The following is a 72,089-nucleotide window of genomic DNA, read 5'->3' as shown; positions in this document are numbered from 1 at the left end:
AAGAAAAGAAAATATAAAAAGGAAAATCCCTGGAAAATCAGGGATTTAACTTTAGCCATCACTTAATTATAGTGTTGAACTAAACCATCAGCTTTCCAACTCAGGCTTGTTCAACAGTGAAGTTGTAGAACAGTGGGAGGAAGAAGGTATAGTGAAAATTTGGATCTATATTGCAGATACTGTCTTGTAAAGATGTTCAAAACCAGTTAAGACATGCTTTTGTGTATACACTATTAAAAACTGTATAAGGGTATCTCAGGATTAAGTAAATGACAGTGTTCTGGGTTTCAAATTCTCTGAGAAGTATTTCTAGGCTTACATGAAAGTAAACTTCATTATCATTAATTTTCAAATGTGAGACACAGAGGTTAATCAAATGATACAGCTTTTAATTTTCCTCTTAAATCTCTGTACAGTGCTTGTGATTTGATATTTCATCTCTAACAGTCTGCCCACTGGGAATCCTTTTGTGTAATGGGAGGTTGTGTTCTCATTTTCAAACTTCAGAGGCACCAAACATATACACAGAAAAAAAGCTGTAAAAGGAGAAATAGATCCATTTGGTGATGATGCAGGTTTCCCACTGAAACTCTATAGATGTGGAGCAAGAATAAAAAAACATTTAATAACTAGTCTGGATTTTTAATGTAAGAAAGGGGAAAAGATCATATGAGTATTTGCACTTCTAAAACCTTAGGCTAAATTGTGATAAAAACTAGTAATAATTTAACCAACTTAAGTTGCAGTGTGATGGAGAAAGAGGATGTTCCCTCTCCTCCTATCAAGCTCTACTTGCTTTTGTCCATTTTGGTTTTGTTTATAGAGATGCATCTTAGTCAAAAATCTGATTTGGAGCAATCCCCATCTATGACTGCCACAAAGGGTAGCATTTTCCTTAAGCAGATTCATGCATTTCTGTTAAGAAAACTAATATGGCAAAACCATGGAGTCAGGTTGTTCCTAATTACTAGATCATCCTTAACTCTTTCATTTACTGCATGTTGTTCAGTGATGGCAGAGGAATTGCTCCTATAGCTGAAGTCTGCCATCCCCTTAAACAAGCCAAGGAGTCCTGGAGTGGGCATGTGCTGGATGCTCTTCCAGGAAAACATAAGGTAACTCTGCAAAGTTACAGATGGTTTTAAGATTGAAAACCCATGAAGTGGGTCAGTCCCACTTCCAAAGTGAATGCCAGTTAGCTCCTATAACTGCTGATATTCTGAAATGCCACTCCAACATCCCACCCACCCAGACCATCTTGCCTGTTCTTGCTGGAGCCTCAGTGAGTGCTGGGCCACCACCAGTGACAGGGTACAATCTCACAGCTGGACAGTACCAGCTCCAGGCAATCAAGTGTTAGAGGGAGAAAGGACTTTTATTTACAGCAAATAATACACATAGGGAAGAAATCCTAAGTAAACAGGATTCTGGATGCAGCTCTGTGAATGAGCAGAACAGAAGAGCAAACAACCCTTGACACTGCTAATGAGTCACTCACACTGTGTAAAGGACAGTGATTTTGTGGAGCTGCCATTTCACAGCTACTCTACAGAAGATAAAATCTGCATTAAGCGGTATTTTTTTTTGTTCCATGATTCAGGGAAAGGAAAAAGTGCTATAATAAAAGGAAGGGCTGGAAAGGAGATAAGGATTCCACTCTGAATTCTGTTAAAATCTTTCTTTTGTGAGCCAGCTATCTTCTCTTTCCATAGCTCAGTGCCTGAGGTACATCCTTCTGAGACAGATGTACCCATGATGTAGCTGAAGTTTGATGCGTTAACATTTGAAGAAATATTTAAATAAATGTGGAAGACACTTCTGCATTTAAACTAAGGTATATACACACCATTACTGCACTGATTACTATTCTTTGTATACAAACAAAGAATTGTATTTGGACTATTTTGTAGAGCGGATTCTCTCTGTCATAAAGAAGATAGAGATTCCATCTTGATTAAGAAATGACTGTAAGAATGAAAGGGTTGGGCATCTAATTCTTGTTTACTTAGTGCAGAGATGTAAGGTATGCCTGTGGAATAATATCACTTGCAGGAAACCTTTCAAATGCATGTTTCTGGCAGATTCAAACTTCCCTTCATAGTCATATGAAAGTGTATGATGTCATTTTTTTGGGGGTCTATTAGGAACCAAATGTCTATAGAAATGTTGTTGGTGTTCATGTGACCTGTAGAACAGAAGGTCAAGCCTTAAATCTGACTTTCAGAAAGTCCATTTCGCCTTGGTTTCTACTTCCTTAGAAAGTTACCTTAGCTTATTTTTCCTCCCAAGAGAAGTTTTAAAGTTTGGATTTTTTGTTTGTTTGTTTCTGCTTCCCTTACTGATACCGAAGGAAATTAGAGAAGAAAGACAAGTTCAAGAAAAGAGGTCAATATTGCTGTCTGGGCTGGAGAACCATGGCTTCTTTGGAATTGATAGCAACAAGCCAGAGAGGACAGAAGTTTTACAATTTCTAGGCATCTCTGACTATCCTTGGTAATCAGAATTGCTCTCAATCAGCTGAGAAATGAGAATAGAGTGACAATTCAAACTACCTTTTGCCATGCCATTGCCAGGATGGTAATGACCTACAAGTAAAGTGAGGATGTAATGATGTTATGAGCAATGATGTTAGGGCTTTTTTAAGTGCTGGTATCATCACTATGAGGTCCAAGCAAAAAAGGGAACAAACTGCCTGTATAAAAATTTCCTTGTAATTCTAAACAATGCATTATTAACTTTGATGTGAAGTGACTCCTAAAATGTGCACTGATAAAACTTAAATCTTCAAAATATACTGCATTATTTAGTGTTTGAACTAGGATCTACATGGAGAAAAACTAATTTCACTGGTGCTAGAATTACAGAACTCTGCAATGGAAATTAAGTAGATGTCCCTGCATTGATCCAGGTCATAAGCTTTTGTTGCTTTTTTAATGCTTTGTTTAGCTTCATTTGACCAAAGTGAATTTCCACCATACATTCATTTCTATGCACTTCAGAAACAAAATAATTTACATTTAAAACCATGTTCCAATGACGGAAGGACAGAAACCTGTAAGTTTAATAGAAAATGTTTCCAGTGTCGAGAATATTTAAGTAAAATGGTTACATTAAAGAAGTTATTAAGGTGCTGCTTTCCTGTGCTCAAATACTGTAACGGAAAACACACTTTAAAGCAGAAAAGGAGGAGGGGAAAAAAGGCACAGAGAGAAATAAAAAGCCAAATAGTCATCAAAAAAAAAAAATCTATAACTGAGCTGGCAAAGCTACATGCCAAATTTCAGCTAAAGACATTGAATTTCAGCTGACTGGTTCATCTAATTTACTGCTTTGTTTTGGACATCAGGTTAAAATGCTTTAAAGAAAAGCTGGACCAAAACAGCTCTGTCTTGAGTTTTCCAAGCGTGATGAGCTTAGCCTGGAGAAAGAACTGAGTATCTGACCTTGCAGAACTTGAGTTCTCTATTCTTTCTTTCTTTCTTTTTCTTTCTTTCTCTCCTTCTTTCTCTTTTTCTTTCTTTCTCTTTCTTTCTTTCTCTCTTTCTCACTTTCTTCCTTTCTTCCTTTCTTCCTTCCTTCCTTTCAGAAGGTTATTAAATCATGTATCTTATCAAGAGAATATGTCTTCAGTGCAAAGATTTAAAAGCTCAAGGAGGACTTTAGAGAACAGTGAAGTGAGGACTTGTGTTTAAAGGTGAAATTCAGACTGTTATCCAGGTGGTGTGTACATTTGGTCTTGGAGAGCAATCACATTTCTTGCACTTGCCCCTTGCTCAGCTCAAGAAGAATCTAACCACCAACTAGAAATTTGACTGCAGAAATCTCTTCATTTATGTTTAGGCACCCACATGTGTTTGTGAGGTTTGTGTACTGAGGTGTCAGAACTTCCCTGCCCCTGGGACAGCAGCAGTGGCCCAACAGCCCAGCCCTGCTTGGGAAGAGGGTCCCACTTAGGTGCCATTGGCCTGTCCTACAATTGTATGGAGAAGTCCTGGCATTTTGTTTAGGCATTCTTCACTTGCAGGCGTAGATAGCAATTAGCAGTTATGAGTCATCTCTACAGTGTAGGGATTATTGGTCCCTAAAATGGGGTGCATGACAGAATAACTCATGCAATTGGGTCTTCTGGGAGGGCAATTTTAAGCACATACATAGCACCTAAACTAACATCATTACATTAATTATTCCATTGTCAAATGATACTCAAATACAAGGCTTAGGCTTTCTGCAGTCATTAAAAAGTCCTAAAAACAGGAGTACTATCTCCAGATTCCAGCTAAGACATCTACTTTATTTCCATGTGATAGTATGGCAGGGAGCAACACATCCTATAGTTGTTATGTATGTCATGTTCTTGTATGATGTGCCATAGGTTTGTGTTTCCTTATGATAAGGTGGTACATTAATATGCTGATCTGCATTTGTGTAGCCCCTAAGTGACCTCTCAGATGAAGGGTGTTATGTAAACTTAAGTGCATCTTAAGAACAGCAAACTCACTTCCACAAAGCCTTGAAACTTAATCTTGAAAGTTCAGCTCCCATTTATAATTATTAATGCCATACCTCACTTTCCAGACCTCAACAGGAGGAGAGACACTTGACATATGGACATAAATTTCCTGTCCCACTTTGCAGTAGATTAGAAATGTTTCCCCCATTGTGAAGTGTGTCTCAGTGGAAAATCAGAAGCCTGGGCTGTTACCACTCTGCTGCTCATTCCCTGTCACAGTAGCCAAGGTTTTCAGCTTCCAGTGGCATTGTGAGCCATAATGAGCTACAGGACCTTGCAGCTCCCAATGACTCCTCTTTGCAGCCGATGTGAGTCTAGCACAGGTTTATCATTGTATCCTAGGGCCAACTCCAAGAGCAGAGCACAAAGGCAAAGGAAGTTGCTCATCCAATTATATTTTCTGTGGACACATGTCCTTAAGTGACAAACAGAAAAACCCAGATGAAATGTTTTGAAATTCTGCAGCATGAGTGAAGCTCTCAACCCCAAGGATTTCTAGTAACAGAAGAGCAAGTGATGCTGAAGATGATGACTTAGATGAGCTGGCAGAACAGCCTGAAGTCTGTGCACACTGCTGCCTAGCCATGTTTTTAAATCATTCCAGTTACCAAAATAGTCTAGAAAGTCTGCTCTGTCTTTCACCTTCCCAACATAAATAAAGTAATGAACATGTTGGCGAAATTTGTGTATCTTTGCTTTCTGCACATTCTTTCTAGTTTGGGATAGAGAGGTACAGTCCTCTCATCCATAGATCAGCCCCAGTTGTGGCAGCAGCTATTCAAGATTAACCATATCTAGGGATGAAATGTACTGCACAAAAATGTCTGTTACTGTCTCTTCAGCTCTATGCTTTAGCTCAGTCCTGGAAGGCCCTGCTAAAAAGCATTCTCTTCCCCAGTTTTCTCAGCATTTCACCTTTCTGCAGTCAGCCCAATGCCAGATACCTATGATGAGATACTCCTGGAACATGGCTGCATGGCCATGGAGAGCAGACTGACACTACGAATAATAGGCATTAAATAAGGTATGAAGTGGATAATACTTGCTTGCTTCCTACTTGGAAACCCTCTGGACAACAAAAGTTCTAGTTTCTGAATAAGCAGCGTTTTGGTAGATGTAACCTGATTGAAAATGATATCTACATGAATGAAACTCACAGTATGGTCCCTTCCAATTCAAAATATTCCATGATTCTAATATTCTATGAGTGCTTCTGTCCTCCCTGATGCCACACACACTCTCAGAAGTCTTGGTTTTACTGTTAATGGATATTGTTGCATATCTGTTGCTTGCTCTCTGCAAATTTTGCTTGTGGTCTTTTTCTCAGGAATTGCAAATGTGGTGATTTAATCAGCTCCTGAATGTCATGCCCAGGTATATATTTTCCTACAGTTTCAAAATAAGTCTTTCATGATTTATTTGCTTTTTTGTCTGCTACATAATTTTATCAGTGTCACTTGTTAAAGAAAAGATGCAGCAAAGGTCAAGCTGGAAAGCACTATGCAGTTTTGAGGCACTTCTCATTGTTAGGGGAAGTAATATCAAAAGAGATATGGAAGTGAAAATCATTTTTGGATTCCAAGGTTGTGGAAATGTTTGTTAAATGTCTGCATTATGCAAGGTTCTAGCACCCTTTTATTTTTTTTCCCCCTCTTGTGAAAAATAGTCAAGTTGCTTAAAGTTTCTCAATGAGTTTGTCCAGAATGTGCAGTTCCATTCAGGTGACTTTCCTTCTGTTATTGCTGCCACTTTGGAGATGTGATCTTCTAGTCCACATCAATGGCAAAGTAATCTAAGTTCACTCAAATAACCCTGCTGGTGACATAGGCCACAAATGTCCAACTGATCTTGATTTAAGGTGTAAGAATATATTTTTTTTTTTTTTCAAAATGATTCTCTCATGTGCTAAAAGTTCCAGTGAAAGCTTGGTCCCTGTGGCACTGAGTCAGAGATGTTCTCAGCACACACAAAATCTCCCGCTGTCACATTCACCTCTTGTGTGAGGTGTAGGTGTGATACCAAGACCCTCATTTGGGGTTGTGATTTCCAGCAGCCCCTGGCAGTTTGGTGCTCACTGAAAAACATTTCATTACTGCTGGTGCCCTTTAGTTCGAGTCTAAGCTCTCCCAAGATGCCCCACAAACTGCTGATCTATGGATATGAAAAACTGCAGCCATATCCATTCTGGAAGACGTCCTGACTGTCTAAGCACATTTAAGAAAATCACTGATAATAAATCTTCCAATATTTCCTTTGTATATAAAGTGGTATCTTCGTTTCCAATTTTCCCTGATACATTTTATTCTGTGATTTATATTCCATGCAGAAGCAATGCTTTTTAAAATATAGGAGAAGATCTAACAATGCCCAGCTGTAATAAATGGTTTGTAGTTCAGTTGTTGCCTCAGTTTATAGATACCAGGAGGTGAACAGCCTGCTATTCAGAAAGGATTGAGCAACCATCCTTTGTAAGCTGGATCCTTTGGGGGAACATTAAGTTGGGAATCCCAGAATTGAGTGCTTAAGTGCCTAAGCCACTTAAAAATATTTAGAACAGAGAGCTCACCTGACAATTTGGGAGCACTGGAGTGCTCACAGGATTTGCATAGATGAAAGACTTTGTGGCAGACTAGCACTCCATTGCCAGATTTCTGTTTGATATATAACTTAATTTGGAACTTAAAGCTGCTTAGGTTATTTGATTCTTTATTGTGTTTATTGAGGATGTGCTCTGTGAAAATGTTCACAGATTTTACAACCAAAGGAAAAGAAGGATTCCAGAAGTTTAAAGATGAGAGTGTGTTAACCCCTCAGATTTAGGAGAACAGAGCATTGTACAGCAGACTATATCTTGCTTACAGGATGGGGAATGTGTACTACCAAACTGGCATGCATAAAAAATTTGACAATGGACGTTAACCACCTGGCCATAACACTGAAAGAATCTGTTTTAAGAAGTTGTGTAAATAAACTTTGATAGTTTGCATAATAACATGGTCTTATCCTCTCTGAAGCTCATGAGTTCAAACAGCAGGGCAGGGGAGATTAGCAACAGGAGCCTTTCTTTGGAAATGAAATTCAAATTCGTCTGTGCTTTGAACAGACTGGTACATTTTTTGCCACCATTAGAAGCCCTAACAGACACATTATAGAATTTTTTCTTTGCGGTTTTTTACATATTTATTTTGTATGATAAATGGTACCTACGTGCTTAATTCAGGACTTTTAGTTGCTTTTTCACACTGCAGAAGGTTTTCATTAAAACCACAGAAAATGCAGTGCAACCTTTTAAATATCAGGCTAAGGAAAAAAATCAAGGAAATGCTTTTTATGACAGAGCTATTTAAATATAATCACATATCTGTCATCATACAGGCCTGCTTATAACAGGCTGTCAGTTCTCCTGAAGAGGGGGTGATCTGCAGTCAAGGGTTTTAAATAAGGAAGTGTAAGATTTTTAAAAATCTATAATGGGCATCTAAGAAAGAATCTGTAATTTTCATCATTTAAGTCTATTAAGGCAACACTCACCAGTCCCAAGTTAGGGCTAGAGCCCCAGTGTGGTAGGCACATGAATCAATAGATGTGTGCTTAAGCAGCTACATATTTATCTACGAGCAGACCTCAGCTACAGTGAATAAACTCTCTGCCACCAGCAGAAATGCATCTGGACAATGAAGCATCTACATAATTTTGAAAACCTAGGGCTCAATCGGTGCTCTGCAAAGATCAGAGTCTTCCAAAAAAGATCTTTTATAGAATTTGTCTTCTAGGGTGTTTCTTCACAGACACTTTGTCTAAATTAGCAAATTAAACCTGTGTAGGAGCTTTCCTTGGCACGGAGGGGACCTGGCATAGAAAAGCACAGATTCTACTAGACACACTGCTTGTAAGCTTCCTGGCCCTGCCACCAACTCAATCCTACCTTGGAAATTTTTAGATCTGTGGTATTTGTAGGCATCGGGCAGGCCAAGGTCTATTCTAATAACTTACCCTCACTGTACTGATCTGAAACATCTCACTTTTATTTCATTGCACTCCCTCTGCATGTTATGTCTAGCTTCTGTTTCTTAGTTTATTCTCAGACTGTTGGTTCTTCTGGACACACGATGATGGCACTTAAAAATGAAGTTTTTTTCTTGGTAGAAAAAAATAATATGAAAAAAATGTTACTCTGATTTAGAAGTGATTTAATCAGTCAAAACTGAGAATACCCTCCAAAAAACCATATTTTCAACTGAAGTTAAACAGTTAGATAATCAGGGGCAGGGGAAAGGTAAATATTCTAAAAGATTGCTCAAATACTAGTAAGCCAGTACCAACAAGAAGAGTGCTTAATTATGGTCTAGGAGATCAAGAAAGTGATACACAATCAGAGAACCGAGTACTTTCAACCTCCACTGCTGTAATGAACGAGATCTGACTTGGGCTCTGTTGTGTTTTATGACAGCTTTTGTTAAGCAGCCTTACATTCTTGATTAGAATATTAATTGCATTAGCTATAGGTTTTTTTAGTTTTGAAAGATACGTGTTACTCTCTTCACACTGTAAAATAAATAAACAAACCAAAGTTAGGGAATCTGGAAAAAAAATAAGATCATAAGATAATAGCCTAATTTTTTTTTTTTTTTTTGCTGAGATTTATGATTCTTAGATGCTTATTTCCCAAGTTGATATCATGTATTAGGGGTTTTACACTTCAAGTCCCTCCATTTTACAGAAAAGGGAAAACAGCACATTGTTCCTTCCAACATTTACCTTAGATACTGTATTACCTTAAGAGAAAAATCAACCAGGGAAGGTGTGAAAGAGTTAAAAAGGCAGTTTTAGTGAAGAGCTGAGCTCAGGATTCCACACATACTGGAAAGAGGCTTTGCAAGTTAGTTCTAATAAAACATCAGAAAACAAGGTTAGAATATCAGACAGGAATTCTTCAGGATTAAAGGTAAAAATAAACCAGGCCAGGCCAGAAGATTTATGCATGATTGCAGAACTTCTCCAAAAAGAATGGCTTCCTGACCATCCATCTGTCTGGGTGGTTACACTGCAGTCAGAGCACTCTGTAATTCCTCCCTGGCACGGAGGTCTCACACAACTCCATCTCAGGGCAAGGCTTCCACCTTCCCTTATTGACCAGGAAACATCAAACCTGGCAGATTGCTGGTCTCAGTTATAAATGCCTGTTGTTACCTCGTGTCTGGGCTGTAGCTCTGCAATACTGGAGGTGAAATCACCACTATTTCATGAACTACAGCAGAGTCAGGGCACAGCAGTATGTCCCAGCAGCAAAAAAGGGGTCATCACATCTTTCTTCTCTGCTGAGGCAGGTTTCCCATGGAACAGTCCCATCCAACTGGTACTAATAGGACTTTGATTACTGTCTTTTTTCAGAAGAAATAACATGTGGTCCAAACAACCAAAAGCTTCTCCCTGATAGAGAGAGCTGAGAGCTTCCACTCCATCCTGTACCACTTTGCAGGAGCAGTGGTAGCACATGTAGCAAAGAATATGGGAATGATGGGAAGCAGCTTCTGATGCTGAGTGTGGAGAAATATAGAAAGAACAGCTTATACAGAAGAGAAGATCTGTGGCTAAGGAGATTGAATCCTTCTGCCCTATTCCTAATCCTTCAAGTTAAATTAATGAAATTGTTCATGATCTTCCAGATGCTCAGAGCCAAAAAGTCAGTTAGGTGTTAAGAAAGATCATTGATCAGTCACTCAGACTTCCATATAAGGGTAACAACCAGCAGTTCAGGAGACAGCCTTGTGGCTTTTCCAAAGCCATGGAGTGTACTTCTATGGGAATTAAATGTAGCCACAAACCTCACCTCCTACAGGCACTGCAAACGTGCCCTTTGCAACAGCCTGCAATGGGAAGGCCCATCCCTTCCTTCACATGTGTGGGATCTGCTGTATTTTGATGGAAGTCAGAGGTCACTGTTCAGGATCAAACCCTATGTCTGATACTCTTTTACTTTTTATCTGTTTCAATCAATTGTCTCTTTACCCACTGGAACAAACTAAAAAAGCCAATAAATATCGTGAAGACAGATGCAACTCTAGCCAACTTCAACATTTTTTCAGCATGTGATCAAACATCTCTATAAAAAGCATGATAAAATCTTTGGATCCTTTAGGACTTGAACCTGAAGAGACATCCAGCTCAGCTGAACTCCATGTGCCCTTCCGGAATTCCTAGACTAAGGACATAATCCCCTCAGTTCAGGAAAGTTTTTTTTAATTTATTTGCTTATACATTGCTGAAGCTTCAGTGGAACAAGAAATGGGGGATTTGTCTACAAACAGCAGTGCAAAAGCAAGACATTGGAATGATGGAAGCAGAAATTCAAATTTTGTACAAGTCATTCACTTTATTTTTCTGGCTCCCAAATCAATTTTAAAAGCTGTTTTGCTAAGATTAAGCACTGCCAGGGAAATAAACCTGTCATACCAACTGTTATTACCATTTATATTACCACAGTTCTCAGGAAAAAAACTCCATGGCATTGGGTGTTGTGTAAACACACAGGAATAAGAAAGTCTCATGTCCACAGAGAGTTTACCTTGAGATCCTACAACTGATGGACAATACGAGGCAATAAACAGTACAGCAGAGCCAACAGTCAGAGTCTGACAGCAAACAATGAGAGATTGTTGGTTTAAGAGTGATTTAAGTCCAGGAAAGCCTAAATGTTTACACTATTTCAGTGTTGTAAGAAAGGCTTTGACAACACTGATGAGGAAATCCTTTTAAAAATTAAGGGAAGCCTCAGAGGTACTTTGTGCAATATTTGCAAGAATAATAGTGGATAACGGTGCAGACAGATAAAAAAAAGAGGCTGGAGTTGGTATCTCAAAAAAATCTTGGAAAATACCTTGCAGATAGGAAATGACTATGCTGTGAGGCACACTGAAATATGTGAAGGTGCAGCATATGCTTGATGCTAGAGAGAGCTGACAGCTGAATTCAAGAAAGCCATGTTTCAATCATCACCCTTCAGGCAATGAAACCAACACTTTACAAAGTCACATTTTGGATAGGTAAGAGCAGGACAAGATTCTGTAACTAACAGGGTGTATTGTAGAAACTGAGACATGAGGTAGAAACCTCAAACAAATGTTCATACTAGAGAGATCAGACAAATGATGGAAAAAAAATCTGCAAAAATCCAGATACTTTCCAAATAAAAGGACCCAGTGAGATGCTAAAGCTGAATGAATGCTGGAGTTCTAAGGCTTGTCTGTAATCAGCGGGATTGCTTGAAAAAGGAAAGGAGTAACATGAAGGAATAATGAACAGATGATTAGGAGTTTTCAGCTACGTTACATTTTATAAAGTTAAAGGCAGATAAAGGATGAGACTTCATTAACAGAAAGAGACCTTTCTGGAGCAGAGGGTGAGGGCTCTGACTCAGCACAGGTGATTGCAGAACTTTGTACCATTCACAGACAGAGTGTGCAAAGGGAAGAGGGAAGGAAGAGTGACAGTCCATGGGAATTCCCACCAAAAGGTAGAGATGGGGTAGATGAAGACTGTTCAGCCAAGTACATGATGAAGATGCAGTTTCCAAAGTATGCAGAGCTGGAGTAAAGAGAACTACAGAGGCAAACAAAATGAAAATTTCAAATCTAGAAGACTGGTTGTATATGTTGAAGGCAACTGGCAAACAAAGAAGACTGACAATAGTTAGCTAACAATGCATCATTAGAAACTTTGCTGAGAGCAATTTCAGTGGCCAGCATGGCCAAATTAGTGGGATATAGTACAGAAGTGAAATAGAGGAAGCCGGACCTCTCGTTAACAGCACATTTCATGAGTGTAAAAAGGGAAAGTGAGGTACTGGTTAGTAGTATTTTTTTTCCCAATACAAGAGAAATTAAATTATTTTTCTTTTGAGTTAAAGGAGCTGGATAGTCACTGGGCTGCAAGCTTTGGGAGAACTAATTAGAGAGATGAATGTAGAGTGAAAAGGATCATGTGACAGTCATTAAGAAAAAACTTAGCAGAGATTAATAAGAGAAGCACAGTAATGTAGGGATAAATGCATCTATTTGCTGCCTGAGAGAAATGTATAAACTCCACTCTCCAGTTAGAAGCAGGAAAATTTATTTATTCCACCTAAGGGTCCAGCCTTCTTGTGGTTTATATCATAGAGCCAAACTTATGACTGAATTGAGTCTCTTCCCAAACTGAGGAGAACTCAGTAAGCAGCCTTTAATGCTGAGGTTTACTATTGAAGTTCTGTGCTGGAACATTCAACATTCCTCACCAATTTCCTTACCTGACAACAGTCCTTATGCTGTTAAACTGGCAGGTCAGAATTGCTTTGGAATAACTTGATTCCTCTCTCTGAAAATTTCTGTAAACATTCCTGAGTTTAAAATAAACAATTTTCCTAGACTAACTTGTTGGGATTTTTTGCAAGTAGCAAATTAACTCTTTCCTGAGACCACTTTAATTGTAAATAAAACTTCCCTTCGAGACTGTGAGAAGCCTGAGTATGGATTAAATCCTCACCATTTTTTGCTTATTGCTGTACAAGGTACTCCATAAGCTTTCTGCATTTTAGGAGAAGGTGGAAAACAATTACTATGGCAGGTTCATCTGAGCTGGGCTGTTCTTGGAAAGCAGATGCATGCCTGCTCTCAGGTGCCTGTAGTAAGGTAGTCTCCCCTACTGTCAAGATAAAAACTGTGATATGCAGAGGGTATCATGGTGATACTCTTTCACAGTATATAAAGCAGGAAAGACCCTGTACCAAGTGTATAAAAAAATATATATAATCTTGTGATTACAGGTGATGCACTTAGACATACCAGAGGCAGGTCACAAAGTTGCTGAGACTCTCCATCCACTACTATTCTTGCAAACATGTACAAATACATATTTTTTTTTAAATCAGCAAGTTTGCTATATATTGGAAGAAAGATGCTTGTGCTTCTATATAAAATATATCATCCATCCTATTGCACTTCTCTTGGTTAAGTTCTGTACTTTTCCTGTATTTTGTGCACATCCATGTAATCTAAGCCTCCTGTAAAGAGAATCGTTCTGTTCAGCATCCTCAAGTAAATAAAAATTTTAATCCCCTGCTAGTTTAAATTCATAACTAATTCTGTTATGATTCAGTAAATGTTTCATTTTACACTTAGCAGTGAATTTGTGAGGCAAATTTTTGTCACTCTCTGCTTAAGACTCCATTACACCCTCTGCACCTTCCTCATAAGGTCTAAGAAGTTCTGCCACACACACGTCTGATTTGGATCTGGGATAACAGCAGCACTTTATAGCACTTCCACTGCTAAGAACGTGGCAAAAATGCAAATTAAATGCATCTTCTTCACTCAACTGCATAAAGGAAAGGAAAATTTAAATGATGAGTTTCTCAGCAGCCCCCAGCAAGTTTCCTTTGGATTTAACTGCCATTTAGTCATTGATGCTCCTATGTACTGCTTGCTGCATTTCAATTTTTTATTTTCTCTCGGGATTCCGTTTGCTTAATTTATTAAGATTCTGCAAAATGGTTACATCTCTCATTCTTGGTGATCTCTGTGTCTTAGTATCAACCCCAGATAACTTGGAAAACATCACAGCTTTAGTCAAGTGTGTCAGTGTACACAAGGAGGGGGGGGGGGAACATGCAGAGACCTTGATGATGCTGACACACATTAATGCTTTCATTAATGATAAATCATTATATCAATAAGAACATCATTAAACTGCTGACTCTGCTTTGCTCTGCTTACAACACGTCACACTTGCGTGCTGTTGTCTCAGATGCAGGGTTCACTTCACCAGGGAAGTGATGTGCTTTCCTAAGCCCTGACGTATGAAGTAGATACTAAACCTGATGTGCTGCCTTCTCATTAGTAAATAAGATAGTGTTAGAAAAACTTTTTAGTTCTCAAGGACAATAATTGCAATGATAGCTTCAAAAGTAACATTGCAGTTCCATGGCAGACGGAATTCATGAGTGAATATACAACATAAGGGTAAATTTAACTAAGTATTTGGTTTTACTGAAACAACCTCTTCATTAACATCTAACTACTCCATAATATTGCAGTTTAACGCTAGTTAAACACTATTTACACCCTGAGCTCTTGCTGGGAGGTGTTCACATGTACTCACACTGGTATTCACATGTACTCTGCTTAAGGAAATGCCTGAGATGGAAAAATTATGGTGAGATTTAACAAAGGGTTACAACTTGCTAATGCTTTTCCAAAAAAAAGAAACGTGCTGCTGTAGCAATGCTTTAGAAAGCTACTCTTTCACATGCAAAGGCTGAAACTCTCACCTCTGCTTTGACTTCTAAAGAAGAGGGCAATGGAGAACAAACCAGATCTATAAAGGCCAGTTACATCAAGGGTAGAACTTTGCTACACACAAACTGGCACATGAAACAGCCATCAGGTATTGTTTTCAGCTTCTGGTGGGATTGTGTGTGCAAAATACCAGGGTGACAGGCAGAAAAGATAAAATTCAGATTAGGCAGCAGGGTCATGATTTTGAACAGCCACAGGAAACTACTTCATCAGATGGGAAGGACAGGGCAGGGAGAGGAGCCTTTTAAAGCCCGATTTACCCAAGTTCCTGTTGGCAGGAGATTGCAGAATGCCTTGCAACAAGAAAATATCTTGGCCCCATTAGTGATTTTAACATGAAAGGCTCCTTTCCCTTGCCTTTAGAAACAACCTAATTAATAGTTTCCTAGAGCAACAACTTTGTGACCACAGAAATCTCTACTGGGCAGTGCCTCCCTGGGCTCTGGCAAAATGCACAAGCCCAGCTCAGTCCCACAACTGCCAGTATACACAAAGGCACCACAGATTTGTTTGCACAAGGAATGTGCCAGCCTGTGTACGCACAGGTTTATTGTTTTAAAAATACTTAGAAGTTGGGGGTGAAGGTGTCATTTCAGAGATGATGACTGAAAGCCATCAAATGTTCAGCTTTATGATCTGAGGCAAATGCTCACGAAGATGCTGAAAGATTTTGAGGCCCTGCCTAAGCTAGCTGAGTTAGGCTCAGCAGAAGCTTTGATGCACTTTGTAATAAAACAGAAATTACAAATAAATTTTGAATGTTTGTAAAACTCAGACTTACTGCATCAGGCTAAGCTGAATATATTTCATCTGGATGGAAATCAAAGAAAGTTAGCTGAGTTTTATAACTAGTGTGTAAAAATGTTTTAAATATTTGAACAGATGAACAGACACGAGGAATAATCTTTAGTGGGGTGGGAGGAATGACACAAAATCAACATAGTTACACTACTATTTCTGGGACTCACCTATAGTAGATCTTACCAATTTTTTGGCATACGATGCTTTCATTAATGAAAATCACCGTACCAATAAAAACATTATGAGCAGCACAAATAAGGGATTATCTTCACAGGCATGTCTTCAGTTGTATTGGTGCACATGAGAGCCTGGATTAGCACTCTGCAACCACATGTTCTGTGTCCAAGCTGAAAAACTGTTATCTGAGGACGATATTTTCTAGAAACTGCTGTTAAACTATAGTTCAACCATAATTATTATTAAACAGGCACCCACATACCACAAAGTGTGGTACAGTTTAGCAGTGTGATATGGCTAACAAACACTGCTGCAAGTGGAGCTCAATGCAGAGATCTATTCCAGTAGCTACATTTGCTGTGGGATCTCTGCAATAAACTGAAGGCCACGGTCAGGCAGCCCATGACTCATGCAATACACCACTTCTAATCTCTCTTATGTAGAGAAATGAAATAAAACCAGATCTCTTGTTTTCAGACCCGTGGGTAATCCTGAAGGTGGGGAGTCCTCATGACTCACACTATTTTACTGACCCTTGGGTCACCGATGGAATGTCTGACACCCACGGCTGCAGAGACAGGGGGAAAAGGAGGTGTGAAACGAAGAGTATTTTTTAATTAAAGGATTCTAATCAAGCTGTAACACCTTACAGCAGACACTTTTCATAACTTCTAGATCTATGTTCACGCAAAGATTGACAGACAAACTCAGCCTTGAAAGAAAACATAAAATTTTTTAATGTTTATTTTTCCATGAAAAAGCTTTACAGGGAGAAAGAGATTTCACAGAAGAAAAGTGTACATTCTTTAATCGCTGTTTATTTGTTGGATTGATATCCGAGGCTGACATTTCTTCTACAGTGTATTTATTTGTTCTTATAATATCACAAGACATTTACCTTTTATTTAAAAATGATCATAATCCATGAATATTGTTAAGAACGCTGTCAGGCAACACTCTCTGTGAAGCATTTACATTACCTACTGTAGATGAAGTGCTTTCGTTTTAATGCTTAGCATATTATGTAACCATAAATATAAAGCACATCTTTTAAACGTTCAGATATTTGAAAGGCTTTGCATCACATGTAATGGAAAAACAAAGGTTTAGTATCTCAAAGAGCAGACAAAAATATCCCAAGGTCCACAGAGCAACCCTGAAATTCTCAAAGAAAAAGAAAAAAATTCCTGTCTTTCCCCTTAAACCACATGGAGACATTTATTAAGGTGTTAAGTGCTCAAATGTGACTTTCTTCACTAGTATTACACTGCTGAGATTTTGATATCCCAGCATCAGAACCTAAATGAAGTTACATGGTTTCACAGTGAGAGAACCTGATCCTTCCTCACTATCTCTACGCACAACCTTCTGCCATGAAAAGAATCTCTGCTGATCTGTAGAACAGATGAGAAAGAATCCAAAACAAAGACCAACCCTCCACCCCTCAAATACCAAGAAGTATCATCACTTTTGCCCTTTTAGATCAGTGCATGTTTTGCCTTTCATCTCACTCAAACCACAATTTCAGTAAGCTGTTTGAAGTCTCCCTGCCAAGTTTATTCTGAAGTGCACAGAAGAGGTAACAATAGTTTCAGAAGTAAGTTCACAAGATTGAGAAGAAGAAACAACCACAATTTAAAGTATTTTGTAAGAAAAGTAGCTTGACAAATAAGCACCTTAATTTCAACTTAATTCAAAAACATGAAGAAGGAAAACTCTTCACAGTTTTAGAATTAGTAGAATTAAACCCCTGTGAAACTTGCGAACCATGAAATTCAAATACCTTATTTCAATCAGTACTCCAGATTTCTGTAAAGAAACACTTTCAAGTATTGTTACAAAAGGCACTGATATTTTTCCTTCAGCCATCATGATGTAATGAAAAGGCAGAATTTCTGTCACATTGGGCTGAACTCCTGGCCCTAAGGACATTTGCCGCTAATTTGGAGCACCTGGATTTCGCTCAGTCACAGTTTTACAACTACCTTATTTTTCTTTGTTTTCTTCATAAAATCACATAGATCCATCACAGGTTTTAATGATACAATGATTAATGGTACATTAATGGTAATGACTTAGAGAAGAGAATGTTTTAATTGTTCTAATTCTACTTTAAAAGTGAAATTAGAAAATTTTGAATATTCAATATATAAAACATTTAGCAATTCTGTTCCTCCACTTTACTATCAATTCAAAATTTTTAAAATCTGATATAGGCAACTCTCAGGACAGATTCCTTAAATGTACAGTTCAAAACCAAGGATTTCAGTTTAATCAAAAGCTTGGGAAATAGGCCCTTAATTTCTATAAAGACATCAATTAGGGAATTAAAAATCAAATTGGGAATTGTTGTCTTGCTTTCTATGAAGTCTGACAATGGCCAGATGGGTTGAGTTGCTCAATACTTAGTCAAAATGGGAAAGAATGCATGTGTGAATTATCACTTTTCTGAGTCATGTTGAGTACAGAGCATTAAGTTAAGGTACATGTATAAACAGATTTTTTCAAATGGGATTTCTTTAGCTCACAATGGTCAATATTTCAAAGGAACTAGGCAAGACTTGAAAAATAGTTGCAATTCTTTTGCTTAGACCTAGAGCCTGCAATTGGACAAAGAGTTCCCTGGTACACATGAAAGCAATGGACCACCAAAGAGGTAAACTAAGCAAAAAGTAATTAATTATAGCTACGCAAACATTCCTCCACTTACACCCCAGTTTTCTTGCTTCTCATCTGAGACAAAAGTGAATTACCTGATTCCAATTAAGTGCAACCTGCAACAAGACAGCAAATTACATAACAGATAAATTATTTAACCTATAGCATCAAAGTTTCCTGAAACCAAGAGCCATCAGAATCCCTGCACAGGCTACTCAAGTTTGACGGGATGTTCTGGGACATCTGGAAACAACTTCAGGACCTTGCTGGACAGGGCCAGAGGTAAAGGTAAAAATTCTGACAGTAGCTGCATCACTGTAAAGCCTGACGAATCTCACCTGAGGACATAATGTTATTCTAATGCTCCCTAAAACTTGCTGTTTACATCCCCACCCCTACAGCAGGGGAAGGGCAAGCAGCTGGTGGAGGGAATTATCTTTCCTACTCGGATCCTTCCGTGGTAACAAGATACTGGTTGCATTTCATTGTGGAAACTACAGGAAGAAAAGACAGGCTCAAAAACCCAACCAAAATCCCCATGGCAGTATGTCAAAGAAACTAAGATAAACTTGGAAACTCAGTGATAGATGCGCTGAATCCTGAACAGGAATGAATCCTAATCCTTAATGAGAGTCGTGATTTTACCTATCGTAGCACAAAAATTACAAAATGTAGATAAGCTGCTTCTGATGGAAGAGAGTAATCAAATTTGGTTATACGAACACAATGGAATGTAATATATTAGAAATATTGTTTTAAATTCATGATCTGTTGTTGAATACAAAAACAGATGTGGTGATTTAATTAAAAAATAACCACAACTCACTTAAAAAAAGAAACTATGTCAAACTACTTGTTACTATTCTTACACTTTCCTTGCTTGGGACAGAGAAGCTCCTCTAATCCCTGACAAACTGATTTCAATGAAAATTCTAATGATAAATTCCAAATACTAAATATTTGCTAACACAAACCAGTAATTTTAAATGATAACGTTAACAACTGAGCTGGCAGATTTGTGTGGAGAGTTACCAGGGGGTGGCTGATGAGCTGCTGCACATGGTAAATTTTCCTTAGGTAGAACAACCACAGCCTGGAGAACACATACACACAATGTGTCACAGCTCCTCTCCCACATTATACCAGGAAAAAAACCTTACTTTTGATTTGCAAAACAAAGTTTACGAACACACTTCAATCGGAGTGTAGGTCCAATGTGTCTTTGTGGTAAGTCTTAATGAATAACAGTGATTTTAGAAAATTACAGATCTTAAGAATGTACATAAATCTCTGCTATTGCCTGCTAAACTACAAGCCATTTAAAACTAGATGTATCACCTATAACTCTATGAAGTCAGACATTTAAAGCTTTCATGTATGTAGAAAACCTTGTTAGGAATCAAAAATTCAAGAGAATTTGTGGTCAATAATACCTCTCTCTTTGCTAAAATAAATAGTCAATAATTAAAGGAACAAAGGGACATGCCCCTAAACGAGAAGAAAAGTCTCTTCATTCTGATCATCCCCCTCCTCTGAGCAAGAGATAACGAGTATGTTTTTCTTGATGTTCTCTCAACAAAACATTTTACCTATGGTTTTAGCTACAATATTTGCCTATTAAAATAAAAAAAAGTGCATTAAGAATATATACAATATACTGGAAGCCATATGCACCTTTTCTCTAAGTGGGTAAGGCATTTACATGATGCTATAAAACTACTTTCTCATGTATTACCCATCTGGTCTGTACTTGCTTTGTACCACATTACCACAGCATTATACAAACGTAATGCTTGGCAGGTAGAAAACCTGTAGAGGTTTTCCTTGCCTGGTCTTCCAGAAGACCAGGCAAAACACAAACTTTGAAGAAAAGCCCAGAATGATGTAAGAATCTAACACAAAAAGAAATCAACTAGAAACGTACGCATCAAATATATGCCCATCAATAGGTTTACACAGTCACCATCCCTACCCTTCTTTCAACAGAAGGGAACAAACTACTAGAAGGATACTATTGCATTCAAACAATATGAACAGCTGTTAAAACTAACTATGCTCCCTCTTCGAAACCACATCATCTTTTTTCTAGTCTAATAAAAATTACTGTACTGCAATTAAATAAAATGTCTAAAACCATTTAATGGAACTACTAATATATTCGTTCAAAATCAAAAGCTGTCCCAGAAAAGCAAACACTACAACTATGAACTTAAAATGCCATTGTTTCCATTATACAGATCAACCATGACCAATACTCTTCAGAGATTTGCTAGTCATTATTACTTCATTAAGGTCTGACGCAAAAACTGTTAAAGTCAGTAGAAAGACATGTTTTGAAAAGGCCTTGAATTACATTTACTGTAAGACAGAGGTCTGGGAGTGCTGAGCCATATCAACCTGCTTAGAACTTTTATATCAGGAAACATCACAAAGCTAAGTTACCATACAAAGAGGCAGCAGTCATCAATATATCTGATTTTTCACTATTTAGACAGAGTAGTAACATCTTTTATTTTTCTGTATCATATTTTGAAGATGCTTTCTGATAGCTAAATGAAATAAATTTCTGTAGCTTTTACATGCCATACTGTTTGCCTGTCTGGTGAAATTTATGGCACTCACTGTTTTACTGTAAGAGCATCTTGTAAACCCCGGAGGAAGAAATGGAAACAGGATCCCTAAATATCACAAGCTTTTAAAAAATGTGCTTTTCTAATTACAGAACATTCAAATGTCTGCACACTACAAGTGAAACAGAAGGAGTGACTCTGGGAATGTGTATGCTGTCCCCTGGACAAACAAAACATAGTGTTAGGCTGTATGACAAAAGGCCAATCACAGTGAACACACAGACTGAGCAAGGAGCAGAACATTTAGACAGAAAATGTAACTACAATACTATAGTTAAACATTATACACTATAGCTAAATAAAGTGAGGAATACAGTCTTTCCCCTACGGCAATACATTAATTAAACAGCGTCAATAAAAAAACATTTATTTTTTTTTAATACTGGAATACAGGCAGAATTTGATCTTATCTAACTGAAATAGAAAAATACGTCATTCTAGCTCAAAATTTGAGTTGGGGTTGTTCAGCCTGAAGAAGGCTTTCGGAAGACTTCATAGCACCTTCCAGTGCCTAAAGGAGGGCTACAAGAGAGATGGAGAGGAACTTTTTACAGGGTATGTAGGGATAGGACATAGGGGAATGACTTCAAACTGACAGAAGGTATATTTAGATTAGATATTAGGAAGAAATTCTTTACTGTGAGGGTGGTGAAGCACTGGCACAGGTTGTCCAGAGAAGCTGTGGATGCCCCATTCTTGGAAGTGTTCAAGGCCAGGCTGGATGGGGCTTGGAGCAACCTGGGCTAGTGGAAGGTGTCCCCGTGGCAGGGGGGGTTGGAACTACATGATCTTTAAGGCCCCTTCCAACCCAGGCCATTCCATGATGCAATAAAATGAGAGAAAAAAATCCACCTGATGAATTACACATTCAAGATAACTAACAAATTGGTTCCTTATTCTGAACTTCTGAAACTAATGCTTGTTTTTTTCAGAGAGCAACAGAAAATGTTTTGGGTATCTAGATGCTGATCTAAGGTTTCCTGGCTTTCCAAAGGTAAACAGACAAAAAATTGTGAAAGTTGTGCTGAAGTGTAAACAATAATACATGCCCAACTCAGTTTCTTTATCTTCATCCTTCCAGTAGAATTTGCAATCTGTGAACAAAGTAGCAAAACTTTTTCATTCTTCAAAATGGCATGTGAGAATTGAGAGGCTGAAACACTGAATTAGGAAAGTTGCTTAAAAACCAAACACAAGAAAAATAATAGTTCAGCCCTTGCCTTACTGACAGGTGAGATAACAACCATTTCTGGTACCACAAAGAACTCTCAGATAGACTGGCATTTCAATGGAAGGAAAAACCACACCAGCCCATATGGTTCCCTTAAAACAATACTCCTGGGTTCATGACCAACATTTCAGTCAGTCTTTAAGTAAGAAAAAGCAACAACAACTGATACTGGGGGTTTACTGACAAGTGTCATGAATAATGGTGACTGTTTTAGAAAAGACTGTATAAAAATTCTTTCACTACTGCACTTCATTATATATGTGAAAAATACTATCTTCAAAGTTAAAACAAAATCATCTTCTCAGCACTGATCATCATGACCAGAGAGTGAAGCCTAATCCAATTACCACTGAGGCATGGTGGAAACTCTTCTAGTTAAAGTAAGAAACTTGCACACACACACCCCCCCTCCCCCGTATTCCTGCTACTTACTATGGCAAATAGAGGGAATTTTACTTGCAAAACCTTTAACCACTAAAGGCAGAGTTTCGCAACACAGCTTCAAGCACCTGACACAAACGTTAGGAGATCAGAACCTCTAAACATGAATGTAAATAATCCATTATTAAATATACAATTCTGGTTCAGTGGCCACTATTACAAAAGTGGGGACTAACAGTGACTTCAAAAGACTCTGAATCAGACTTCAAGAACAAAATATTCTTCACAATATTACATATTTTCAAGACCCAAGACTTCACACAAGTCTTTACAGAGAAATCATAAAAATAGGAAAGTGATTCACCCTGCTTGAAATGGTTGACATTTAATTTTTGCTGTTTAGATATTTAACCATTATCTACCACCTTCTATAAAATGTAAATTGGTATGCATCAGAAAAGCTCCAGCATGGTTTTGTGGTGTTTTCTCTTTATATATATATCTATACATTGCAAAGAGGCACATTCTTTGTTAGAAATCACCATTGAATTCTTCCGTAGAAACTTGAACAATTCCTTTCACAGAAAATTTTCCATGAACCTACGCTCTTCATATAAGGCGGTCACATTGAGTTAAAGCGGTTACTCAGTTTGCATAAAATTAGAGCTGCACCTATTTTAACATGTATTTTCAAAATACACGTGTCATAAATGTCATTACAGAAAAATAAGCAAGATACTTCTTTTACAGACTGGAGAAGGAGGCTATTCCTTCCAACATTCTAGTACAATTTAATAAGGGCACGAAAGGAATTTTGAACTGTTAGTCCAGAATGATCTAGCTACTCTAACAGTATGTACAGTGCAAAGAGCTTACAGTAACATCACAGAGTAACACCAGCTCTTTCAAAAGGGCTCTAAAAATTGTTGCTCATTACTCAGGTTGGCAGACATCCAATATGTCCACAACTGGCAGCAGAGTCTACAGTATTACAATGTTATTGCTGCTACTGTAATGCAAAGAAATGAGGTTGTGATGATAAATTTTCCCATTAAGCTGTAGGGAACTCTACTTTATTTGACCAGGTATATTATTTCTTAGCTCTGTCATAAATTTCAGGAAAAAACAGAGAAAAGTTATCTATTTTTACTTTATCCTGTAGAAACGGTGTATAGCAAAATGAAGTATGAAATTAGCTGGCTTTGGGTTAGTTGGTTAAAAATGTGTGTATCAGTTCAACTTGAGTTGAGCTGCCTTGGTTGGTACCAGTTATCTGTAAAGGCTGGCTGAATGAGACTCCTTTCATCATACAGGCACTGCTACCTTTGCTGCAGTAGTAGAGGCACGCTTTGACAGCCAGGACAGCTTCAGCTGACACACAGCTCCTGGGTAACTGAAAGGGAATGACAGTTTGACAGGAAACATCCTTGATTTCTCCAGTCAGACACTGTCCTTGAAGCAACCACATATTATCTGTAAGAGAACAAAAAATTTTATCATTACTGTATTTAATATCATGTCTGAAACCTACATAAAACATGACAACAAGGACTTTCTTTTCACATGAGACATTAGCAGAGATTTCCTTCATGATTTTTCCAGTTGTGAACAACAAAAAAAGCAAAAGTAATTTACAAATGTTTTTTTATCAGTCATTTAAAGATGGAGAGACCCACAGCTTTGCGTCAGCACTGCAGGTATACAGCATATCTTATTCAACTGCAATAGAACTGCAATTTCTCCTATATGCTCCTACATTTGTATCAGAGATCTAATACACCAGGTAAAGTATCTGCCATAAATGCATAAAACTGCAGGCAAATTATGACATTTCCAAACAGCAGTGTTGGTCTTACCAGTGGGTTGGTGCAATATAGCAATGCTCAGACTGACTGTGAGAACAAAACTCAAGTTTTACATTACTTAAATATTTGAGAGCACATGAACTGAAAAATGACTTGCACAATACATACACTTAACTCACTGCATTGTACTCTGTATTCTACTGTGAGATGGATGAAGTGCTCTTTTTGGCTTTTTAGAAAATACCTAAAAGATGGCTCTAGAATTTATGAGCTTGAAAAGACAAATTTCACTTGCTTACATTTCCAATTTTTACTAACCCTTGAAGCCATCACATATATCTTTACTTCAACAATATTCGGAGATTCTGTAGGCTAAAAAGTATGCCAACTCTCCTGGAAACAGCCTATTTGTACCCCAAAATCACAAACTGGGATAAGAAACTACATTAAATAATAAGGCGTATAAACACACTGCAGTGTCTGTATAGTATTTTACAAGTATAATTATGCAAATATGAATTATAAGAAAGGAGGTTCAAAGTGGTTAGGTATAAATGTATCTCAAATACCTTCTGGAAGAGACAAGAGCCAAAAAAAAGGAATTTCTTTCAGGAATATGCTTTATCTTCATGGTAAGCTTTCTCCCAGAAACAGACAGTAGGTCTGGAATGAGCTGTACATAGAGACAAAGGGCAAGCACCGAAGGGGATCAGTACCTTTTCAAGCCCTTTTTGGCAGCTCATTCCAAGGAAGTTTAAAAAACATAAAATAATGCAGCATTTAATACTTCAAGCCCAAGCAGTCTAACAGGTGTTCGCTTTTTCTAATATTTGCACTCCAGCTGTTAAATGTATCAACTCTAAATACCACGTATTGCATCACAAGGTCAAATGTGAACACGGGACTGTGAGGGACATCTTGATTCATCAGACTGAGATCCCCTGTACTGCAGGACAAGATGATATAACCCTATCTTAACTACTCCTGTTCAACTGCTAAAACATAGGCATGCTACCTTCTGCTGTGATAAACCAGGAATTGGGTGCTTCTTCATTCAGTTTTGAATCTGGAGGAAGAGTCAAGTTTAGTAAAAACTGAATTGTCTGGCCAGGAGCTACAGTTACTGCAGGAAGTTGAACATTTGGTGCGGATTTAGGCAGTTTTGGAAGGTTTGTTATTTTATCCTTTTGTACAGGCAGGTTATCTGGAACATCACATGCTTCTGGCTTCAGGATAGGTAACTATAAGAAGAAATCAAGCAAAATATTTATTTTTATTTGTACTGAAAGCAAATGGGCTTTCACAATACAATTACAGTTTCAAAGCTGACAAGGACAAGGAAAAATGACACATGATATTATGGCTTTTGGCCTAAAACTTTCTGACAGAGTGCAATAATACTACAAAAATAAAATGAAGGATGAAATGTTTTTTTTTAAAATGAAAACCCCCCTGATTTATCCAAATAAAAGCAATATTTACTATTAAAACCAAAAAATCCATAACTACTTTAGAGAATCCCTTAATTTAACATTTTAATAGTTGCATTACATTTTTACTTGAAATAAAATGTAAAGGTGTTTTCTTCTAATCTGGTGGTAAACTGCATGCTTTGGTAGTAAAATCCAAGATTTTAACTACGCAGATTGCACAGTAAAGTAGAGGGGAGTTTCCCAGAAAAGCCACCAACACGTTATATGATAGGAAAATTTAAACACACATTAAGACTATGTACTATTAAACACAAGGACCATTATATCATAGACATACATATGTATGTCTATATATTTGAAAAAATCATTATGACATAGTGCCAGTGTAAGACAGAGAGGAACACAGTTTTTTTTTTTAGAAGCAAATACAGCAGTGCTCAATTATGACAGTGGTTTTGATTTGACAATTTGGAAGCCCACTATGTATCCTGCTTCAAGCCACTGACCTCCCAAAATCATCTCTTACAGTTTAATTACAGGTCTTGGTAATTGATTTCAACTTCCAATTGTTATAAAGTGCTCATGAAATGCTTTTCATACTGAAAAACTGGGCTGTACTTTTTAATAACTCATATTTCTGTGTTACTCTTTTCTAGAGGATCGTCACTTTCTGCTTTCATTCAAAAGCTGCCTTTCCAAAGACCAAAGCTTTCAACAGCCCTGCTAATGGACAATGTTTATCTGTCTGATCATCACAGAATACTCTGTGAATATAGCTACTGTACCCAAAGTTAGCTATATCATTTTTATACCACTTGCTAAACTTATATCAAGGAACACCACTATCAGCCGGTTTAATAAATATTACTTGCCATGGAAAGAATTTTTGTTTCCAAGTCCAGCACTTTAATCTGATGATTATTTGTGTCTGCAACATACATCAAGCGGCCATTGTCTTCAACACACAAACCTCCTGGCTCATTAAAAGTTGACTGTGTAAAGGTGGAACCAACAACATTGCCTGCTTCTCCTGTGCCTGCCAGGGTAGCACAGTTCTTCATCTTGGGATCTACAACCTTAATCTAAGACAAACAAAAGACACAAAAAAACTTCACTGAAAAAAACCCAGCAGTATTTAAAAATTCTGTATTATCTTATGTCTCACATTTTCAGAAGATAGCTCTAACTTTTGATTACCTTAACTGCGCATCCTGGAGTTATCATTCTTTAACAAGTGACATGTCCCATCTTCTGCTCCCCCCATTCCCTGATGGACTTTACTTCTTCCTTTGGTCTTCATTCAGTGTTCCTTTCCCTAATTTCAAAGGTATCTACCTCTCTAATATAAAATGGCTTGTTTTTCTAATGTTTTTTGCCTTTCTGGAAACATGTGCGAAACAGTAGGAGTATAACAGAATTGGCAGGCTAACTTCTAGATTATTTTTCTTCTAAAAAGAAATGTATTTTTTTTTTCTTAAAGTAGTAACAAAAAGTTTACGTCTTATACAATATCTAAAACAAAATATCATTTGCCACATAAATTTTGATAAGCAGTTAGTGTTATATACCTTATTCCTCAAATTAAACTAATTACTTGTCTTTTAATACATATAATCAGTGTACAGTTTTAGACATGAATGCTTACAAAACATCACATAAGAACAATCATAAAAAACAATCTTGCTTATCTCAGAGTTCCATGGAGGCAACTCACAATACTTCTCAAAACTTGGGTGGCTTTTTTAAGGGAAAAGCAAGTCCTCTTGTTCTCTCAGTTTTATCAAACCTGCAGTATTCTTTACTAAGCACTCCTAGCTCTTTTATTCTACTTCAGAATCTTTGGGAAGACACAAGGAAAGAGTCTTTAGTCTGAACTGTAACTTGGCACTTTAAATTCATCTCCCCCAAGAGACCATCACATCAACACAAAAGAATGCGATAGCAAAACAATGGTAAATAAAAGGACCCATAGGGAAGGAAGGAAGGAAAGAAAAAGAACCCACAAAGAAACTCATATAATTAGTTTCCTCAGCTTAACAGAAACAAGCACAATCATTGTATGTTACTAAACAATTCTTCATAGTAATACAAATTCCAACGTCTGTATATAACAAGTTACTATATGCTTACCTTGTGATTATAGGAATCTGCCACATAGAGCAGCTTTCTTTTCTTGTCCCATGTTACTCCTAAGGGATGCTGCAGCTTTGCATTTATGCCCGCTCCATCCACATCACCAAAGGCAAACAAATTCTGAAAACGTGTTTTATTTAATTAATACACTAGATTATTCAATGTTGACATGAATGTAAATGATTGTAATTAAATGGAAATTCACTGACTTTAAAAAAAAAAATCAAGACAATTTTAAAACAAGGATATTAAAAACTGGGAAGTGTGGATGCTAACCATGGAAATGAAAACTTTCACATCTAAGTTATAAATATGAATCCAGCTGGTTTAATGACCACATGATGCTCAATTAAATTGGCTATTTTAAATATAACTACTACAACCTGAGCATCACACCTGGCACACATTTGCATTCCAAGCAGTGAAGTTAAGAAATTGATGGCCATGGAAACTGATTTACCCTCTCACCCCAAAAGTGGTTCCTCCAGGTCAGGCTTGAGGAATATTAGTAGGGCAGTGTGGGGAAGTTTGAAGTGATTACCAATGGATCTCTCTCTCCTCCTACAAGGTGCTTCACCGCTCCATCCTTCAGTGAGACGGTTCGCACGGTGCTGCTCTCGCTGTCCGCCACAAACAGGCAGTTCCAGGGATCCTCGGGAGCCAGGGACAGCCCCGAAGGCTGGGCAAAGCCTGCCTTGTGTGGGTATGCATTGTTCCTGTTCTCCTCATTTCCACTCCCAGCAAATCGAAGGCAGACTCCTTTCTTTAAATCACTAAAGGAAAATAGGGCCCAATTTCAATACTGAGTCTGAAATATCTCAGACATTATGCATAAATAGAAGCTACATTTGTGAGTTATAAAACCAACTGTACTGCAGCACAAGGAATCATTCAATGCTTTTGTGCTAACTTTTATATCACTTCAGTATATCATTCATTACTAGGTAACTTGGCAAATGCAAGGAAAAGTAACATTCAATTATATGAATGCACCTTACCAAGTCATAGCTGCATAGCAAAAGCAGCATCTTTAATTTCATCCAACAGATGTGGGAAAAAGCAGGCAGACTTTAAAGCACACACGCTTTTAAACTATTAACTATTTTTAGTTTAATTTGATTATCTCTCTCTTTGGGGTTTGAAAGCTGTTTATAACGACAAACAGCAATTTCACAAGTCTCTTAGGACGGTTGCTTACCTTCCCTTTGGTAGTTTTCCATCTTCCAACATCAGTGCCCATATCTGATGGGTGCCTGCCATTGCTATCCATAAAACATCATCTTCCTGGGTTCCTGAAGCTTTTAAAAAGGGATGTATAAAGCCAGATGAAAAAAAAACCATTTTGGAATTGTTTTATAAAACAAACAAGTCATCAAACCAACCCTGCTATCCTCCTACTCCAGCTCATCTTTTGCCATGGGGAAGAAAATAAAAACCCAACCAAAAAAACAGAGTAAGAGAAATAGAGAGAACGTCTTTCATCTACCAAAACCTGCTATTTTTCTTCTGTTTTTTTTTTCCAGGGCTATAAAGATAGTGGTTTTAATATCCCTACCTGATAAAGGCAATGTTTCAAATGGGATTTGCTCTTTGCAACATTTTGCTATTGTGTCTGTTTCACCTGTTATTTTTTGATTCATACCAGCCAACAATAAGTATATATCTTTCCTAAGCATGGTTTTGGGGAGTGTAATCTTGAGGTTTTTTACTACACTAGTGACAAAATGATATACTCCAAAAAACTACTGGCAGTTTTTTTTACAGGTTTTGAAAGAAAATCTTAATGAACAGAAAGGTGACATTCAAAAACTGCATTAAAATGGAGACACTATTATCTTTCTAACATGTCCCATCTAGTCAGAGAAGACATAAACATGTTTTTTCTAATTGAATGTATCAGGTATTGGAATAACCATTAGCCACTCAACAGAAAAATACCTTCAAGTTGCTCACAGAAACTTTTTATTCACATGAATTTACGAAGCATTAAGTATCTCACAGCTGTTCCTGAAAATAACCCCATGGATAAACTTCCCCCCACCAAATATTTCGGAGTTTCAAAATAAAAGCAATGTTATGTGAAATGCTTGCAAGCACTTTCAACCTGAGAAGTTAGTCCAAAAAAATGAAATCACCACCATTCTCCCAACTGAGATCCTGCTGTTTTTCTTCTAATCATAAATTTTTTCCTACACTACACAATGCAAGAAGGGGAAAAAAAGCATCCTTCTGTTTCCAGATCAATTTTCTTATACTGTGAGCTCTCTGCAGAATAGAAGTGGTATGATTTTAATGTAGTTTATCTTCAGCCTTTTCAGTTTCTTGGATCAAGATACAAGTTTCCAAGACTCTTATCAAGTAACTCTGGTGACTCTTTCCTGCACCTCCATGTGGCTCCCTGTTTTTACATAAACTAGAGCTCCAAAATTAAAAGTCAAATTTGCAAAGTACCTAAAAGCTTTTTTTTGAGCAAAAAAGGTTTGAAAAATGAGTTGCAAAACACAATTTATGAGTTACCAGAAATGCTACCAAGATTCCAACAGTGCCAAAAACATTCCAATAATAAAAACCCAGAACACCACCTCCCTGCCCAAAAAATCACTTTTGATTAGAGTTTGTTTCTAAGAGATTTAAATTGAGAAAACAGCCTATGAGATCATTTCACTACTTTCTATACAGTAAATGCCCAGATTTAGGATTTTACATTTCCATTATGCATATCTTGCACTTTTCAGATGTTACTATCCTAAGCACTCCAGAATGAAAAATGTTAAAATCACTGGTCTATTCACAAAGTGAGCCTTTTATCTTGCTATGCTGTGCAATTCATTCTGAGGAATCTCAAAGAGTGCTTTGTTAATTATTTAATATTCACTTTATCCACCAATTATATGAAGGAGTAAGACTTGAACTGTTCCATCCATCTATCCAATTCACTAATACCATATACTGAGAACTCCCTTGTGACAGCTACGTGTTGAAAAATTGAAAAGGTTTCTTACTCTAATTCTACACACTAAAAGATCTTCCAAATATAAGAAAAAAGTATCGATATCAAATTCAAATTTTACTGAATATGTAAGATGGATAAAGATCCTTTCTTCAACTAGAGAACAAGGCAGTAAAAATAAGTAAGAGCTCCATAACCATCATAAATTTTAACTCAACTTTCTACTGGATGGCCATTAGAACAAAGAGAATGGATACAAGCATGGAAACTGCACGAGCATACTCAACTGTGGAAAATATGTCAGAGCTTTAATAAAAAAAATTATATAAACCCATAAAAGTAAAACTAATGCTTATAGCTGCACAGCTAAGGTATTTCATCACACAGTGGTCCTCACACTACATATTTCAATGCTTTATGTTCTGAAACAAAAGAGAGAAAAACTTTTTCTTTTAGGATAGAGTAGTTTGAGGATGTCACCACTGCTTGTTATCCTTGTGCTGTTCTTGCAGGAGAAGCGGGCCAGGGAGAACCAGCATGTAAAATTATGGTAATGCCATCATTATCATAACTCCTTATCATCCCTGAATGGAAAGAATTTATTTTTAAAGAACTTATTATAAGACAACATAAAAGAACAAAGCAATTCTTTTACATTTATTCAATTAAGCACTACATTCCAACCTATCTTGAGCTGTTTTAAAAATCCAGTGTAGTTTCTCCTTATTAGGGTATGTGCTTTCTTATCTTTAGTGCTGCCTGTATCAAAGTGAGGTATGGCTTGCAAATGTGATATACTTATGTTACAAACATTCACTAATATCGAACCAGAGCTCTAAATGCACCAGTATTCCACATCATATGATACTTCAGCAATTATATGATGTTTCAGCTCCTGAATGTGCCTCTGCTATACATCTGTGTTTTAAGAATTCCCATTCCTGTCTGTACACATGCACAATTTCAAACAGTAACACTGCTGACTATTAACGGTGAGTCAATCTGAATGCACAGAAATGATTTTGTTTTGCACCAGCCAACAGCAACATCTGTTTGAAGGGATTCCATTCCCAGGACTGCCCACCCTTCCAGCTTCCCTATCTGGGGACTGCATGCTTGCTTCCAGTCTGGGAATTAAAAGCCTGGGAATCAAAGTTACATTTTGTGGCTGGCACCACTGACATTTTCTAAATAGACTGAAGTCTGAAAATATTACTCCTGTCTACTAATTTTATCTTTAAAGGAATTAAAAAAGCCAACAAGGAAGAAATTTGTTGGTATGCTCATCCCCTGCAAATTCTCAAGGAGCAAAAGGGGCTATACAACACACAGACAGGCACACTGCCTCTGTGCACAGTGAATGCACATCTCACTTTCTCTTAAGTCAAGGAAGTTTAGCAAATTAAATGCAAATCTGACTCACAGAACAACTAGAGAATCGTCATTCTTCTTCAGTGAGACAGACACCAAAGCCCTAAAGGCATGCTTTTGCACTGGAAGTCTGGACTCTTACAAGCACACATCATCCTTTTCGGACAACTAAAAATTAATTTTCTTTTTTTTCCTGTGCTACCTGGAACTCTTTCATGTTGTGTTGCATCGTGCAAACAGCATAACCCTTTATGAAATAAAATGCTTCTGGAATTTTCCTCCCTAATTAACATACCTTCTCTCTCACTAAGGGAAATTCTCGGACATAGATATCAAGGGCATGTCATAAAATGGGAGATAACAGGGAGGTAAAAATGATGACTATAATTAAATATTTTTTATTTCTTTCACAAGTTTTCTAACTCAGGCCTTCTAGCTGTAATGGCAGTAAATATTTTTAAAAAAATCCAAAGCAGAAGAGACTGCATTTGTAAACATGAAAGAACAAATTTGGATTATTTAGTGTTGGGATACATCACTATAACTACTAAAAAAAAAAGTTAAGTCTTGTTATGTGTTTTACTCATTCCTAATTGAGTACAGTAAACACATACACTTGACAGTACTTCAGCACCACAGTCTCCCTTGACTTCCAACACCCACATTCCATATTCACAAGCACTTTCAGCATCAAATGGTAACAGTTAAAAAATGTGTCTCGTTCCGACTTCAGCACGCCTGACAAAGCCTCTCCATGACTTGCTAAGGATGTTTATTTTCAACAGTTTTGCATCTGGAATTTTGCAGTAAAAACCGTATCTGATATCTCAACTAGTCTTTAGAAATCTGATTTGCAGTTTTAGCTTCTTTATCATGAGCATACATTTAATTCATAGAACAAGACTATAGACTGTGGAACAAAAAGAATGAGAACTATCACTCCAGGTACAAATATCATAATTTTTTTACAGTTTCAGGTCATAGACTTCAAAATTATTCTAAGTTTGACAACTGTTAAGATGGCAACTCTGCTAATCCAAATGCTTCTTTTTACTGCAGAAAGTAATCCTCATCATCATGCATTTTGTCAAGATGTAGATAAATCCAGCTTAGAAAAGTAGTCTGTCAAACTAAATTGTGAGATTACTGTTGAATATCGAGTCACAACTCCCATTACACCCTTTCATTATGACTTTGGTCTTTGTATATCAAAGGCATGCTTCTACTGAAATACTAACATAGGTACCTAATTTCTTGATCTGTTTCTATGGTGAACGTGTGAAATACTAACAACTTTTGTTGCTATTACTATACCACAAACTCTGTAATCTCTTAAGTTTTGGCTCAGAATACAGAGCATTCAGCCAACAGTTTAACTCGGTTCCTGTAGAGATAAATTCTTTCGGGCAGATCACACAAAAAGCTACTAGTTCCAAAAGTTTCTCTCTCCTCAGTTTTGTCCCCAATGCTTAAAGGAAAAAAAACCCCAACCCAGTACAGTACCCATTCATAAATTTGTTAGGACATGTTAAATCTATTTGTCCCTCTCTGTGATTTTGCCAACAGTATGAGTGGGTTGACCCACTCAGACAATGTGCAGAAGAAGATGCACTTCAGAAGTCCCCCCAAAACAAGACCGGGTAAGGTACTGCTTCACTGCAGTCTTGCACTGACTTCTTAATTTCATATTTCTCAGAAGACTTTTTCACCTTAAACAGTTCTTACAAAGAAATAAAACCCTACTACAAATCTTTCACTTTACTTCGGCCCTATCTTTACCGAAGTTATTTCTTCTTTGAAATTTCAAGAATTTAAAATAAAAAATAATTGTTATTTACAAGTAATTTAGGATCCCACTCAAGAAGACATGTTCAGACATAAACAGCTCATGTACAATCTGAGCTCACCCAGGAAGTGATAATTGCTTACTGCTTAAGTGATTATTGTTTTGGGGTTTTTTTTGGTAAAATTAGGGAAGAATCACCATGAGTAATTCAGAAAAAAAAAAAAAAAGTGTTTGCTCTGGAATGCAGTGGTACTGAATAATCCTCTAGCAGAAACACAGAGAGGAAAAAAAAAATCTTACATACTTTTGCCTTTTAAGGGCTATAAAAATTGTACCAGTGTGATAAGGTACTGTACTTTCATTTAAATAATATCTATGTAAAACTTAAATTGACGTAAAAATTTCCAGCTGGTTTAATGAAAACATGGTCAATACTGTACTTGGGAGTGTCTATAAATACATTACAATCATGCAATTTAAGACCAGATTTTGGAATGTGAAACACACGGTTATGTCACCCAGCACAAGTCATTGTCCTGTTCCTCCCAGCAAGAATGCAGCTATCAAGAACATTTCACGCTCAAATCAACTGTGCATTAAAGTATCACTTGCTTTCAACACCCACTAAATAAAAATAGAAGGGGACAACAGAGAAAGCTAAAAAAGCACACAGTAATTTCATAATGTATTTTTAAGCTGCTGGCCCTCCCCTTCTATTTCCCGCACAGTCTCTGTCAATGCAAATTTCAGCACCATCCTCAATAAAGCCAGAATTTAATCCATGGAGTTCATTCAAGAATTTTAATGGGAGGGCAAAACACAAGCTCACAACTAAAGAAATAAAAGAGATGACAAGGAAGAATACTGTCTGTCTGAATCCTACCATGTGTTTTTTGTCTCCATTAACTCCCCTCCCTTAAAGGGGGACATTTGTGCCAACTTTCTTTTAAATGGTGTTTCACATTCAATCTCTTTGTCTCAGACTTCAGCATTTGTAAAAAATGGGGCAACAAAACCCTACTTATGAAAATACTATGCGGATGCTTAAAAGCACGCCACTTATACAACAAATACTAATTTGTTCCAAATACTAACCTATTCACATTCTCATAAAGCTTTTCTCACAATTTTTAATTTCTCAACAAACTATATATTAAAAATTTAAACAAACAATGAAGTCTTTTAATTGATTAATATATATACTCTAAACTGTATGTAGGAGTAACCTCAAGAAACATCAGCGATACAGGAAAAAAATTTCTTTAGGAAATTAGGAGTTAACCTTTCCCCTTTGAGACTTCAAAAAAGGTCAGCAGTAGTACATAACCAGCTTAAACATTTAAACTTCCTTTTTTTTTTCCCTTTCATGTTCTTGATAACATGGCTCTGCACACTGAAAGGAAACTCAGAAACATCACTTGTTTAAAAATTATAAAATCCATATTAAAAAACTCAACTATAAATCTATCTTCTGGAAAGAAAAAAATGGCTCCTGCACACAGTTTCAGCTACACAGATCTAAGGAAAATGGGAAAGTATGCTACTATTTCCCATAGGCTAACCAGTTAACACAAAAGTCAAACTTTTAAAATTTGTCATAATGAACCTAAGTTGTTGAAGTGCACGTTACCTCCTGCAATTTGCACAGAGATAGATATAAGCATATGTAAAAAAAGGATATTGCTATGTGGATGCAAACAGAAGTAATTTTTTAAACTCTTATTAATTACTTCACCCATCCAGATGCCTAAATAGACACTGGCATAGCAGTTTTAACATTGACAACAGGGTATCTAGTTGTAGGACAGCACTCTGAGAAGCACGAATGCATCCTTTGATATACTGGATAGTAACAGAAGATCCCATTAGGCTCAAGCAATTTGCAACTTTGCAATCTGCAACTCAACAATACAGCTCTGACAAATACTGCTGCATTGTTGACAAATTATTTTGATGTCTGGCAACAAACTTAAAGAAATCACCGCTACTCATGACAGTAAAAAATGCTTGTACAAAAATGCACTGCAAACTATTAAATCAAAAAACTTCTGGTTCCTCATGCTCTGGGACAGACTTCTGTTCACATTCTACTCAATATAACTCTCCATTTTGACAACTCTCTCCGGTTATTGTTTTCTAAAGAATTTTGTATTGCCATTACAGTAATCTATATTTTTCCCTATTTTATCTATTTGGCTTATTATCGTCTCAAAAAAAAAAAAAGACTTTAAATTGATTTAATCTCTTCTTAACTGACAGTTTATATTATATTTTGCAGCAATCTAAACAGAAAACTGACTAGTAGGTTCTACCTGAAGATGAGAAAACTCTACACTGGTCTGAACAGAGTGCATTCTGAAGATGTGATTTTTATGCAAATGCTTATTAAAATTCAGCAGTGTTAAACAGTGCAGATGATTAATCTTTTACAGCTGATTAACTCAGTAAGTATAATGTTCATGTTGATAACAATTATCATATCAATTAACATTTAACAAGCAGAGCTTTCAAAAAGTATCAACATATATTCAGTTACTGGCAGAAGCAGAAGAGAGCACCACAAAAATTAAAAGTAAAATTATAGAATACTTCGAATAGTTCTGTTAACCAGCTCAAGTTTTTGAAATGCTAATCAGTTATTAGTCTCTTTGCTGATTCGCGAAACAGCTCTGCAATAACATCCCACAGGGATCAGCTTTCTGGTTCAAGATCTCCTGAAAACCATACCATCTACTCGTACAAGTCTACTGGTTCACAAAAGGAAAATCAGATTGAAGGAGATTCACCAAAATTCACGCCTGCATTAATAGCAACGTGCACCCAGTGAGATTGTCTTTCAGGTATTCCTCCTTCCTCTTGCAAGTAGGATTCCATACGCTTAATTTCCACTGGAAGGGTTGCTGACAAAACCTTTGAAAAAAGGGTTTTTTTGGGGGGTAGAAAACATGTTAATAAAAGCGTTTATTAAATTTATCCTAGTTGTTTATTTAAGTACTCAAGGTTGCTGGTGGTACTCTGTCCGTACTGACAATGTATTTGTACCAGATCTCTACACTATCAGCATTTATGAACAAGCTCCCTGGACCTGCTGGAACAAGGTCAGAGGAGGCCACAAGGATGATCAGAGGGCTGGAGCACCTCTGCTATGAAGATAGGCTGAAAGAGTTGGGGTTGTTCAGCCTGAAGAGGGGAAGACTCTGGGAGACTTTAGAGCACCTTCTAATACCTAAAGCGGGGCTTACAAGAGAGCTGGACAGGGACTTTGGACAAGGGCGTGGAGTGACAGGACAAGGGGGAATGGCTTCAAACTGAAAGAGGGCAGGTTTAGATTAGATATTAGGAAGAAATTCTTTACTGTGAGAGTGGTGAGGCCCTGGCACAAGTTGCCCAGTGTGGATGCCCCATCCCTGGAATTGTTCAAGGCCCAGCTGGACAGGGCTTTGAGCAACCTGGCCTAATGGAAGTTATCCATGCCCACAGCAGGAGGTTGGAACTAGATGGACTTTTAAGCCTATTTCAACCCAAATCACTCTAGGATTCTATGTTCCCTTAATCCTAGTATGAGCATGTCTTCCTCATAACTGACCCAAGATTTTAACAAATGCTTGCATGTCAATAAAATGTTATAATTTACTACACTTGCAAAGACCTCTGTTCAAGGTATTAGAGGTAAATCATGCTACTTCCCCACCCCATTCGAGAAATCTGAATATTGAAAGTCAACTTTTTATGCCTGAAATAACGACCCAATGGTTTTATGCCCCATTAAAGCATTGTTCTGTCATTGTTAAGAAACTGGCATCTGCAACTTTTAAATTAAATTGAAATGGAAACAGGAGAAAACTGCCTCACAGTCAATAAAACATGGCTGTTATGAGATGTCAACTTCAGGTGTATGTTAAGTGAATCAGCAAAGAAAGCTAAAGTCCCCAGAAGCTGATTCTTGCATCCTATTATGCAAAGATTTATTTTACCTCCTGATGCTTGCAAGATTTGTTCTGAGGTATTCCTCTCCTATCTGACAGACTGTGTCATGACCTTGAGCCTAATGATTTTATGTCACCTAAACAGGAATAAACAGAGGCCCCCAACTAAAACTATTTTTATTTCCTAAACCCAAATATTTACAAGTGGTCAGACATATCTGTACAGTCAAGGAAAGGAACTTCTGTACAACGCTTCCTTCTTGTAAAATGTACCTGCTGCTTAAGCGATCCTGGCATAAAGCACTGGCCTAACAAAAGCAATCACAGTTTCCTTTGTATTTGGGTCCATTAACCACATAACTTGCCTCAAAAGAATTTTTCTTTCATCAAATAATATTTCAGGATCCTAAGCAGAACTGCAGTTACCACTTGCAATTGAAACCAGTGGTTTTTACACTCAGTTGTACAGAAAACTTTAATTTTTTTATATCTCAGATTAATACCGAAACAAGGAAACATACAGCAAACAGTTATGCACATGTAAATACGAGATGTTAAAGCTCAACTGATACACTACTTGAACTTCCAAAGACCACATCCCACGGAGAGCTGATGGGCTGTTCTTCTCCTTTTGCTCCACCTTCCTTATCAACACCTTGTATCCCAATGCCTGCCACAGTGGTCACCATCTCTAATTCCAGGTCAATCTACATGAAGCAAAATGACACACATTGAATATATAAACTTAACTTGAAGCTACAGACAATTTAAGTTAGATGTCAAAACAAGAAAAATTCTAACAAATATCAGGTATTTATTTATGTAGGAAAATAATTAATTTTACCACAACACTTGCTGATGGGCAGGGGAGCGTGAGCATGGGGAAGAAGCAGGCAGCATGAAAACCATGTGCCTCGAACTCTCTTCCACAAGCAACAAAAATTAACATTGTTCTGTCAAGATTTGCTCAGCAGCTGTAGAAGAAAGCATCCCTAATTTCCAGATAAATACTTAAATAAACAATGGATGTGACTGTTTTATTTTAAAATTCTATAGGAATATGATGTAAAAACTCACATACTGTATCTCCCATCTCCATATCAAATAATCTGAGCAAAGCAAATTATTTTTTCAATTTATTTCATGCCCTAGAGCAAAAAATGATTTTATTTCATTTCTGCAGCCTAAGTCCCTTTATTTTTCCTTACCCTTTCACTTACTTTCTAAGTGACTTCCAATACCTCCCATGAATTTATCAGGATGATCATGTAAAAAGGGAGTCTTTCACATATGGAATCTTCTAACTTCTGTAGCAGTAAATGCACTCCTTTTGCAAGGTCTATGGTCTGCACAAGCATTTGAAATAATTTCCTGTAGCTATTGTGTTACTTTAATTCTTGGATACCATCATGGCACATTTTGATGAAAGGGAACAGCTTACTACCATGGAAAATGCTGAAGCAATATGATCCAGATCTTCAGGTGTTTCTGTGCTGTCTTTGCTACCTGCAACACTTAATTTCCTGTGGTCACCAGGCTACAGTGGTGAATATTAATAAGATGAGGACTCCGGATAAAACGACTTTGGTCACCAATCAGACATAATGGTGAGGATCTGAGTACAAGATCTTCTGAGATGCATACAATACTTTAAATAATAAGGCTACATTATACTACATCACCAAACTTAACTTCTGATTATTCTAAATTTCACCTAATCAAATGTAAGATCCAATTCCTACACGCTAAAACTCTACAAGTGTTTAATCAAAAAGAATACACATGCAGCCAATTCTGATATTAAGGCAGTTACCTGTATTTTAGAGACCCAAACAGTTAAAGGAAGTTTAGATATTCACTGAAACACAGCAGTACAATAACTTCAGATAAGAATCTGATACTACTGGAAGTGAAACAAAACCAGTTTTTGCTTCCAGTACTAAGAATAGATGTTTCTCATAACAGGAAAGTAATAGTGACTAGGAAAAAGCCACAACAAAACCCTGTTATGCTATAATGAGGAGACCATCTCATCTTCAATTGACAGGAAGCATAAAGTATATGTAGCCTTTAAAAAAACCAAACAAACCTGCATAACAGCATTTATTTATAAGATATTGGACCAAATTTTCTTCCTGACATTAAGGATATTCGGAGAGTCATTCATGTGGTGTAAACTTTCACTTGCGTAAGTAGAATACAGTACGAGATTAAATTTTTAGTTTCTTTATGGAAAATTTACCTTCCTAATTAGGTGATTTTCTGTATCGGCTACATAAATAACATTATTTTTTATAGCAATCCCTTGTGGTGAGTTGAAAGCTGCCTCTGAAAATTTTCCATCTCTTCTTCCACTGTTTGGACCTATAAATAAAACAAAGCAAACTCGAAAGTAATTTTAATAAAAAGTCACCTTAAAGTCCATACATTTAAACCTGTAAGAGAATTACATATTCTAAGAGCTGCTCTCACAGTGCCTTGTACACTTCATGTTATTACTATTTTGTGTAGTCTCATTTTAGTCACTCTGATATGTAATTAAAATAGCCTGGTGCTAATAAGTTTTGAACCCATTCTGAACAAGTTCTCTGCTTCTTTAAGCTCACATTTCAGAGAAGTCTTAGTAAGGTTCTAAACTGTTCTAGAGGGGTCTAAATAGGGTTCTAAATTGTACTGAAGGACAACAGCAACAATGAAAGACAAAAAAACTACAGCTCTTTCATTCTCAAATGTATCAAAACAAGCCAACAGGAAAAACTTTAATTTCCAAAACTCTACTTAATTTCATTAGTTTAGATTTTGGTGTAATCAGAAATGAAATTAACATCTGATTAGCAACATTTTCTCATTAATAATAATAATTAGGTAAAAGATGACACGGAACTAATTACACAAAAGAACAGCGAGAATGATGGAGCGACAGTCTTCTGCACAGAACAATCAAGAAACAGAAAGGAACATGACCTGAATATAACAGTATGAAGGTAAGCATCGTATTTCAGAGGGAGTAGCATTTAAAGTGCATTAGCAGTATATGTCAGCAGGAGACATTTAGGTATGAGTTATGTGTGTATCATGATTTATGATGCAAATACAACAATTTCAACCTTTGTGCATGCCCACGTTTATTGCTGTATTATCAACTTCATTACATTATTTTCTGCCCACTGAGTCATTTAACTGAGTCACTGAAACACACAAACTTTTACAACCTCCTGTCAGAAGTCCATTTAGACCTTAACAGATATGAAGGACTGAAGTACCGGTGTATCAGATTCCAGTAGTTTCCCTTGTAAGCATGAGGGTGCATATCCCCAGGGAAGGGAATAGCACAGAGTGCCAGAGGAAAGAGGGGTACCAGCTGGGAGATTAGGACACTCCCTCCGAATTCCTGTTTAATGACCATAGCAGAACACTACTGGGTAACTTGAGGGCAGAGATTAATCTCACATATCAAGCAGAAACCAAATTCTCTCACTTTTGCCGTAAGAAATTCTGATTGTACTTCCTACATTTAGACTAATGCCTTAATGATAAATCAGGTTAACTTGGATAAATAGTCTGTCTATCCCAATACACTGTTATTTCAAACAGCAAGAGATTTTTCCTTCCTTTCTTTAAACAGCAGTGCCACTGGTATTTTTATGAGGTTCGTAGGATTCTGCCACGGTGCAGGCATTAGTCAACACCAGAGTAAGTAATATAGGACACATCGGCACACAGGTCCTGATTCTGAGACATAAATGAACCATTGTTTTCAATAATTTGGGGATTTGACCACTTCCTAAATCTGTCTATTTGACCACTTTAACCAAAATTCCACATTCTCTTCTTCTATTGGAAAGAGAGACATTATAGTCTGTCTTTTCCCCTGCTGCTCAATGCGGATGTCACATTCCTTATACCTAAAACCATTTGTAACTCTCTCAGAAGAACACAAAATGTATTTTCATAATTCATACTGGACATCGCATGAAAACAGGAACTTTAGTCAATGAAGCAATGAAAAAAAATTAGGCATCTCAAACAATTTTACATTAACAGAGTCCCACACTGATGGTCTTACACTATATTCCCCCAAATCAATAAAAGTGATTTTAGTACCAGATAAAATTCTGGCAATACTTATAAACTGCCAGGTCCTTCAAGAAAAGAATCAGCCTACCAGGCCCAGCGAACATCCTCTACTCCTAAACTGAAATTACTATGATAAACTTATATATATATACACCCTTACCTCCAATAGTGTGCAGAATTTGTCCATTTTTACGAGTAACCAAAATCCTATGGTGTCCAGTGTCTGCTATTACCAACCTTTCTCCTGAATTATCTACAGTCACTTTGGCAGGAAACAGCAGAGGAGAAGGTGGGAGGGAGTCTCTGTACAGCTTTATTCCAATGCTGTTATCTTTGATTTGTCCTCTTTCCTTGTAGAATTTCAGTGTTATAGAAGTAAATAAAAACAATTTCTCTCTGTGTCCCTCTCCAACAAGTGAAAACAGCATATTTCCACGAGGCCCAAGGATGACCAGGGTTGGCCAGCAGGACACTTCTAGTTCATGCCACAGTGTTGCATCTGCATCGTTTACTACAGGGTGGACAATATTATACCTCAGAACGGCACTTTTAATGTTATCCAGAACCTTCTCATTTGGGAATTTCGCTGAATGGACACCAACAATAACAAGACCATCTGAAAGGAAAAATAAAGTTGTGCATTGACATGTACTTGAATGAAAAAAAACAAGGAAAAATGAACCACAGTTATCTCACAATGTGACTGACTGCTTTCTGGATTGACAGGGAATTTGAACAAACAAAAAGCAATTACATCTCAGTAGGAATACAAAAAACTATGTATAGAAAATACTGAAACTTGGAAATAACACTTCAGTGAAATTACTGAACTTTAGGACCATTACTTCCCCAGCTGGTTGACATTTAGTATGTCATAAACTGTTTTTAGTTCCTGAACCTCTATATACTAAGGTAGAAAATACTTTCAAAATAATTACGGGTATGTTGTAGTTCAACAGATACTTTGTTTTTTTTTCAGATGCTTATGACACCTAACTGCCTTCTGATTGTCTTATACACAATTATGGTATTTAATTTTTTTCCACCGTTAACCAGAGCCACAAAAATAACATTGAACTCTGGAAGTCCAGAGTTACCTTGATATATTTATCTCTAGATAAACACTAAAAAAAATAATGTATCGGCTTCTGAAATCAACACAGTATTCTATATTTCAAATAAAAATGGCAGTGTTGACAACTGTGACAAAATGACAAATAACACCTGCTACAAACCAGGCAGGCTTGAATATAACAATTTCACAGATACAGAATTAAAGAGTTGCTGTAACTGATACAGTCTTTATCATCTCCATAGTTGCAGAATGTTGCAACATCAGACAGCTGAAGTTGTACTATCATTAACTGCTGAACTCCAACCACCAGGTCAAATATTTTAACTGTAAAAGGACCATCACCAGGGCTTATATTTGTCCTTCAAAAACATCATTAAAGCTAGAAAGACAATTCTATAGTGAACACCTGAGCAACACAAATAAGTTATAACATCCCCTCATGAAGAAAACTCTTGCGGAAACTGATGGATGCTATGCTGAGAAATAACAATATGCACACCATTTAAAACACTTTACTTGAAGGATTACAGCAGAGCACAACACTGGATTTATGCCAAGCTATTTCTGAATATTAAAAAGTACTTCCTCTTATAGAAGTAATTTCTGGACTGCTGATAACATGAACTGAATATGCACTGGGGTTCAAAATAACTTTCTGAATGCCACTTGAAACACAGAAATAGCACCACTGAAGATAGCAGCGAGAACATATCAGATAAAGATCCTGGACGACATTTAATCCTATGGAAAGCAGTCTTCATTTTGAAACAGATCTCCTGAAGTTCCAGACAATAGAACTATGGCACATATACTATGATATATTTAATGATTTAGGATCATCCTGTATAATCTCTTAAGTTTAAACTTCTCATGTCTGATGATCACATTGCTTAAGATTCAACATACTCCACATAAGAGGGCATTTGAACCGCATAAAAAGTAATCAGAGCATCAAAAATGTACGTACACAATGCACAATCAAGAAATTTATTTCTTATAACTAAGAAAAAAATAGGCAGTATTTCTTCAAATATTCAAACGAGATTAAAGATCCAAATGCATCATGAGATAGATGCTCTGTTAAAACAGGATGCTTTGTTCTTCCAACTTTTATCTTTCTCAAGTTTCTTGAGTCAACAACTTTCCCCTTCTCTTTCTCCTAGTGATTAGTAATTCACATTTATCTTGGGTGAAGAAGATGCATACTGATATAAGTTCATGTACTGAAGTATTTTTCAATGGTTAAAAACCCACAAGCCTTACTGCCTTGATATATTCTATACATATTACTGTAATGCTAAGATTTACACACTTAGCGCAGCAAAGAAAGAATAAATAATTCTGGAAGGGTTGATAAAAAAAGCCATGAAAACAGCAGAAAAGGATAAAACCAGAGATCTATAGTGAAAAAAAAGCCCAATGTATTTTTCTCTTTGTTTGAACCATCAAGCACCTTAATCTCTTCCTGGATCCAACTGCCATCCTCTGCTTCCTAATGGATTAAATTTAAAATTAATGTTCCACACACCTGCTCTTCTTTCCCTTTACTTCCACTTTCACCCCAAGTACCTTTTTTCTCACTCTGGTTCCTGCAGGAACAGGATAGCTCAAATCCAAAAACAACTTACAAGGACAGTTCAAATACAAAAATCATTTATCACCATCAGCAAAGTACTTTCCTCAAGTAGTAACTCCTATGACAGGAAGTTTAATACAAGTCAAAGAAAAACACGTCTCCAAGTGGACCTTAAGCTCAGAGTGCTGCAGCCTCCTCTACACCAGTATAGAGATGTACAAGCAGTTTAAAGAGAAAACTTGGGGAGAGAGGTTCTTAAAATGAAAATTTTGTTATCAGCCGATTTAACAACTTAGCCTTATATAACAGCTATATTATAACTATACTATAAAATATTTAGAATTTAAATATATTGTTCATTATATGATCAATGTAATCTTCTGAAATGTCAGGCTAGACCTTCTTCCCAACATGCCTAATATCCACAGCAGTCCACTTATTTGCTAATCACCTTCCACTTAAAACTGACTCTCTCCCAAAAAAATGCCATGAAGGTTTTTCTTTATTAGACAAAGTTCCTAATATCTGAAACATTATTCCACATTTCAATTTTTTCAAAGCAAACAGCTAAGCTTTCCAAGGTAGAAAAATCAGTTTGAGTCTTCTGCAAAGTGCTCTGTAAATGTATGTAAAGGACTACGTAAATTTCAAAGGTATTGCAATCTCTTTTTCTAGTGAAAGAAGGTAACACATAAAAAAATACTGCCAAAATTAAACCCAATCAGAAACAGTAATGGAGAATCAGACTTAAGCATTTTAAGATACTTTTATTTATTACATATAGTACAATATTTTTAGGGCTGGAAGTAACACTCTTCTTTATCTCACAGTTCAGTCTGTTAAAATATCCATGATAAGTGAGTAGCTGACACACTGTGTAAGACCACAACTTATCTCTGACAAGTCATCATGATGACAAGAGACTGCATTCTAAACAGAAATTACCCTGCATTTTTATTCACTCAGAGTGGGAGATAGTTCTAATTTCAGATGCGACATTAAAGAGCATAATTCCCTCTCTAGAATACAGGACTATTAAGGGTATACAATATGATGCCAATATCAAAAAAATTTTAAATCAAGCTTAAATATTTTGTTATTTGAGTTCCAATGGAAAAAACCCAAGTAATCTTAAATATATCCATACTACCACCTTTACTGTATTCTTCTCAGAGCTGGTTCCTCAGTCAAGTGTGAAGAGTTACATATATTAACTTTGAGCTTGCATCTTACATCATTGAGTAGCTTTTTTTGAAAGATATCAGATTTTAAGCACATATCCTGTTTGTCTAACTATACAGACACAACAGAAGCTTTATTTAACCCTATTTAAAAATGTGATGGAAATATACACAGTCACCTTTTTCAGGCTACTTAAAAGATTAGAAGACAGTTTTAGACACCCCTGAAATATTGCCAGGAGCTTAGTAACCAGCAACAAAGTGACTCAGCTACTCGGCCTGCAACACTGCCAGGAAATTCTATTCCAAGCAAACCAAAGCACTCTTACCTTTATCAGAGTACTGGTGCTCTAAGGCGTGGAGATCAGGCAGCAGGTGCAAGCAATTGATGCAGCAATAAGTAAAGAAATCCAACACCACAACTTTTCCACAAAGGTCTTTGTGAAGAGAAATAGGACCTTCAGTGTTTAACCATTGCAGATCTGGAATTCAGAGAACGGTGATACCCAGTTAGGGGAAGGGCAGGGAAAGGCACACACTTACACCTAATTTACACAACACCACATAATGCTCCTGATACATTTAACTTCAAAAAAAAAAATTTCGACATCCCTTTCCATGCAAGTAGAAAAGGAAACAAAAAGTATTTATCCAACTCATCCTTATGTTCCACAATTCTTCATAAATATTATTAACAATATTTACTGTAATATCAAAGTGTAGTTTACAGCTTTAAATAGGCACCTTTTAATTGAAAGAACATGCAAGTCTCAGAACAAATTTCATACATTTTAAAACATGATTTCCATTATTCAACTCCCAACAACATCACATGGGTAACAATCATCTCAAGCTCACATAAAGGCTAGTAAAAGTTAGAAAGTGTTAAACTCTTAATGATTTTTCCAACAGTTTTGTAAAGAACTGATTTCAGAGATCATTGAAATATTTTTTTGCTTATAGATTTGATTTTGATTTTCAAAGTTTGAAATGACAGGTATAAATTAATTATGTTACATGGGAAGAAATACAACATTTTCAGATAGACCCAGCAGGACTCATGCTCATTTATTCTAACAACTTGACACAAGACATGAAAGTATTCTTTCCTCACTGGTAACTGATATTCCTCTGATCCCATTAAATGCTGGTATCAAGGGATAAATATCCTAGAATATGGTCTGCTATTATTATCTCTTAACATTTCTGAAAATCTTAGAGGGAAAAGACAGATGTGATACAATGTTAACTTAAGTTTTTGAAGGCCTTTTCTTAAAAAATGAATGTTGACTAATCTAAAAATCCTCAAAAGTTCCACTGACAGTTTCAGCAAACCAAGTTCTTGCAGCCCCAGAAGTTATTCCTGCTGAAGTCAGCAGGAGGCTGTTTTCTGTTTCACTAAGAGGAAGACTCATCTTGACCTCCATATACTTATAAACATAAATGAATTCACATACATTTAGCATTGGTGACAATAATAAGAATAATTTATCAAGTGTATGCATTATTTCCATACTTATAGTATGGGTTTTACTTTTTAAAAGAAAAGGGTAGTTTATTTTGCTGCATTGCTCCCCTTTTCACTAGAACTAAAATACCTTTAATTAAAAAGCACTTGAAATGAAAAATATTGGCTATCTATTTTAGAGGAGAAAATAAGTCTTGACAGAACACTGGAAGTGAAACAATATTTATCACAAAAGCTAAAATTCAATTCAGGGGTCTCAATCTACACAAAAAGAACATTTCCTTTGCTTCAGTGGTTAAAAGTCATAATTCATTCCCATGATACATGTGATTTTAACCCTGAAGTTCACCTCCTGAGGTCTCTGTCTGCCAGTCAGATGTGAGCTCCAACAGGTGCAGAGAACCTCACTAAAGTTTTAAGGACTATGAGCAGGACTTGCAAGATCATACGAGGTTTAACCCTTGATTTCATCCTTAGGATAAGAAGAGATATAGAAACACATTAAATGTGTGAAAGGGGCAAACCACAGAAGGAGGATCAATGACATTTCCAGCACAATTTGTATGATCAGGGGTAAGTCATGGGGAGAGACAGATGAGGAACATCCTAAGGGATACTCAAGGAAACCAAGGGAGCTCAGGAGAAAGCTGGGAGTTAGTAAGGTTCTCACTAGGACCAGAGGTGACAGATATCAATTCACTGTACAGATGGGAAGAGCTTTATTAAAAAAAAAAAAAAAATTAAAACCAGTAAATTAACGAAGCTAGCAGAGATTTAGAAAAGGGGTTTTAAAGAACGGGGGTTTTGCAGTACCGGGGGATCATGTTTAAAGGGCTTCTTTCTCCTTTCCCTTTGCTCCCGGTGCTCCCAGGAGTGACACCTCCTGTAGCTACAAGCGCCCTTTACAAGAGCGGCTCAGGGGGCCGTCCCCGCCCGGCCCTGGCCGCCGCGGGACCTCCGGGCAGAGCGCTCACGGCGGGAGCCGCAGCTCCGCCACCTCCCCGGGGAGGCCCCGGGCCGCGCCACCCACCTCCGCCGAGCTCGGGCACCGTCAGGTCCCGCTCCCGGCTGTCCACCTTCTTCAGGTACTGGTAGACCAGGTTCTCCTTCTCCTGGGCGGTGTCGGCGTCGAGCAGCGCGTACTCGAGCTGTGTCTGTGCGGGCAGCAGCCCCGCCAGCCCGCCCGCCGCCATCGCCTCGCCCGCCCGCTGTTTACGGGCCTGGCGCTTCAGCGCCGCACATTCGGCACCGCCCGCGGCGCCGGGGGAACGCCGCGATCGGAAAAGGAGATAAACCACAAAGCACAGGCACGCGGTAACGCGCCTGCCTTAAAGCGGGACCTCCTCACTTATTCCCTGTTTTTACATATCCTTGGTATCCACAGCAGCACATTCCTGAAGGGAGCCCGCGGTGGAGATTCCCGCGCGGCAGATTCAACACAGCCCGCCTTGTCCCGACCGGCGGCTTCTGTGTTTGTTAGGTGTGAAAATTGAGATGCGCCGGGACAAAGCTCAAAACAGCAATTTAAACGCTGGGATTTTTATTTTTTTTTGGGGGGGATACTAAAGGAGGAGAGGAAAGCTGAGCGACAGCCACGGTGACGAACCTGCGGAAGCGAATGCGCGGCGGGGAAGGGGCGGGAGGTGCCCGCCCGCCATCCGCGGAACCGGCGGGAGCGCCGGGACATCCCGGGGAGCATCCCGGTGCTGTGTGGGCACCGGGACATTCCAGGGGGCATCCCGGGATACTCTGTGTGCACCGGGACACTCCGGGGAGCAGCACTGGGACACCCCGGCAGCGATTCCGTAGCTGAACTCTTCGTCGTTTTGTTTTTAAATCTTCCCGCTCGGGAGCGAGGTGTCCGGGCTGCCTCTCCCCAGGCCTGGTAGATGCTTAGGAGCGGGGAGAGCTGGAGGAAATGGCTCGTCCTGCAAGTCTTGACAGACTCGGGTCCTGTTTAACAGAAGTAGCAAATCTTCAAAGAGGAGCTCATTGAATTATTTTTTAGGATAGGATCCACCATGCTTTTGTCCCGTCACGGACTGCTGCGTGGTTTGTGGCCCAGTGCTGATTTTTCAATATGGGGTTCTGGGCCTTTTCCATACATAGTGAAGAGTGGTTTGTGGCCCAGTGCTGATTTTTCAATATGGGGTTCTGGGCCTTTTCCATACATAGTGAAGAGTGGAGGGAAGAGAAAATATATTAGCGGGAGGAAGGGCATATTTGTGAACTGTTGCTTAAAAGAAAAGGGTGTGTTTCCTGTGTTGCCATGTCTGAAGATGCTTTACTGGAAGAGGAGGACATTTGGGAATACAAATCTATTAGGAAGCAAAAGCATCAAGGTAATTCACAGAGTGTCTCTACACCTGTGCAGGAAGTAAGTGATGGCAATGGTAAGCCAAAAAGAAAGAGAAATAGGAAAAAGAAATTCGTGGAAAAAACTGATACACCGCAGAAAACCAAGCAGAGATCACGGCCAAATCAGGATGTGGATCAATGTAAAGATGACAGTAGTGTGCACTCCCAGGAGAGCGTGAGTAGCCTGACGGAACAGAGTTCACAAAAGGCAAAACCCGTGCATGATGGATACTGTCCCAGCTGCCAGATGCCCTTCTCTTTGCTATTGGTCCAGACACCTCAATGGCACGTTGATGAATGTTTGGATACTCCAGGATCCATTGAAAAAGGTATGAATAAAGTGAAAAAAAAAGCCTTCGAAGAAAAGTTGGAGGTTTCTCACATAATGTTGCTTTAAACTTTGTTTTTCATATTTAGCTCAAAATCTGAGATAGTAGTTGGTATGATTTTTTAAATGTTGTTACTGATCAATACTGTTTTTGTAAAAAAATTTTGCTGCTTTGTGAAGAACATGGAAATCTGACATGGAAATCTCATTTCAAAATCTAATCTCAAAACTCTGAGAGTAGTGATAAAAGATTCATGGCTGTTTATCAAGCTCCAGTTTTAGTAGCTCACTGAAGAAAAAGAAGGTGCATATTTGCCATTTAAATCTAAGGAAACCTGTTAAAATTACTAAGTCAGTGTCAGAAAAAAACCTTCAGTTACAAGGCTGCTACTTTTGACATCAAGTTTCTTTCTGCTTATGTATAGATTCTGTTATTCTGTATCCATGTTGTTACATGATTTGCCCAGTTGTCCAAGGACATCTGGAACCTGAAATATACTAATTTACTTGAAATGTTTGCTCCTGGTCCAGTATGATATAGAAATTTTATACAGAATTTTACATGAACAGTCTTGCATCATAACACAACACAGTTTTGTTTGGAGTTCTGTACAAGAGGAATAAAACTGACACATTCCAATTTCAAAACTGACACATACCAAATTATAGTTCCATGGGGAAATACCATATCTGAACAGATTCAGGTATCCAATTTATGTCCTTAGTATACCTCGTAACTTTTGAAAATCAGAAAACATACAGTCAGGAAACTTGACTGAAGGCTGCTTTAGGTAATGCAGTCACTTTCCTTTTTACATCTTTGTAACTTGAACTTTCTTCTTCAGAACAATGAAATGCTGATCCTTTAATGCTGATTTTGGCAGTGGTTTTAATTCAAGGCAGGTGTGTTAACACCTCACTGCCATCTTTTACGCCCATAATTAGCAGATGGAAGCAACTTCTGATTGATTTATGCATTCACCTTAAAACCCTCAACAATTAAGCTAGCAAACTCTCAACATAAAAAAGCAGGAACAGCCACAGGTTTTTTTTTTCTGGCATCTCAATGCTGAATATTTTTTTATGTAAGTAAATACAGGACTTTTTTTTTTAAATGTTATATGTAACCCAGCAGACAATTTGAAATGGAATTTCAGGTTGATTCAGAACTGAGATTTGTTTTGTTTTGAAAAAATTGAGCAGGATTTATTTTTTTATTATTTATATTTTAAACATTTGGCCTTTTTTGGTGCTAATGCTCTGAGCTTGTTGCTTGCATGTGAGACAATTCTAAACTAGAAGGTATATGATTAAGCTGAGCACAGCATTGAAACAGGCTTAAGTATTCTTGTTGTTAAAGGGCTGTATAATTCAGGCATAGTGCTGTATTAGCTGCAGGAGCTGTTTGGTTTTAGGTTGGAAGCATTCTCATTTCTACCTGGCTTAGGGCAGGAGGCCTTGGCAGCTTGAAAATTCGTTTTTAACTTGTGCCTTCTGTCCTCCAATGGCCGTATTTATAAGAAAAAGCTATTAGGTTGTGTGTCACTTATGATTTTTGTTTTAATATTTATGCCAGCTATATTTGCAAAGATATTAACATTTCATCTCTATTTATCTTTACATAGAGTGTCCTGATGGTTTGCTTTGTACTTCCACTATTCCATCCCACTACAAGCGTTACAGCCATTTTCTACTTGCAGCAAACAGAGCAGGAGATTCTCTTGTAAACTCTTCAGGAAACACTTTGGAGATGCAGCTGACGTGTTCTGCTGCTGCAAAGCCCAGCTGTTTCCCCAGTCATGTAGAAGAAATCTCACAGAATGAGAAACCACCTAATGATACAAAACATGTCCCTAATGATGACTGTGCGTTCATGGTACAGAGTTCACCACAAATGAAGTCTCCAAATATAATCAGTAAAAGTACTTCCTTGTTTGCAGATGTTCAGAAACCTCAACAGACGTTTCTGCTTACACAGACCACAGATAATAGTTGTAAATTTGAATTTTTTGATTTTGCATCCTCTCAAGAAAGTGAAACAGGAGAAGATCTGTGTAGTCAGAAAGATGCAGGTCAGCCAAGTCTGCTAAAGTCAAAAGCGGACTTCAATGACTGTGAAATTTCTTACTCTCCACTGAGTACATTTGAGGAAAGTGAAGAGGAAGCTGAGGAAGAGGAGGAGAAAGTAGAAATGTCACAGGATAAATTATTCAAAGTGCAGAACTTGGAAGATGAAGACGCTAGTTCTGAGGAATTTAAAACATTAGATGAGCTTCTCTTACAGAAGAAGCCTCAGTATGAGCATAGCAAAACAGGAAATTTTGTAATTAAAAAAACCCTCTGTGAGGAAGTAAATACATTGAACCACCTGGATCATCAGCAAGGGGTGGTAGCCAGTGGGTCCTCTTTTACTTCTAATTGTGAGGAGGCTGAAGAGCCAGGATTGATTTCCTCTGCTGCCAAAGGAGGTAACACAGAGTCAGGAGGTGCTGGTGCCTGTGCTTTGGATTCTGCATACATGAGTTTTGCTGAAACATCATCACTGCTAGACAGAGAAGATGCTGGCTCCCTTCTGACACAGAAGAGTAATGTTTTGAGGGAGCCAAGTAACATTTTAACTAATACAGATAAAGTGACTGCCAATGCAATTGAAGAAACAGCTCACCAGGAGAGTTTGCAGACAGTAGTGGAGAAAAAAGGAAATCTTAATACAGCTGCTGTGTGCTTTCCCAGCCCCAGCTCTAAGTCAGTGGCATCTCTTTCTTTAGCAAACATGAATGCTAAAGCAAATCCTACCAAAGAACTCAAACAAATGGATATTGGTGTTTTCTTTGGGTTAAAACCCAAAGCAAAAGACGAAAGTAAAGGAGAGATGTGTTTGAGTGAGAGAAAGCAGATACCAGGTTCAGTAACTCCCAATGGAAAGAGGCCTAGACAACAAAAAAGGAAAGCTGAGGGGTCTGTGGAAGATGTAGAAGAAGTTACAGAAAGTTCAGGTAAAAATGAAGCCATTGCAGAAGTAAGTTCTGGTGGCCGACGAAGGTGGAGAAAAAAATTTAAGGAATTGCCTACTACAGGTGAAGGACCAAGAAAAAAATACTGCCCTTTCTACAAGAAAATACCAGGTAACTTGCTTTCTGTAGAGGTTAATTAATTTTGGCTAGAGTGTTGTATTTTTTTCCTAATTTTAGGCTTTGGTATTTTTACTCTTGATAACTACTTTCTTGAATTATTTTTAATGTCTCCCTTGTTAATATACACTCCTAATTCCTGAATTTAATCTTTTACAGCGTTTCAGTTGTGCCTGAAAATATGGCTGTCAATAGCAATTACTTTCTTAGCACTAAGTGAAAAGAATTGAGTTTAATTTTGCATTTGAAATTCAATTAGAATAAGAAATATGATTTATTACAAATGTGAAAGCAAAGGAAGAAAACCGAGCAGAATAGTTTAGTTAAGAAAAAAGCCAAGAATTTCTCAGAATCTCCTCAAGCAGTTACTTAAATTACAGGATGATACTTCATATCCTCACAGTTCTGTTTACCACTGAAGCACTATCTTAGTCTTAGGAGGGTATTTGAAGAAACCAAATAGAAATACATTGGTAATCATAAGTGCCGGGCTGCTACTTGAAAACTGACTTAAGTCTTTGTGGGGCTACATCAGTGCCATGAGTGCCATGGGTTCCATGGGCTTAGAGAATGTTGCCTATATAATGAACTTGAAGAGCAGACTCCTGTGAGTACAGTGCAATTTCAAAGTTGCTTTGTTATTACCTATGTTATCTTTGTTCTGAATTTTGTTACTACGTTTGACTGGTTATCTGTGTATATATAATGGGATGTGTTCATCCCCGTGGCATGGTATAATTCAGCCTCCCTGAAGTTTTGAATCTGGTATTGCTTAAACACTTGGGGATTTTTTGGCTTGTGATTTTTACTTAGCAGACTGCTGTGGTTTTTTGGGCTTGCAAATACTTGAAGTTCTAGCTGGAAGTACGTGAAACTATTTCTAGTTCTCCTAGAAGATCTGGGAAATTTGTGTAACAAAATGAAAAATATATAAGTGCCACCAGCTGAATTAGTTCTGTGCACTGTTGGGTAGTTTTAAGAAAGTATAACCCAGTGTAAAAGGACCATTTGTCAGTATATTTGCATTTTAAAAAAAATACATTTGCAGAGATGCACAGGTGTCTTTATGCAACATTTTTATACAAACAGCAGCTCACTGAAAGCATACAATGGCAAATCAGGCATGTTTCATCTCAGCAGATACATTCAGAGACTCCAGATTGCTTGCTTAATAATGATGTGGTTGGATGCTTTAAGAGGAGTGTTAACTGCAGAATAATTGGAGAGTTGCAGTTTGATTGCAAAATGCATTCTGTTAAGCTGCAGTTGCCTGTTTTATTTTGTGTTAAGATGTTGGTATTAGATTTCAGTCTATCTGAACTTTCAGAGATACCATCTAAATGCAGGTAAATGTGTTTTATTTGCTTAACCAGTTGCCATCTGTATAGGATGGCAGCTAACCAACATATTTGGGAGGCCTGTGAAAGCATTTATATGTGGATACTATGTGAAATTTTTATTTTAGTAAGTGAAAATCTCTTTTTGCAACTGTTCACTGATACACAAACCATGTTAGTCTTTAAATGGCTCCTTAAACTGTGTGAAGTGTAACTATTACCTTTTAATTGGGAAGAAAGCAAGAAAACAAAAGCAACATCTAATTAGAAACTGGTTCTGAGCTATAGGTGTTCACTGACTGGCTTCTCTTCCCTTTTTGCTGTAGGAACTGGTTTTACAATTGATGCCTTCCAGTATGGAGAAATTGAAGGCTGCACAGCTTATTTCCTTACTCATTTTCACTCTGATCACTATTGTGGGCTAACAAAAAACTTCAGGTTTCCAATCTACTGTAATAAGGTAAGGTTTTTCAAGATTGTTAGATATTGTCCATTCTAAGATTGTTAGATATTGTCCATTCTGCATGCAAATGGAATCACTTCTGTACTGATGAAAGTGAATAGAAGATCATCAGTTCCATTGTTAGGTCAGTTAGGCACAGTGGTTATGTACAGGAGAATCTGCAATTTGCTTGTAAGAAATCCTTACCCTGATTTGATTGATGATCAGTGAAACTTCCCTGTCTAGATACCATGCAAACAATCAGGTTTAAAAGGATCTCTAGAGGTCATATAGACTGACCCCCTGCACAGTGTGGGTCTAACTTCAAAATTAGATCAAACTGCATGAAGCCTTTGTCAGCCAAATTTTGAAAATAGGCCAGATTTCACTGTTTCCTTATAACCTGTTGGAGTGCTTACCCACTCTGAATTTTTTTTTTTAGTATACATTTGAAATGCCCCTTTTTGCAACTTGAGATTGTAGCTTGGGGTTTTTTTGTGTGCATCATGAAGAAGAGTCTGGCTCCATCTTCTCTATAACTCTACTCAAGTGATGGAAGTCTGAAATTAGATTTTGCTTAAGCCATCTCTTCTGCACATTAAGTGAGTGAGTTGTTTTGGCCTGGTCCTGTGTGTCCTGTGTTTCAGGCTGCTGAATGGCCAAGACTACCATTAACTGTCGTGTCTAACCAGCTCTTTACTTGTAACATGGTAGGACACCTTACTTAATCAACCCATAACCAGAGTTTGCATCAAAAAAAGTGTTTATCATTTACTCTGGAAGTTTCCTGGAATGCTTTTGTCCCGTGTTACCCTTCCAGTAGGTGTTGGGGAGACTGCAGGCCTCCATGATAAGATCCAGGAGCCTCTTACCTGGAAACTTCTTCAATTGTTTAAAGAAGGCTTTACCCACCTCCTTTTCTTGACTTGGCAGTCTGTAATATGTTATTCCCCCTTGTTTTCCTTCTCTCTGATTCCAATCCATAATCTGTTGACAGGCTTTGAAAAGTTTCTTAGTATAGCTTTTTTCAGGTTGCTTTCTAGAGGTGAAATGCTACTGAAAGGCTTGATTATGCCCAGGACCTTATAGTTTCTCTCTAAGCCAGACTGTCTGGCTTTGAGAGCTTTTGTTTCTGAAATAAACAGGCACTTCTTTTGGATTTTGTTCTTATCCCATTTTAAATCTTTTTCCTTTTCCAGATAACTGGCAATCTGGTGAAGAGCAAGCTTCGAGTCCAAGAGCAGTATGTCCACGTGCTGCCCATGGACACAGAATGTACAGTGGATGGGATCAAAGTGTTGTTGCTCGATGCCAATCAGTAGGTATCATTGCATTTGTTGTGGAAAATTTGTATATGTAGAATATTAGAGATAACCAGCTGTACAGATGCAGTTTATGTTTTCATGATCTTTAGGTTTTCAGTGGATCTGAGAAAGTAAGGATGAAAATACCTGACATTCCTGAGGTGGCTTAGTAACATGCATTTTTCACTTCAGAAGCGAATTAGATGTGTAGGAGCCTAAATTTCTTGCAAATAGTTAACTCACCTATTTCAAAAGCTATCTTCAAAAAATGAAACTGGCTTTTTGAATTTTAGTTTAACTTTATTTTGACTACATTGTATTAACCATTCTGAGTACATTGTATTAACCATTCATAGCTCCCTAATTTTATTTTGAGTACATTATATTAGCCACACATAGCTGCATAATTTTTATGCTTGTTGAGGGGTAGAATGATTTTTCTGATGGTCTGGACACTTTTTGTTTTTTGGTGTCTAGTTGGGAACATAGTAGATTTGATTATCAGATACCTTAGGCTTCTGTAGCTTCAACTGACAATAGGGAAATCTTGAGCTAAAGAAAAATGTGGTACTTTGGATCCCGTGAGAGACACAACATTTTTAAAACTGAACTTCAAAGAAAAGCCTGTTGAACTTTGGAACAAGACTTCTGGATTTGGTGGTAAAGGGTGAGATTTTTGTCTGTTGCACTGACACTAACTGGTAATGCTGGATTTAGAGTTCAGTAGCACCAATCCTGTTCTCTTGCCTTTCTGCCTCTTGGTACCTTATTTAGCGATTAGGCTAGAGGAAAAGTCCCTTCCCTGCAGTATATATATTGAAATGCAGGACTGTGTCACAGCTGGTTTGAATATTAGTTAGTGTAGGATTTGTTTGTAGTTGGAAAGATAAGATTCCATGAAGTCCTCTGAGAACCTTTTCTAGGAATGAAGGAAGCTTTGTTGCTTGTGTAATTTGGACACTTCTCATTTTTCTTGTTTGTCTCGCTGATCCTCTGCTTCCATTTAAAAGGCATATATACCCTAGGTACAAAGATCAGCTTCTTGGAGAGTTCACCAGTTCTGTCATTTTAGCTCTGATTCACGCCAGTTTTTCCTCTTTTGAGATTTCGTTTACCCTTTGCAGATGGTTGATACTTAAAGTAGTCCCATTCTGGTTTTCTAGTCTGAGCTCTTGCCCTTCAGGTACCAACTGCAGAAGGTGCAATGGATTTGCTGTTGCCAGTAAGAGAGTTTGTATTCATAATCATAGAATTCTGGATGGAGAATAACATTTAAAATCTGCAAAGAGAATTTAAAAGAAAATACTTCAATAAGTCCTGAAGGACCAAAGTTGAATCTGCAGTAATAAAATTCTCTTTCTCCTGAATAAGAATGCTGCTTCTCTTTGCTATGTTGTTTCCCCTTTGAATCAAGCAATAGAACCTCAGAGATTGCAACTGAGGCAGCATCTTTGTCATACCTAGAAGATGGGGCTTGATTGCTTTGCTGCTAAATTAGGCTGCATAGTAGCTGTAATTTAAAATGCTGTTCTACATACCTTCCTGCTGCTGCAGGGTGGTCTATCTCTTAAGGCATTTTACCAGTACAGAGAGCTGACGGAATTTGTGTGGAGATTGTTTATTTGTTTCAGTTGTCCAGGTGCAGCAATGATCCTTTTCCGTCTACCCAGTGGAACTGTTATTCTGCACACGGGAGACTTCAGGGCAGACCCTTCCATGGAACGCTACCCTGCTTTGGCTGGTCAGCAAGTCCACACCCTGTACCTTGATACAACGTAAGTTGTCCTTAAACTGAATTTTTTTTTTTTAGTTTACCCTTACTCTTTTCAGTTTAGTGAGACTTCATATGAACCAAATAAATTACATTACATTACATTACTGTTTTAACACTTATTTAGCGTTGAATAAAAACAGATATTTATTAAAATTTCATGTACGTGTAGCTTGTTCAACTGTTATGCTGTTACATGAGAGAATGAAAGTGGGTGGTGGAAAAGATGCTGAAGTATTTGCTCAGATGACCATATTATTTACAAGTGGTATCAAATTCTGGCGGTCAGAACTCAATACAGTGTTCAGCTCTAAAACAAGAGCTTCATGGAACATTGTTTTTCTGTGGATTCAACTCTGTTATGAAAAGAGGTGTGGAGGAATTCAAAGCCAGAAGAAAGCTAAATGGTTGAATCGGTTGTCCGGGTTTTCATTAGACCTTTCTCTGACTCATGTATATAAAATTGTTTTTCTGTGTGTGATGACTAATGCCCCGTTGCAGACTTGTCTTTCTGTTCCATATGTTTCTATGAATGAATAATGCCTTATCTTATGGTTTCTGTGTATGACAAAAAATAGACATAAAGATGTAATTAGTATGTGATACAAATATCCAGCTTGAAAGAGCATTTGATATTTATAAAGAAGAAATTGTAGAATTCAGTGTCAGGAAGTGAATAGTGGTAGAGAAAACATTGGTATGCTCAGTGTAAATTTTGTTGCAGCAATTTCACCTGGGCACCTCAGTGTTTCTAGTAAACTGAAATTCTAAAGAAGAATAATGTCTTTTTTCATTTATTGTATTCATGCGGTTTTGAGAGCCTTCTTGATAGTTTCAAATGCCTTTTGTCGTGTAACAAAGTGTTATAATTTGTTTCTCTGCCCCAGATACTGTAGTCCTGAATACACTTTTCCTGCGCAACAAGAGGTGATCCAGTTTGCTGTCAATATTGCCTTTGAGACAGTGACTCTAAACCCACGTACTCTAGTTGTCTGTGGCACTTACTCCATAGGAAAAGAAAAAGTTTTTTTAGGTATGTAAAAGAAGTGTGATGGATCAAATAACTAAATAAATATCTAAGCTAGGGTTAAAAGATCTCTTTCTTGAAGACATAACAAGTTCGCTTAGTCTGGATGTTCAGATATTGTGTAAAGAAATTAAATATGTTTAATAATCTTACTACTATTTTTTTAGATTTCTAGTCGATAAGATTTAGCTTTCTAAAAGAAACAGTTTTCTGCCATGTTTACATACCCTCCTTTCTCCCCCTGAATATACTGGCAGCCAGTTTGGATATGAAATGAGTGAATGTATTTAATTGATTGTGGTGAGAAAATTACTAAGGGCAAAAAATAAATAAATAAATGAGCTTTTGTGACATTTTTGTTGTTAATAATTTCATATCATGAAGAAACAGCAAAAAAGTAGTTCTTAGACTTCTATTTTGAGTTTTTCCTTTCAGGTTTATATCATGTATTTTCTTAAATCATAGCATCACCTGCGTTGGAAGGGACCACCAAGTTGCTCAGGCCCTCTCGTAATCAGTTTTAATGAAATCAGTTTTAACAGAGCCTTTGCCAAACCAAAGCACACCTTTTCTGACTTAATGAAAATCTTGTGTTCTATGCTTCACTCAATTATAGCGTTAGGAACCAACATGGTTGCCTAAATGTACACTCTAGAGCAGGCAGCTGTGTAGCATTTGTGCTTTTGTGTAAAATCATCAACACAAGACTTACCCTCGCTGAAATTTAGTCTGTCTTTAATGTGGGCTATTTGTCACATCTTCCAAAAACTGCATGTTTCTGGCATCTTTGGAATAAATACCAGTTCACCTCAGTGATGTCTTACCAAATAAATATGACTTAGAATTTATCAAGTTACTTCTCTTTCCAATTGTCATACAAAATTCTGCTGCTAAAATGTTGGGGGAGAGTTTTTTAACAGCCATTACAGGTTTCTCTTCTTAATTAAAAATTATCTAGTAAAATAATCAGGAATATCTCCAAAATGAAAAAAAAAAAAAAGAACTCTTTTAAAATTTTCTTTATCTGATTTCTTCCCAATTATCCTAAAGCAATTGCTGAAGTTCTGGGCTCAAAAGCAAGTATGTCCCGTGATAAGTATAAAACACTGCAGTGCTTGGAGTCAACAGTTGTTAATTCCCTCATCAGTGTGGACTGGAATGGTTCTCTGCTTCATGTTCTTCCCATGATGCAAATTAATTTTAAGGTAAGTTCAGAAAATGTTCTGAATATGTCAATAATGTAACCAAAATATTTTGATTAACCTGCTATTAAACTTCTTGTGGCTTCTCCCAACCAGTGCTGTGTTTGGTGCTTTTTAATCTCTTGTCAGATCATATTTATTTAGTGTAGTTTTGACATGTAGCAATACATTGAAAATGAAATGCAATTAAACATTAATAACTTCTCCAAACATGATATGGTGCTTGTACAAGATAAGATGAGGCTTGTTCAAAGACTTGCTCTTTGGAGGCCTTTTTGAAGTAGATTTATGTAATGACTGCAGGATCTGTCCTATTAGCAATTAATATATTGTGACATGGAGTCCCTATTTTCAGCCTTTTACCTGGTCAGATGTAGGAAAAGACTAAAAGGATTTTCTGCATGTGAGTCTCTGTTTTGAGGCAGCCTGTGAACGTGACCAACTTCCAAATCCGGTGTCTGGTAAAAAAGAAATAGGTTCTCTATTCTTCTCAGTCCAATTTCCCTGCATTTATAGCCATATTTTCATCTTTTAAAAGAATATTCACTCTCTTTCTGTGCTGATGATTTACATGGGGATAAGGTTCCTTGAAAATCAATGAAAACTCACACAGAAACAAATACATGCACTGTAGGACACCTTGTATATACACATGCTTTAGTTTTTCCACACACAATCTTCTCTACTATTTGTAGCAAAAGTAAGTAAACCTTTTTATTTTAAAACATTGTTTCTTCTAAGTAGTTTTCAAATGCACATTTTGGTTGAGATTTGAGTGAGTTTTTGTTGTTGAGAGTTTCTGTGGAGATTTCTTAGTTAGGAAGGGTGACTAATTCTTGGGTGTTCTTAAATAGACTACAAAATACCAAACGGCATTAAGGTGAAGCAGCAGACTCTAGATTAAAGGTAACCTGTAAGAAGGAGGAAAACAGAGGTTGTTTATGCTTTACAGACTTGGATTCATTTTCCTGTTTTGCTTCAGACCTGCTGTGCCATCTCAAGCAAATCCTTCAGAGCAAGATGGTATTTAGCTGCAGGACTAGTCAAGGTCAGAGTTGACCTAAAAAGGAGAAAAAGAGGCTATATGATTTGGATGGGAGCTGCAGGAGATGGAACATAATATCTTAATGTTTTAACTTTGTTCTATAATGTTTTCCATGGTGGGGCAGAAACTGAGTAATGGAAATGTGTATGGATTTATTTTTAATGTGTTGTCTTAACCAGTAATATGTTTTAGTTTCTTCTGCAGATTTCTGGGTTCTTATGTGATGCTGCTGTCACCTGTCCCAGCATGTATGGCATACTCACATAGCTGACTTTCAGGGTGTGATTGTACCACAAGGATGTCTAGACAGCTTTTCTTCTCAGAGAGAGGCAGTTGTATCATGCAGGGTCTCACCTCTGAGAACAGGAGGTTCTAGATGAATCTAAAGCACGACAGAAGCGATGCCTGGACCCTGGAAAGGGCCAGGAAAGATTAAAGGCACAGTGATCTGCTGGATTAGAGTCCTGATCTAACAGCAGGGCCCTCTGGACTGGGGCTTTGACCTCACATGTGGAGTTGTTGAATGTGGTCTTGTGCTGTCTTTAGTAAGGTTGTGTCCATGTAAGCTGGGAGTGCTGTGTAGACTTCCAGAGTGCTAAACATCCAGTGGGGCCAGCAGCTAGATAAGTGCCTGGGTGGAATGTATTATCAGTAAAATGTGAAGAATATTAAATGCTTAAAAATGAGTTCATATGACCATTTAGCTTGCTTCTGCACGTGAACTCAGCAAAGACAGTATTTTAAAAATAAATTATCTGATCACTTACGATCCCGTTCTAGTTAAAGGACGGTGAATGATATCATCCTGCTTTTACAGACCATGTAAATGTTGATACCATCATCTCTAGTTGGATGGTTTTTTGTCTTGTTGGATTATACAACATACATTTTTCTTGATTTACTGGCTCATTACTGGGAAAGCCAGATTTTTTTAGTGATCCTCATCACAGAATGCCAATGGTTTCATTTTCTTCTGGGTCTTTCCTGTCTCTTCTATTTGATCCTCAGCCATACTCAAGAACATAATCCTACTTCTTAATTGAGCTAATTTCCTGCTCATGTAGTTTCAGCTGTGAACCTACAAATCCATGAAATAATGAATAAACTTTTTGTGTTGTTGTATTACTGTTGGATTGGGTTGGGTTCTTTATATTCTTTTGAGTTTTTTTTTCTATGTACTGCTCTGGCTTTCTTGAAGAGTTTGTTTATTAGGAGGTGATATCAAACTTTCTTCAGGTGCTAGCTTGGTCAAAAAGTGAGATGATATGCTGTACATTCATCTTGTGGATATTCTAAATGAGTAACATTCACATAAATTTTAAAAAATAGAAATTATGTCTAGTGAATTTTAAAGTAAAATATTTATAAAAATAAACCTTTCATTGCAGCAAAATTGCAAGTGGATTTGATATATAAAAAGAAAATATTTTAAAAAAATCAAAGAGATCTGATTCGTCACTGCAGTATTTGGTTGTACCCCAGTAAAATACAGGGATTGCTGTATGTGCTGACAAATGGTTGTTCTTGAATAAGCCAGATGAGTTTAAGTGGTCTTAGGGCTGATGGTAAATGAAATATTTAATCATGTTTGAGTCTTTTCCTACCTTATGGAGTCTGTTTGTGTATACTGCTGGCTTTAGCAACACTGTAGATAACAGGCTGTCATGGTGATTGAAGGAGGTTGATTTAGCAATGAAATATATTTTCCGTTTTAAAAGGATGAAGATTTAGAACAGTGTTGGCAAAAGCAATAAAAGAAGAGATTGGAATGTGTATTTTAAGGGGACTTGTTATGAATAAACACCGTAGTAATTTGGTTTGGGGAAAGAGACCATCTTTTCCAAAATGTACGCATGGTTCTTTTGCAACAAACAATGTTTTGTAAGAGTCAGCAATTGAGGCTTCTGCCACAGGAATATGCAGTGGAAAATTTCAAGAGAACTTGTCTCTGTGGGTCTGTGAACCTCTTTTAGGTTGCTTAGCTCTGCAGTGTCTCGTACTAGGGTTGAGGTGAGACTTTCAGAAGTGCCTGTGATCTAAATGCACAAATAATTTTTTATAAGATTGAAATTGCATCCTTAATGTGAATGTTGTACAGTTGATTTATAACAAAATTTGAAAGCAGATTAGCACTGGTTAATATAATAATCATTGTATTTGAAGTACTATATTTAGATTTCATTAGAGCAAGGGGAGCAAATATGTGAATAATTACCTTAAGCTATGTTAATCTTCCCAAAATGAAGTGCGAAGGACAATTAGATTGCTGTAGTTATACCTTTAATCAAGTGAGGACTGAACAGTTGCAGTGTATTGAGTCATGGCAGTGAGCCATAATTCCTGTTGCTGAATGAAGTGTGTGCTGCGGTAGGGTTTTGTTAGTCCTTTATGTGCCTTCTTTGATGGATTCTGTATGTTGCTACTGTACATTGTACTGAAGGTGTTTTTACATGTGGCAGTGTCACAGGCAGCTTTCTGCTGCCCTGTTTAATAGTTTTCAAGTGTCCGACACATTGGTTAGTGTTCTATCAACAGCCCATCTATCCCCCTCTGCCCTTCTCTTTTAATCAATCTTTATTTTGTAATCCTCTTCCTCCTGCTAATAAAAAGTTTATGATTCTGAATTCCATAACCTTACAGGACTTTGAAATGGAGAATGTGCCTTTAAGATTTTTATAGAGGACACATGAAATTGATTTTCTATTTTTAACTTGAAGTCATACCTACTTCACTTTATCCAGGAATAGGATTGTACGTTCCTTATACCTGGAAACTTTTTCAAGTTAATTTTTTTAGAGTGAAAGGATGAGAGGTGGTTTCCTTCCTGTCATGAGTGGAGATTTGGTAAAGCATAGTTTAGTCGTGCACTGACTTGCTGCAATTTTTTTGGGTAGCTTAATTAACTCTGGGTGCTTCTGGTTGTAAACAAGCGTTGGGATCTCAGTGGCACAAATTAATCAGATGATTTTGCACTGAAGCAGCTTTCGCCACATTCTGTCTCCCACTCAGCTGCAAGAGTGCTGACCTCCAGCTTAGAGGGGAAAATTAATGACTTGGGGAGCAAGATTTCTAAGAAGATGTGATTTTACCTTATATATTCTGATCTGTAACGCATAGCTGTCCTTATGTGCTTAATTCAGATGAAGCAATTGAGATCTTCAGGGACAAGCTGGTTTGCAAATGTGAATATGTATCATTAATAATTTCAAGGCAGATGATATTTAAAATTAAAAAGATAATAACACATGAAAATAAAATGTAGTCTGAAGCCTCTCCATCATGAAATCTCCGATCTTTAGTCTAATTAGCTATTTATTGGGTTTAAGTATATGCTATTTTTTTTCACAGGGCTTGCAAGATCACTTGAATAAGTTTTCTGAGAATTTTGATCAAGTTCTGGCTTTCAAACCTACTGGGTGGACCTACTCTGATTCATGTCTTTCTCTGATGGATATCAAACCTCAGACAAGAGGAAACATCACCATATATGGTATAAGAGTGACAAAGATTTAACTTTGTGTGGATGCTTTTCATATTTTTTATTCTGGAAAATCCTACTGTTTTTTGTAACCACTACTTTTTCTGGTAACTCATCGAGAAACTGAACAGGTCTCTCCAGGAGAGATCTGTGAACTGAGTAATCAAGAACAGCATAAATGCAGATTTTTGCATACGTTTTGCACCTCTCCTCCTCATGCAAATAAAGGCTTTCATCTGATACATGTAGAGACTGCAGGAATGGAGTCTTGGCCTGACTGATGCTGGTGGCAGTGCAGTTCCAGAGCCAAGATTTCATTCCATGTCTTACTTGTTTCTGACAGACTGGGTCTTCCTCTTCTTCTCGGTTTTTTATTGGTGGGTGGAGCTGAATCTCTTAATTTTCATTTAACCAGGTGATTGATGTTGCTCAGTTTGCACTGATGAGTGACTTGGTGACTTAATGCAAGGTAATTTTCCTAGAAGGAAAGTTGGGGGGTTTTGTTTTACCTTAGCTATAAACTTTAGATCCCAAATAAAAATTTAAAAAAACTTCTCTAAAGTATTTCTTAGCTGGAAAGTTTGCAAAGTGCTTTAGCAAGAAGCTAAGTAGACTGACTTAGTAGATTGATTTTTTTTCATTTCAGGAATTCCTTACAGTGAACACAGCAGTTACCTGGAAATGAAGCGTTTTGTTCAATGGTTGAAGCCACAGAAAATCATCCCCACTGTAAATATTGGTGACTGGAGAGCCAGAAGCTTGATGGAAAAGCATTTTAGAGACTGGATAATTGAGGACAGTGGGCATAAATAAATATAAGGAAGAATGTGTAGTTCAAAGGAGGCCGGCTGGAGTGGGAATTTTGAGTTCCTGTAAATTTTATTTATCTTCTTTTTCCACAGAACTTTCTTTAGGGAGGACTAAACTGCTATTCTCTGAGGAAAGCTGAATTTGGAAAAAGAAAAAAAGGCACCTTGCTTTCTTGTGTATCCACTACTTTTTCCTCCCTGTAACTTGAATTTTATGCAAGTGCATATTTCAGGTTCTTTTTGTCTTACATATTTTTCCCCATTCTTAATTTTTCTCAGATTGTCGAGTTGTGCAGATATGTAATGCTGGGGATGAAACAGTCTCCAGGCTAATAATTTCTGAACGTAAGTTATTGTAATGAAAGAGACAATACTGAGCTTATGTCACATGCTGTCAACTCAGGCTTCAGAGAAGCTTGTTTCATGGGGCAGAACTGGCTATTGTGATTTAAATCTTGTGAACAAAACTTACCTTATGAGAGAGGATTGACTCGGGCTCTTGTAACATATGTACTTCAGAAAATGGTTTTTATAAAAGACATTGCTACTTACATTCTGCTCAGCATTTTTTGCTTTTTTAATTATCTTTTTTTAAAATAAAGAATATACATGGTGCCCGTGTGTTCTTTCTGAGCAAAATACATTTCTCTTCAGTACTGTAGCTGCTAACCTAAGAAACCTGTCTGCACTGTCTTTGGTGAAGGTGCTGTTTATGTTGCTTGTCTAAGGTTGCTCCTGTGTCCTGGTAGTGCCAGTTCTCAGCACCTGGTCAAAGATCAGAAGGGGTTCCTTGCTGTGTAGTCCCCATTTGACTTTGCAGGGCTGTATATGTACAGGTTTGTCACTTGGATGCTGGAAAACTGAGAAAGGCAGACACAGTACTGGCATCTGAAAGGTAAACTTCACTTGGCATTTTTTCCCCTGAATCCTGCTGGATTATCAGCGCTGCTTTTTCTGTATCTGCTTGGTATTTATGATACTGAAGTATGTGGTTGCATGCAGGCACACTACTAAAGTTTTAAGCACTAAAATAAAAACAATTCCTAGCTTCCAGGGTTGAATCACATGTAAAAATCATCCCTCAACCCCTCAGAGTAGCTTGTTTGGAATCTTCAATGCCATTTTTTGTTGTGAAAACATTTTTTTTTAAATGATCAATGTAAGTATAAACAGATCCCCATCTTTGAATGACGAGCTCTGTAACATGAAGTCACTTATTTTATTTGTCCTATGAGAGAAATAACTGTGAGAAACTGATGGAAAAAAGATTCTTTGTACTGAAAGAATTGTGAATCAGTATTTTGCTGACATATACCATTGTAAACGCTTCAGTTTAAATTTTAAGTAGTTAAAGGAATCTGAAGCTTTTGTTTTACCTCATGCATTATGCTAGCTAGCTATCAAAAGAACTAGTAACTGTCTTGGACAGCAGTGCTCATTCCTAGAATTCCACTCCTTTTTGGAGGTGTATGAAAAAGTATCTTTTATGGCTCTTGCAAATATCAAGCCTGAATTAATGCCTTCTACAAATCAGAGCAAATTTGGGGATTCTGTTTGGCAGGAAATTGATTCTAGGAGTTGAATCCTTAAGGAATTATGCATGTTTTTTTGGCCTTCAAGGTCTTTTTCCTGACTAATTTTTGCACCAAGTATGAGGGGCTGGAATAAGCACCCCAAAGTCAAATCTTAGTCACAACTCTGACATCTTCTTGCTTCTGTAGTTGCATTTTCAAGAATGACTATTCCTACAGAGAGGGAGTACAGAATCATAGAATGGTTTGGGTTGGAAGGGGCCTTAAAGGTCATCTCATTCCCACCCCCCTGCTGTGGACAGGGACACCCTTCACTAGACCAGGTTGCTTATCCAACCTGGTCTTGAACACTTCCAAGGATAACACAGGTATGTGCGTGGGCTCACAAAAGGCTAATTTGCAGTCCATTAGTTTGTGCCAGTCAATAACACAGAACTAAAAGAATCTGGCTTTCAGTGTGAGGCACCTTTTGCCTTCTGTGGCTCTTTACCTCCTGCTATCTGTTTGTACCCTGTTACCCAGAAAGAAGAGTTGGGTCCTTTTTAAAAGCAAACTCATGTCTGAAACTAACCACAAAACTGTGTGTCTTGGAAGACACTGACATTGGCATCTGCTGGATTGACCCAGTCAATCCTGCCCTGATGTGGAACAGATGGTGATGGGCCTCACTTCAGTCAGCAGAGCAGAAATGGCTTTAGTGCTTTAGTGCTGGGGTCTGTTTCCAGTTGCCTGCTCTGCTGTAGGTATTTCTGCTTTCATTCTTCCCTCTTTCTGGTTTGTATTTGCACTTCCACTGGCTGTTTTTTGTGGCTAGATGAATTCCGCAGCATTTCATCCACCTTCATGTTGGGACATCTCTGTGTTACCCAGTTACTTGGCCTCTTTTGTATGGAAAAAAGTCTTTTCAGAATCCAAACTCAGGAATAAGTTATTTTTGTTCTCTTTATTGTAAAGGAAGAAGATTAATAACAGGCTTAGATTGCTTAGGAGGACATATTAGCAGATGTTGAAAACTAAAGAGAACTAACAAGAATTTTGTGGGAAGATTTTGTATGACAGGACCTTTTCCTTTGTCTTGGTGATTCCGAGGGACATCTCTCTGACCTCAGCATGTGAAGTCCCCTGGGGAATGCAGACCTGGGATAAACCCGATGTCAGTGTTATTGTGCAGGTGTCATTAATTGGGACTTAGGGCACAGCTTCACTTTTCCTAATGGAGTAAATGTTTCTTTTAGTCTTTGAGCAGTGCTGGCATTAGAGATACAGAAGTGAAAGCATCTGTTATTTTGGTTTAGAGAGGAGGTTCTGACTGCAGCAAAGGTACCACCTTTTCACAGTCAGTAGATGGGGACTTTTGATCTCTGTGGTGTTAGAGAAAGACCACACCAGGGAACCCTGGACAGTGGGGTGGATGAATCAGTCTATGTTCTTAACCTCACATCAAATGACTCAAATACTGACATGAATAATACCGGATTTTACTAAAGCAAGATGGGCCTGTGAACATCTCAGATGCTCTTCCAGTTTGTCTAATGCTGGCAGACTCAGGGCAGAAGGCAAAGCAAATGAAAGGGGCAGCTGTAACACTTGCTTGATCAGTGCCCAGAACAGTTTTCAAAGCCAACCACTCTAAAGAATCACTTTGTATTTCCCATCAGGACTCCTGCTCTGATTACATATCGCCCCAATAGGCAGATAAATGAGCTAAAAGCAACTCTGTTTGAAAAGGGTAGCAGGAGGGGAGAGAGGAGATGAGGAGAGCAGCTCCCTGGCTGTGCTGACTCAGGCAGTGGGTCTCAGGCTGGCTGTGATAAATAGGAGCACCCATGGCCCGTGGAGGCTGCTGGGGGGGCAAGTGCAAAAGCACTGCAGAATAAAAGCATGTGGGCAGTTAAAGGGAACTTCAAGGTGCCAGTGTCTCTTTACACCTTGATGTGAAATAACAATTGATAGCAACTTGGAGTGGGGAAAAGAACTGAGATGCCATTGGGGTGGTTAAAGCATTTCTCTTATTTGATGAAACCTGTCTGCTCATTTAAGCTTAGTAAAGGCTATTAAGATAAATTGCCATCTGAGTTTTTTATTTGCTTTTTAAGATAGTGTGACTTCAGATACATCCTTCATGCAATCAGGGATTGATTTTGACTGAGGCTGTGTTTTGAATTTGAAGACTGCTTCGGGGGATTATGTGGGAGACTTGTTACCATGTCAGGGCATAGATGCAGTTATTGCCTTGATGTGTTTTCTGTGTCTGAATAATTTTTGGTGAGTTTTCTTTGGTAGGGGACAAAAAGCAGATGAATTTTGAGAACAAGAGAATGCAGCCGAAACTTTCCCATTCTTCCTTAGCTACAGAAAACCAGCTGCTGCTCATTTCAGAACCAAAACAGATAAGAGCATTACTTTTGAGGGTGGTGCTTTATATGTTTAGGCTTTATAGTCAAAGGATGCAATTTTAAATTTTATTCAGTAGCCACCTTTCCAAATCAACTGTGTTTGCAAAACATTCAGTGTTAATATTTGTAAAACACATAGTATTAGTACCTCGGGGGAAATATGACAGGGATGAATGAAATTCACAGAAATATTTGAAAATTTGTCAGTGCCAACATTAGAAATTGAAGCTCCTGTACTGAAGTTTCACATCTTGGTTCAGATTATAAATGTGCATTTGGAGTGCTGAATTTAATACTCTCTGAAGCAGTGCAGAGAAAAGCTAGAAGGACCCTACAGCCCTCTAACAGAAATGAAGGGACGAGGCAGTCTGTCACTGTTTGCAGATAAGAAAAACAACACAGGAGAGCTGACTGCTGCCTTTTTGCTGAGTCTAACCAGCTCTACCTGCTGTCTGTGGGCAGGAGTTTCAGTGCAGGAGCAAAGGCAGAGTCCTGCACAGCCTGGAGGCCTCCTCTCTTTCTCCTTTCTAGTCTGGATCTTTACCCAGTGCTGTACAATGGCACCTTGTTATCAAATCTCCAGCAAATACTTTGGCACGGAAAAGGCTTTTTCCACTCTGTCGCATCTGCTCTGGTATCTCAGAGCAGATAGGGACTTGTTTGTGCCAGTTTCCAATATGTTCTTACATAAAACAAACTGTTTTTAAAACCTCTAAGCTTTCCCATTTGGCATTTGAATTAAACTTCATTCACCTTTACTTCTATATATTGTTTTGGTTGTTAAGGCCAGAGGAGGAAAAAAGTTCATCGTCTCAGGGAAAAAGATACCAGTGGTGCACCTGAGGAAAAGGGGACATGAGGACACAAATGTGAACAAGGGTGACTTTGAAGCCAAGTTCAGCAAGACCAGGGCTGACTGTGAGGTTCTACATGTGCTGACTCCCACTGCTTCCCACCCTTCCTGGCTGTACATCACCTTCCTCCCTGCAGAGACAGTGATTTCAGTGAACTCTGTTGTGAGAAGCAGGTTTTTTTTGACCACTCTGGTCCTTTGTCGGCTCCTAGCAGAGAACTCCCTAAATGTGGCGGTGCCAGCAGCAGGATCTGACCCACTTTTCAGCTCCTGTTTCAAAGAAGAGATGGATCAGAGCATTTATCTCAGCAGGGCTTCCTCAGTCAGAGAAAGGCAGGTTGGATTTCACTTGTTACTGAGGCTATGTTATTTGTTTGGCTCTCTGCCCTGCTCTTGGTCACATCTCTTGCCTGAACAAGGGTGGTAAAGCTGAAATTCGGTTCTTTGTGCTGCTACCCAGCGACCATCTGAGGAATTGAGCTCTGCAGCACAGCAGGAGCCTGGTTTTTCTCTTACGCCTTCATGGACACTCAGAGCCCAGCTCATTCCTCCCTGCTCTTCTGCAAGGGAGAGTGTCTGTGGGGCCCACAGTCAGGCAGGGGAGAGCAACATCCCACAGGATTGCTGGGGCAGGGACTGACAGCCCTGGGTGGGCAGAAATGGGATCCTGGGCCACAGAGAACACCTGGAGTGGGTTGAGCAGAGCTGTTATGGACTATTGGTGCCCTCAGGGCCATAGCAAACACTTCCAGTTAGTGTGTGAAGGTTCCTGATTTTCTGCCATATAAAATCCCAAGTATTCTGTATTTGACAATGGAGTGGCAGGGGAGGGACAAATGCGGCAGACAGTGGTACACTTAGTGACAGCTCATTAGGAAATTACTAACTACCCAACTGCCTGAAGAGATTGGTGGGGTGGGGTGTCCCCTGTGCTCATTTGGCATGACTCACAACACTGGAAAAGCCAGGCTGAGGGCAGCAGGGTGAGAGGCAAGGCAGGGCTCTGTGGAGCTGCTGTCAGCAGCAGCTGGGAGTCCACATCCTCCCTGCAGCGGTGCACACACCAGCACCACAAGCAGACCCCCCACCACCACTTCAGCAGGAGTTAGTCAGGGGCATTTTGTCATTCTAAACATTTCTAAACCTCCTTTATGAGCACCATTTGCTGACAGTGTCTTGGCTTCATCCTATCTCAAGGACCAGGGCAGGAACCCAACATGAACATTCCCTGCTCCATAGAGACCACAGTTCGAGATATGACAGCAGCTCTCAGGTCCATGGGCTCTGGATGGGGCACTGCAGGAAAATCTGATGGCCCTCGTTCACCTGGTTTTTACACCAAACACAACCAAAGGAACAGCTGCCATCCACTCAGCCTGATTCCTCCCACTTCAAATACAGCCTGACAGGAGTTGCCAGTCATCTGCTCCCACCTGTGAATGAAACCAAAAGGACTGGGGGACACCCTCAGGCTCATAAAGTACCTCATCCACCAAGCAATTCAAATCAAGTAGTTTCCTTCTGTTGACAACCCACTTCTTTCTTCCTTTTTTTCTCTTTCCACATTAATCCCTGG

General features: G+C 37.9%; 2 protein-coding genes across 2 annotated transcripts; one reads left to right on the top strand and one right to left on the bottom strand.

The window, feature by feature from the left end:
- Window positions 1–16,532: 16,532 nt before the first annotated feature.
- On the bottom strand, window positions 16,533–48,992 carry NHLRC2 (NHL repeat containing 2). Its single transcript, XM_064663376.1, has 11 exons — window positions 48,531–48,992; window positions 46,362–46,514; window positions 42,361–42,816; window positions 40,366–40,487; window positions 38,701–38,830; window positions 29,289–29,388; window positions 28,632–28,863; window positions 28,088–28,210; window positions 26,830–27,039; window positions 25,540–25,765; window positions 16,533–24,192 (listed from the first exon to the last, which is right to left on the bottom strand). The coding sequence occupies exons 1-11, from the start codon at window positions 48,691–48,693 to the stop codon at window positions 23,927–23,929; spliced, it is 2,181 nt and encodes a 726-aa protein (XP_064519446.1). The 5' UTR covers window positions 48,694–48,992; the 3' UTR covers window positions 16,533–23,926.
- Window positions 48,993–49,621: 629 nt separating this feature from the next.
- DCLRE1A (DNA cross-link repair 1A) lies at window positions 49,622–66,347 on the top strand. Its single transcript, XM_064663375.1, has 9 exons — window positions 49,622–50,187; window positions 51,812–53,311; window positions 54,981–55,114; window positions 56,296–56,414; window positions 58,032–58,175; window positions 59,059–59,204; window positions 60,249–60,403; window positions 64,794–64,935; window positions 65,570–66,347. The coding sequence occupies exons 1-9, from the start codon at window positions 49,770–49,772 to the stop codon at window positions 65,734–65,736; spliced, it is 2,925 nt and encodes a 974-aa protein (XP_064519445.1). The 5' UTR covers window positions 49,622–49,769; the 3' UTR covers window positions 65,737–66,347.
- Window positions 66,348–72,089: the final 5,742 nt, after the last annotated feature.

This window comes from Pseudopipra pipra, chromosome 8 (assembly GCF_036250125.1).
Source record: "Pseudopipra pipra isolate bDixPip1 chromosome 8, bDixPip1.hap1, whole genome shotgun sequence".
NCBI lineage: Eukaryota > Metazoa > Chordata > Aves > Passeriformes > Pipridae > Pseudopipra > Pseudopipra pipra.
Note: the sequence above shows the minus strand (reverse complement) of the source record. Positions and strands in the feature narration are given on the sequence as shown.

Bases quoted from the DNA above. Each gene is read 5' to 3' on its own strand.
- NHLRC2 (XM_064663376.1), bottom strand. From the start codon at position 48,693: ATGGCGGCGGGCGGGCTGGCGGGGCTGCTGCCCGCACAGACACAGCTC. The intron at 38,831-40,365 runs GTAAATTTTCCA...TGCTTCATGTAG, and splicing joins AAAATCACCTAATTAGGAAG to ATTGACCTGGAATTAGAGAT. The intron at 28,864-29,288 runs GTAAGCAACCGT...ATTTTCCTTTAG, and splicing joins GGAAAACTACCAAAGGGAAG to TGATTTAAAGAAAGGAGTCT.
- DCLRE1A (XM_064663375.1), top strand. From the start codon at position 49,770: ATGTCTGAAGATGCTTTACTGGAAGAGGAGGACATTTGGGAATACAAA. The intron at 56,415-58,031 runs GTAGGTATCATT...TATTTGTTTCAG, and splicing joins TTGTTGCTCGATGCCAATCA to TTGTCCAGGTGCAGCAATGA. The intron at 59,205-60,248 runs GTATGTAAAAGA...ATTATCCTAAAG, and splicing joins AAAAGAAAAAGTTTTTTTAG to CAATTGCTGAAGTTCTGGGC.